At 37.1% G+C, this 71,360-nt stretch overlaps 6 protein-coding genes and 1 long non-coding RNA gene across 10 annotated transcripts; 3 read left to right on the top strand and 4 right to left on the bottom strand.

Moving 5' to 3' along the window:
• Nucleotides 1-8,893: 8,893 nt before the first annotated feature.
• Nucleotides 8,894-14,902, bottom strand: LOC110604118 (homeobox-leucine zipper protein ATHB-15). Of its 4 annotated transcripts, none has more exons than XM_021742220.2 (19): nt 14,525-14,901; nt 14,137-14,359; nt 13,884-14,040; nt 13,478-13,581; nt 13,242-13,332; nt 12,583-12,678; nt 12,386-12,499; nt 12,217-12,300; nt 11,951-12,106; nt 11,789-11,863; nt 11,464-11,570; nt 11,194-11,386; nt 10,806-10,991; nt 10,622-10,699; nt 10,387-10,521; nt 9,954-10,279; nt 9,662-9,761; nt 9,409-9,558; nt 8,894-9,186 (listed from the first exon to the last, which is right to left on the bottom strand). In XM_021742220.2, the coding sequence occupies exons 2-19, from the start codon at nt 14,355-14,357 to the stop codon at nt 9,040-9,042; spliced, it is 2,520 nt and encodes an 839-aa protein (XP_021597912.1). In that variant the 5' UTR covers nt 14,358-14,359; nt 14,525-14,901; the 3' UTR covers nt 8,894-9,039. The 4 variants fall into 4 exon arrangements, 3 of the variants coding, with proteins under 3 accessions (XP_021597912.1, XP_021597909.1, XP_021597910.1); XM_021742217.2 differs by having other exon boundaries at nt 14,137-14,362; nt 14,525-14,900; XM_021742218.2 differs by having other exon boundaries at nt 14,137-14,362; nt 14,468-14,900.
• Nucleotides 14,903-24,949: 10,047 nt separating this feature from the next.
• Nucleotides 24,950-31,610, bottom strand: LOC110603174 (thioredoxin-related transmembrane protein 2). The gene is made up of 10 exons (XM_021740872.2): nt 31,264-31,610; nt 31,136-31,180; nt 30,796-30,852; nt 30,251-30,320; nt 29,770-29,811; nt 29,579-29,652; nt 28,965-29,035; nt 28,744-28,829; nt 28,535-28,644; nt 24,950-25,133 (listed from the first exon to the last, which is right to left on the bottom strand). Exons 1-10 carry the CDS (start codon nt 31,420-31,422, stop codon nt 25,071-25,073), a joined length of 777 nt encoding a protein of 258 aa, XP_021596564.1. The 5' UTR covers nt 31,423-31,610; the 3' UTR covers nt 24,950-25,070.
• Nucleotides 31,611-43,351: 11,741 nt separating this feature from the next.
• LOC110603274 lies at nt 43,352-44,358 on the bottom strand. Its single transcript, XM_021740974.1, has 2 exons — nt 43,824-44,358; nt 43,352-43,503 (listed from the first exon to the last, which is right to left on the bottom strand). Exons 1-2 carry the CDS (start codon nt 44,356-44,358, stop codon nt 43,352-43,354), a joined length of 687 nt encoding a protein of 228 aa, XP_021596666.1.
• Nucleotides 44,359-52,802: 8,444 nt separating this feature from the next.
• Nucleotides 52,803-54,466, top strand: LOC110603275. The gene is made up of 5 exons (XM_021740975.1): nt 52,803-53,119; nt 53,208-53,334; nt 53,408-53,701; nt 53,811-53,915; nt 53,996-54,466. The coding sequence occupies exons 1-5, from the start codon at nt 52,803-52,805 to the stop codon at nt 54,464-54,466; spliced, it is 1,314 nt and encodes a 437-aa protein (XP_021596667.1).
• A 970-nt stretch (nt 54,467-55,436) lies between these two features.
• LOC110602869 lies at nt 55,437-56,625 on the bottom strand. Its single transcript, XR_002486040.1, has 3 exons — nt 56,447-56,625; nt 56,180-56,334; nt 55,437-56,039 (listed from the first exon to the last, which is right to left on the bottom strand). It is a non-coding gene; the product is annotated as an uncharacterized LOC110602869 (long non-coding RNA).
• A 333-nt stretch (nt 56,626-56,958) lies between these two features.
• Nucleotides 56,959-57,834, top strand: LOC110603276 (ubiquitin C-terminal hydrolase 12-like). Its single transcript, XM_021740976.2, has 3 exons — nt 56,959-57,233; nt 57,310-57,479; nt 57,566-57,834. Exons 1-3 carry the CDS (start codon nt 56,959-56,961, stop codon nt 57,832-57,834), a joined length of 714 nt encoding a protein of 237 aa, XP_021596668.1.
• Nucleotides 57,835-60,818: 2,984 nt separating this feature from the next.
• LOC110603472 (GATA transcription factor 12) lies at nt 60,819-62,573 on the top strand. Its single transcript, XM_021741210.2, has 2 exons — nt 60,819-61,392; nt 61,580-62,573. Exons 1-2 carry the CDS (start codon nt 61,060-61,062, stop codon nt 62,354-62,356), a joined length of 1,110 nt encoding a protein of 369 aa, XP_021596902.1. The 5' UTR covers nt 60,819-61,059; the 3' UTR covers nt 62,357-62,573.
• The last annotated feature ends 8,787 nt before the right edge of the window (nt 62,574-71,360 follow it).

The following is a 71,360-nucleotide window of genomic DNA, read 5'->3' on the forward strand; positions in this document are numbered from 1 at the left end:
TTGCCTTTTAAGGCTTTCAAGAACATGAAACACCTTCTGGCCGAGCAGATATGAATTGGCCTAGGGCAGTGAGTTGCCCATTTAACCTTTGTATTTCATTGATGTTTTGGATAATGCTGATCTTCTCAAGATTCACCTCTATGCCCTTTTCTGAGATGATATATCCTAGAAACTTCCCAGCCTTTACCCCGAAGGTACACTTTTTCAGGTTCAACTTCAAGTCTGCCTTGTCCAGGACATCAAAGACTCTCCGGATATCCTTAGGGTGTTCTTCCAATGTTTGGCTTTTTACCACCATGTTATCTATGTACACTTCGATGATTAATCCCACCCTGTCCTTAAAAATTCTTGACATTAACCTTTGGTACGTGGCTCATGTATTTTTTAAACCAAACGGAATTACCTTGTAGCAGTAAACTCTTTATCTATTATGAATATGGTCTTCTCTGCGTCCACAGTATCCATCATGATTTGTTGATATCTTGAGATGGCGTTAAGGAAATAGACTACCGCATGACCTGAGGTCGAGTCCACTGATTTGTTAATGGACGACAATGGGTAATGATATTTTGGACATTTTTTATTTAGGTCAGTGAAGTCTACGCACATTTTCTACTTTCTGTTAGCTTTCTTTACCAAGACCGCATTGGCCAGCCACGTGGGATACTGCACTTCCTTTATTAATCCTGCATTCAAAAGCTTATTAACCTCCTCTTTGATCACTTGCTATCTTCCTAGTGTGAACTTTCTTTTCTTTTGTTGGACTAGTTTGATGTTCTTATCGATAGATAGCTTGTGAATAATAAGTGTCAGGTCTATACCTTTTGCTCCTTTCCTATTTGGACCTACAATATCGAGTCTACTGGTTCTGGTTTTACGTGAAATTTTGGCTTCTCTGGCAAGCCGATGGGCATGGTTGCTTTTTCAAGAATTTTTGTTGGGTATTCGTAACCTTCTTTGGCTAATCTTAGATTGCCTCAGACCACTACTATTCCTTCTGGAGCTAGAAACTTAAGACACATAACACCCATGTTAATAACGATATCGTGGCAGTTTATGACTGGATGACTGTAACAACCCGGGAACCAGACAGCTACCGGCGCTAGGGTTCAAATAGACTTAAGGTCGCCGGAGCCTGTAGCAAGCCTACTATACATCCTGTTACACTTGATAAAATCTCATACATGATCACACGATATAACAAAAATATGAATATTTCATGAACCAAGACTCGACCTGTGCATGCATCATAACTGAAAACATAAAACCCATACTAGAGCCCTCATCAAATGCTCCAATGTGGTCAACATAACATGCCTCAAGCTCAGTTCAATATAAACTCATATTTAAAATTTTTATATAAAGGATCATGAAAACAGGGATTTCAAGGGCAAACACTAGGGCTAAGCACAATTCTAATCCATAAAACAATACATGTCCACAACTGTAATACCCGGCTAGACTCCGATATCGAAATTCCTACCGTCCGGCGGAATCTCGGATGTCGGAGATCTCTAGAAGGGTAAAACCATGTTTTCATAAAATGTTTTGATGTATTTTATGGTTTTAAATGAAAATAAATCCAAGTTTTGAGTGGAGAAGGGCTTTGGAGACTTTGCCAGGTTCGGCCGCCGAAAGTCAGGTTCGGCCGCCGAAAGTCATGTTCGGCCGCCGAACGTGAGGAGGTTTTGGGAGCGCTTTAGGCCTCCGAAAGCCTTGTTTGAATCAGCCAAGGTTCGGCCGTCGAACCTCATGTTCGGCCGCCGAACTTGCATGCGCTGTGGGGGCACGTTAGGCCGCCGAAAGGTGGTAAGGACAGCCCTATATAAGGACCCCATGGCCGAAATGGGCAAGCTTTTCTTCCCGTTTTCGGCCAAGGTGAGTTCTCCACCGCCCCTCCTCTGTTTTGAGCTTCTCCCTTCGAGATTTCATATTTTTCTTATGAGTTTTCATCTTATTTTGAAGATTTTCGAGTTTAAAGCAAGTTTTGGAGCTTTGAGGTTCAAGAACTCAAATCTCTCCCATCTCCGAGCTAGGGTCATTTTCCTCTCGATCTACAAGAGGTAAGGGCCGATCTTGAGCTCACTGCATGTTTTTAACAAGTTTTAAGTTGATTCTTGAAGTAGAAATGCATGTGTAGGGTTTTATGAGTTTTTGGATTTTTGTTGGTTTATGGGCAATGTATGTTGGATTTGTGTTGTTTGACGTGTTGTAGATGGGGTTTTAGATGGTTTGAAGCCCCTAGGAGCTTGTATGCTTGAGTATGTGTGTTGTAGAATAGGTTTATGCATGATTGAAAGTTTTGGAGGCAAATGTGCATAGAGGAGCCAAGTTTCTGCCCTTTGGCAGAAACCAGGTTCGGCAGCCGAAGGACTTTCGGCCGCCGAACATGGCTGGGGAGGCAAGCCTTTCGGCTGCCGAAGCCTGCCCCCGAAAGGAGACTTTCGTCTCTGTCTGGGAGTTTCGGCCGCCGAAGGTGCCGCCGAACCTGCCTGACTTTCGGCTCTGGAGGGACTTTCGGCCGCCGAACCTGCCGCCGAAAGTGCCCTGTTCAGCCTTCCTTTGCATGTTTTTGCATGATTGTTTTGAGGTATTTTAGGGGGTTTTTGGGGGATGTTTTTATAATTATGTTCTAGTTGTTTGGTCCCTCATTTGAGTCCACCTGTGTAGGTTCGGACCTGAGGAACCGAGGACCCCAGCAGTGAGTCAGCTGCTTCAGTCATTGTCAGAGCTAGCCAAGAGGTGAGTAGAATAAACCTTTACGATTGAAAGCAAATAAATTATAAAGTTTTGAGCATGTTCATGCATCATGAATGCCATGTGATGAATTAGGTTGTTTGCATTAGAATTCACGAATATGTTGCATTGCATTTATGATGTTGATGTGGATTGGTTATTGGATGATCCTTTAGTCCTCATATGGTATGATGATGTTACGACATGATATGGTATGGAAGTCCAGGTTGTACCCATTCTACGTCCCTGGCACTATGTAAGAGAAAGTCCAGGTTGTACCCATTCTACGTCCCTGGCACATTGGAATGTTATGATATGTTATGTTAAGAGAAAGACCGGTTGTACCCATTCTACGTCCCGGCACTTTGGAATGTAGAGGACTATTGGTGACAATACCATCCGAGATGTGATTTGTTGTGATGTATTGCATTACATGATGACATGAGAATTTAAATGTTGTTTTTCATTATTCTGCTCACTGGGCTCTAGTAGCTCACCCCTTTCTCTAATCCCCCAGGATTGCAGGTACGGGCTAGACAGAGAAGTCAAGAAGAGTAAAGTCATGTGTTTGTAATAGATAGAAAGTGGACATGATAAATTGTAAGATGATGTAAAGTTTGAATAGTCATGTTATGTATAATGATATTGAGGATTAGAAGTTGTGCTTGACCCTATGGATATCGTTATCCCTTTTAATACATGATCTTAGATGTTTTATGATGTTTATGTATACCAACTCAACGCATGTTATGTCGCCCATTGGGGCTTTGATGAGATACCACAGAGGGGTCAATGTTATGGTTATGTTTATGTTTAGTGCATGCACAGGTTGAGATTGGTACATGAAAAAATGTATGAAAGAAAAGTTTTAGTTTTTATGTATGATTGTTGATCATGTATGGGATTAAACAGGTTTACAGATTACATGTCAGGCTTGCTACGGGTCCCGGCGGCCTTAAGCCGATCTGGATCCTAGCGCCGGTAGCGGTCCGATTTTCGGATCGTTACAACAACTATACTATTACAATAGGCTATACCAGCAACTCAGCCGACTTTCCTGAACTAACTTTGATCCTACAAACCTGGGGTTAGGGGGAAGGGATAAGCTACAAGAGTCTAGTAAGCAGAACATAAAAATATTTCAATAAATATACGATTGTATGAATGTGTCACAACACAAATAATTCACATCAAGATGGACTTGTCACCAGTAACCCTCTACAGATTCCAAAAGTGTCTGACCTACGATGGGTGCTCTTCAGAGCTTCCTCTTAAACATAACATATCATAACATATCCATAGTGCCAAGGGCGTAGAATGGGTCTCTACATGGACTTTCTCTTACATATTGCCAGGGGCATAGAATGGGATTCGACCTGGACTTCCGTATCCATCATAACATACTCGAGGGCTAGTGGGTCATCCAATATCCATCCACAACAACAACAATAACTATGCAATGCATCATATTCATGAGTTCTAATGCAAAACAACCTAATTTCATATACATGGCATTCATGATGCATGAACATGCTTAAAAATTTTTGATTTCTTTGAAATAATAAATCAGTTCAGTTCTACTCACCTCTGGTTGACGCTCGCCTAATACTGAAGCAGTTATATCACTCCAGGCTTTTACGATCTTCCAAGTCTGATCCTACACAGATGGACCTAAATGAAGGACCAAACATAACTTTTATAATACTCAAAACAACTCCCCAAGAAACCCTTAAGAGCATACAAGAATATACGTAGGAAACAGGCAGAAAAAGGCTGAGCAGGGGACTTTCGGCGGTAGGTTCGGCGACCGAAGGTCTCTCAGAGATATGAAAATCAAAACTTTTGAGGGCAGGTTCGGCGGCCTAGAGCTCTTCATAGATCCGAAGGTCAAACCTTCGGGGGCCAGTTTGGCGGCCTAAAGCCCTTCATAGATCTGAAGGTCAAACCTTTGGGGGCAGGTTAGACAGCCAAAAGGCTGCCTCCACAAGTAGGTTCGGCGGCCGAATCTAGGTTCTCCAGCAAGCAAAACCCGATTCTGCCCTAAACATGTAGCCTCCAAAAAGCCTCCAAACACACATGCAAAAGCTCAGAAACATAGCACACACTCAACATGTATAAGGGACATCTAGATCTAGCCTAATCCTCATCATGCAACATCAACAACCCGGGAGAAAATACCCAAAAACAACCCTAAGATCAACCTTCTAACTTAAAAGAAAAATTTAACTTGCATGCATCAACAAACCCCACTAAAACACCCATAAAACTTGCTGAAACCTTTAGAAAACAGAAGAAAGGTGAAGATTAAACTTACCTCTTGAAGAACACTAAGGTGGTAGCAAGCAAGGGGAGGTTTTGGAGATGGAGAGATGAGTTCTGAGGGTTCCAAGAGCTAGAATTTCGAAACACAACTTAATCTTCAAAACAACAGCATAAATTTATGAATTCTTTGAGGGATTTGAAGAAAATTCAGTAAAAATGGCAAAGATGGTGCATGAATTCACCTCTGCTCGAAAATGGAGAAAGAAATCTCACATTTTCGGGCTGATGCCCTTTTATAGGTGGCTGAAAACCACATTAGGCGGTTGAACCTTCTTTTCTCCTTTCTTTCTTTTAACACGATTCCAAAAAAAAGAATTTAATTTATTTTAGGGAAAATTACTTTGTAGTCCCTGAGGTTTAACGTAATTAACACTTCTGTCCCTCTATTTTGGCGACCCAACACTTAAGTCCTTCACTTTCTTTTCTGTCCAACTTCGTAGTCCTTCCGTCCAAAATAGCCGTTTGGGACACGTGAATTGACAAAATTAACCCCTTCTTTCACATTGAAAGAAGGGTATTTTTGGAAAAAATTATCACATCTCACCTTTGACTCTTTGACCAAACGGTTTAAATGGACGGAAGGACTACGAATTTGGACGGAAGAGAAAGTGAGGGACTTAAGTGTTGGGTCGCCAAAATAGAGGGACAGAAGTGTTAATTACGTTAAACCTCAGGGACTAAAAAGTAAATTTCTCTTTATTTTATGAAAATCCTATTTTACCCTTCTAAAAGATTCCAGATCCGGGATTTCGGATTCCGATGGGATTCCGTCGGAAAGTGAAAATTCTGACACCGGAGTTTAGCCTGGTATTACAATGACCAAGTATCACATTGTACGCAAATGAGATATCTACCATTGCAAACTTTACATACAACTCTTGCCTATATTTCTCATCATTCAATACTAGAGAAAGATTGATAGTGCCTAGCAATGTCATATTCTTATCTCCTAATCCCACTAAAGGATAGAAAACTCTAACAATGTTGTTTTTGATCTAAATTTAACTTGTTAAAAATATTTAAGATGAGAAGGTTAATGGAACTACTTGTATCTATAAGTACCCGCCTTACCTCATACCGATTCAGGAGGATATTAATGACCAGCGGGTCATTTTGAAAGAATATGATCACTTTGTCAGTAGGACTGAACCTTACCTCATGCTTGGCCCATAGTTCTTGATGGACAGACAAGACATCCTCTATCATGTGCTTATTCTTCCTTTTGCCCTTATCAAGTCCTTTTGCCCTTATCAAGTCCTTTCGTAATAACATGTACAATTCCGGTTATTTTGAGAGATTGGAGAGGTACGATTCTTTTTTTAGAAGGAAAAGGAACAAGAGACCGGTTTTAATCCAAATGAACAGATAAATTTCAATAGATTTCCAGCAATAGAACTAAATGATGTTGCTGAGATTAGGTGGATGACGTGGCTAGAATGAAATTATACTGTAATTGGTTAGAACTTGTAAGGAAAAAAACATGAGGTGATGGTGAGTGCTCATATCAGCCATTTCGACGCTCAAATTAATATCGAGGAGTATAGGGAATACGAGGAATTGCTTAGAGTTTTAGTATTAAAGAATAACATACATTTACCTATGTGATTCTTCTCCTTATATACTGTAAGGAGGTGGAGGTAAATATGGTATTTTTCGATAACCTAGTGGTAATGCGGCCGATTGCTTAATAAGAGATATTGTCGACTAACAGGTTGATGATCCCGTGATTACAGGCATAATGGAGATACTCTAGACTGTGTTCATTAAAAATAATTTGGCGTCGAGACTCGCTTTATTAAGGGAAGAACATGTCTTTGATGATGATCCGAGTGTTTGAAGTATTCGGATCTTCCTTTCTTGGAATGGACTGCCTTTCTTACGTATTTGGTCTTTGTCACGTAGTCCTAACTCATAATGACAACTTACTATTTACCTTAGCGATTGTTACATATCATTAGAAATTATATTAGAAATCGAGTGATTTTGAATAAAAATTACCCATAAATTGATATATATCATTTTACATATGAACTCCAATAGTTAAACATAATTTATTAAAAATAGTTATTAATTATTGGTTACAATCAACCATAAGCTATCAATTATATTTAAACTAAAGAGGTGTTGCTTTAGCGGTTGATAAACATCTAAACAGTTAAATCAAGCATTTAGTAAATATTCATAAAGCTAAAAAAAATAACTTATAGATGGTTGATATGAGATCTATCCGTTGCATTTTGGAACAATTTTAATTTTAGAGCCGTTTTCAATTAGCGGGTAATTGTATTGATCATATTTTTTTATTTAGACTATTTTACCCTTACAATTTATTAATTAGGATTGTTTTAAATTATAATTTTTACACCAATAAATTATTTAAATTATAATATATAATATATTAATTAAAAATACTATAAATAATAATTAAACAAATTATAATATCCATTATAAGATAAAAATTATTCATGTGAATAAAAAATAATTATATTATAAAAATTTATTTTAATTATTATATATATTATATAATAAATTAATATCTTCATATCTATTTCACTAATATAATAAATTATTATATATTCTTATCGGTTATTTCACACGTGAACAATAATAATTACATAATTTATCAACCATTTAAATTATATTGATTAAAATCAGTTATCACTTATAAAATATAATTAATTATCTACTACTAATTATTAATTATATTTAATAATTAAACCTGTTAAATTAAAAAGTGTCAACATAATAATTTTCTTTCTTAAAAGATGCTCCACACAAATGAAAAACAGAAAAGATTCTAGTTTCTGGATTAAACAAGCATCAGTTGGAATTGGACAAAACTCACAACTCTAACATGTGGGGATAAATTTCGGGTGTTTGATTGAATTAATGTACATTCTTACAGATTCTACCTGTAATGCTTTATTAAACAGTTACACATGGATTTTCCCTTACATAATACTAGGAGTGTAAAATGGGCTTCACCTGAACTTTCGTATCGTATCATATCATATCATATCATATCGAGTGTTAATGGATCATCCAATATCCATCCACAACAATAGTAAATTATGCAATACATCATATTCGTGAATTCTAATGCAAGCAACCTATTACATATCATGGTATTCGTGATATATGAACATGCTCAAAAAGTTTGATTATTTTAAAACAATAGATTAGTTTAGTTCTATTATTTTCTTTTCATATATATATTTTTAAAAAATAAAGTATTTCATGAAATTTTTAATATTTTATTAACACTACTAAATTTTTTTTATCATAAGTTTGTTAATCTTCTTTATTTTTAACTTCGCAATCTAATATTGGAAAATAAATTATCTACTTATAAAATATTTTTCATTAACGTATTTATGGTAAAGAATTCGATTTGCACGAGTTGGTGTCCATTGCTAAACCTAAAAAAAGTTGCATGCATCTACAGCATAGCAATGGCAAAATTTGACTGGGGTTGGTCCCTCCACAAGATTTTCTTACTATAGTGCAGGCATCATAATCTCCAATTGGGTCCCAACTTGAGACAAGGAAAATGACGTAAAGGCAAAAGACACATCCAAGATTTGAGGATGGATAGCAACTAACCTTGGGAAAAATTAAAAAGAAAATGATAGCCAGCCCAGTAAACAAGAGCAAAAGGAGAAGAAAGAAACAGGGAATTCTGCTATGCGTACCCCACGTTCTGGACCAAGAAAATGTTAAAATTATAGAAAGAAGTTCCAAAGGACCTGTGAAGATAATGCCATGTTTGGAGAGAGATATGGAGTGAAATGGAGAAACACACAGTGATTCATAAATAAAGCACAAAGCAAAAATATAAAAAGAAGGGCACCAAGAAATTCTGGGGCCTAGATGATGTTACTATTGAAGCATGCTCATAGAGTATCAAGGCTTCATAAAAGAAGGGGGGAAAAAACTGTTTTTAATCTATTTTTTTCTCTAGATTTCATTTTCTTTCCAGTTTCAGACAAAAGACCAGTTGATGAACATGAAGCAAATGCAATGAGCAGTTTCCTCCTCGTTTAATACTTTCCATGCCACTGCTCTTTCATAGGAGACTGGCCTTCCCATGCTCGACAAGCAGATGCCACCCTGAAGGCACATAAATCCCTGATAACATAATTGGCAGTAAGTTAATCAACTGTATTCAAGTCAAACAAAATCAGCTCATATTGTAAATATCCACTTGCCTAGAGTTAAATTTTGACTGCTTGTGCATATTAAAGCAGCCTAGAGATTCTTCTCGTTTTGAAGAATTTGAGTTTTACTTAGTTCTTTTCTTTTTGCTGTAAAGTGATTAATTTAAGCTTAATGGATTTTATAGCACTATACCTGCTGCATTATTTGTGGAAACTCTGAGCATAAAGTTTTTCTTCCATTGTCATCAAATATCTTTTCCAAAGTGATGTCTTGAAGAGCAACCAAAGTTGTCTCAAGCATGTCAAGTCCTGCCTGATTTGCAAATGTAAAAACTGGCAGAGCCTGCATGTAACATTACACGTTTATCATATCTAATACAAACATGCATGTCTTCGCCACGAAATAATTTAAAGCCAAAAAGGAAGAGAAAAAGTTAAAACCAAACCTTCAAAGAGCAGCACATAACTGCATCCGTGTGATGCCAAAGTGATTTCAGAATGGATTCGCTTCCTTCGCTTTTGAGTAGTTCCACACCTAGATAGATCCTGCAAGGAAATATCAAATGGTTACATGCTTTTGAAAGCAAATTGTTGGGTAAGTGATATTGAGAAGAGATGCTCACTAAGTCGTCGAGGACTAGAGCAAAAAGGTAGCTGATTAGATCTATTTTCATTCACACACACATATATATTGGCAAGAAGGTAGATAGATCCATGATGAAAGATTCCAGGACACACCTATAGCTTTGACATACCCAACGAGCAAGTGTGTGCGCTTCTGGAGTGCCGGGTGGTGGCCGGAGACCAGCGTGGGAACCAAAATGAGAAGGAGAGAGGGCCAATGCCACCCTTTGAACAGAGGCAATAACACTACGTACATATTGCCGAGCCATGGATGCTACATTTTCTTGAAGGTGGAGTTCAAATGCAAATTGGAATGCTATTGTCATCACCGACTTTGTGCTCCCACAATTGCCTGAAAGATCACCGGATGCTTTATTTCCAGTAGGTCCAACATCAAGAGCAGAGGTAAGGTCAAGTGTACGGTTTGGGCTAGTTGCATCCTACATCAAATGAATTTGCAAAGATTAAGTACCAATTCATTCAAAGATTGTTTAACAAAAAAACTAAGAACAATTGCATATATCATATAGATACCATAAACACTTACCATCCGGGAGTCAAGAGGAATGATGCGGAACCCTGAAGGAATGATAGGAGCGTCGTCCGAAAAAGAGGCATCAATGGGAGCAAAGATGAGTTCAGCACAGGTACCAACAGCATTCTCATCTACTCCACTACAAAGCTAAGGAAACAAGGGAACCAGCACATTAGAAATCAACAATGTAAAGTATAAAGGTTTGATCAGAAAAAAAAAAGGGAAAGAATTAAAATTTGACACTTACTTGTAAGAGGAAGATGTCACCAGGCATAAGCATGTCCTCCCGATATCCCATATTTTCAAGTTTGATTACCTCCATAAACTGTAATAAACAAACAGATTATATCAATTATTTACTGGCATTAAATCAAAATATAATGGAAGAATCTATCACCAGAGTGACAGTAGTTCAGAATTATATCACTCGCCTCTTCATGCTCAATGGTGTGAGCCAAGGGAAGAATAACTTGACCCCCAAAATTTCCAACTCGAGACACTGGCAAGGTACAGGGACCAGCTTTAACAGCAGCTGCAGCATAAGCATCAATACCACTGTCTGCCCATTCTGATCGATGTTCACGCAGGAACCTAAGAAGTATTGCTGGAGGCACATTCTACAAGGAAACATAAAGCACATTCTTGAAAATTAAGGTAACTCTAGTACATAAAATGATCAATACAAAGAAAATGAGAAGCACAGTAACAAGAACAGACTTAGAAAAAATGTTTTAATATTGAATCACTCCTTTAGATAACAGTTCCCAAGTGTTTTCTTGCAGGAATTGGGCACATGTTAAGCAAATTTAAAACTCTTACCTGCAACAACATGGATGCTTTTGCACAAAGCACGCCATTGCTCATAGATGGAAATCCATTAGCGTAAGAGATATTTAGACCCATCATTTTGCCAGGAGAAGAGTTCACAAGAACTGTAACATCATCAATGCCATCACTTTCCAACATAGACCACCCATCATCAGTAAATCCATTCACAGCTTCATTAAAGCCCCTGCAAAAAATAATTTGTTAGATCACCAAAAAAAGGCGATAATATTCATATTTAATTGGAGGGAATTAAAGACATACTTGCTCAGTCTCTGACTAAGTGCACGCAAAGCAGCAGGTCTTCTCCCCCAGCCGGAGCCATTTGGCTGAGAAACTTCCTGAGAAATTTGCCTCAAATGCCGTAAAGCCTGCATCAAACACCAAGATTACGTTAGAGCTTAAGACTTTTATTTCAGACATTTGTTGTCTGTTCTATTTCCCCATATCTTATTTACTTATGCCATGGCATAAATCTGACTTCTATGAAAAAATAACTATTCATTCTTACGTTTTTTTTTTTCCCTGAAATCATCCAGTGAAGAAATCACAAAAATAAAGAAATCTCTTATATAAGGAATAGGCTTACCGCCATTGTGTTCTTCTGAGCTAGTAATGTTGGTGACTCATAAAGTGGGCGCAACACTTCAGGCACACTCCAAGGCTATATTAAAGTAATAGGCATGCCAAATTAGTTAACTCATCAAGCAAGGGAATGAAGTGCTTCAAAGTAATAATGCAGCTTTTATACCTCAAGGTCCACATGATCAACTATATGAATAATAGATCCACCTCCTTCACAAGGTCTAATCAGATAGCCACTAGGTAGCATTTCTGCTCTCACGAAATGCTGAGTAGGTGGCATACTTGGACCGTTCTGAGTGTTGTTTAGTGATCTCTCACAGACCTTGTCAGCAGAATAATCAAATTAGCAAGATAAGTTTCACAGTATCTACAAGCAAGTTCCACATAATAGAAAATATTTTCATTGGAAATAGTTCTCATAATATCACATACCACGAGACTGCCATCCTCCAAAACAGAAGTATAGCGCAGTAACCAGAAGTCACGAGCTGGTGCCAAAGTTGTAGGCGCATAAAGCTGAAAAGTTTAGGATAAAACATAACTAAGTACATATAATTCGATATTAATCCAAAAACATTAGCTGCAAAACAATTATACATACCTGCATATAAAGAAGTTCAATTGTTCCACCATTTCCAGTAGGCAATGCATTTAGAACATCCACAGCTCGGCAATCACGAAACCACGATGGCCGATCTTTAAGGATTTCAGCAACCTACAAAGTCCATCCAATATCTTTCACCAACTTACACCAAGAATGTGATATACACACTTTACCAATGTGAAAGTAGAACTTACTCTGGTTGGTTCTAGACCCACAAGGCCACATGCACGTGCTGCCACACCAGGGCAACCATGAGAAATAGCAACGATTCCAATGGAATCCGGACCAGGCTGCAGAAGCAAACAGCAAAACAGGTCACATGGAGAATAATACCAAAAGAAAAGGATAAAAAGAGAATGACAAAAAAAATATTCAGCATTGCATCAATAATAGCATTAATTAAAATGCAAGTTTCCAGCAACAGGAATGTATGAGGCCTGAAATTCTAAGATATCAGGGGCCCAGGCAGATCATCCTGCTTAGACTTTAGATAATGTCTAAGAGAAAAATAAAATAAAGAAAAGCAGAGTCTTTTTTTACTTTTGTTTCTTACTCATCACAAGAAGATTGTAGAAATTCAGGTGAGAGTTTAACAAGACTAAAGAGAAAGAAGGTAACTATGGAAAAAGGGAGACATTTTATGCTGTGAAAACAACAGGAAATCGGTATCCCATAAATTTGTCTGATATGATTTGGACGTTGCTTACAAGTTTAGCAAGGTTTCTGTACTTTTTTTTTTGTTGTGGGGGGGGGGGGGGGGGGTGTCTATTTTTATGAATGACGACAAAGAATGATGGAATAAGGCTTAACACAATGTGTAAAAACAATAATTAAAGGTAAAGTGAGTAGTAACCTTCATCCCAGGCATTTGGACCCACTCTACAGCAGTTCCGGTGGCCTTTGAAAGAAACTCTGCTAAAGTCTCCTCTGCAATGGACAAAAGTCTGGAAAAGATACAAAGAAGCTCGTAAGCCACACAACACAAAAACAAAGGGATTGGACAAATCGGTGACAGAAAAGGACCCAACATGAACCAAAATTTTTTAAAAGATAAATCTTTAAAGAAAAAAACAAAGGAATTCCACTGACCCTGCAGGGCTGGCATCCCTTGGTGGACGCTGAGGAGTCAAATGATGCTGACCACTGGTCACCACCGATTCACAACTTGTGTCTGTGGTGGCGAGGTTGGTCGCCTGCAAGACAAGAAGTAAACTCCAAATCCGTCATTTAAAATTAAGAAAAGAATATGAAAGCCGAATTCCCAAATGTAAAAATGTTTCATAAGATCATTAACCACAAAACTTAATCCTCTCTACTAATCTATTAGATCAAAAAGAATATTTTTTCACAAAACCACTTGGATTTTTCCTGGGTTTTAGTAATTATTTGTGTATTCTTGCCATGAGACTAACAGTTCCATCTGGTTGTTGTTTTCCCTTACTTTCTAAGCACTCAAGAATGACAAATATGGAAGGACAATAAATAAAGGATTTACATTTGTCTGTTGCCGGAAATAACTATTCTCATATACCAGCTGAGACACCTGCTTTTGCAACCTATCATTCTCCTCCATCAACAACTTGTTCATCGCCGTCAACTTCCTGTTCACAGCTTGAAGACGCGACGCCTCTTTTCGCTGCTTCTCTCTACATCTGTTCCAAAGAAAGGACATAGAATTAAAAAGATGAATCACAGACGTCCTTTTTACGCGGGCATCCAAGCAAAGAAAGAATAGCAGAGAAAGTCACCGTCGATTTTGAAACCAAACTTTGATCTGCTTGGGTTCTATGTTGGAGAGTATAGGGCATTCCCTGATCAACTGTTGGCGGCGCATAGAGCTTGGCTTGGGGCAATCATGGTAGAGTCTCTCAAGCGCTTCCACCTGCTCCGGTGTGTACCTAACGTACTTGCCGTTGTCCATTGCAATCTTACTTCCCCCATCTTTGCAGGATGAAGTTACCGCCATCATCACTTCTGCATCACAATATTTTCTATCATCAAAAGATTCTTCTAACTAACAACACTCTTCACAAGCACCACACCACACAACATACAATAAAAAGATACAGTAAATGAAACCTTTTCAAATTCAGGAGGAACAAGCAAACTCTTCCAGCATCAAGGAAGCTAATTTACCGTTTCAAACAACACGGCGCAGATCGGGTCGCCGTCCCTTCTGCCTCAAATGAATAACATGGAGCTTCGAAAGCAGATTCTTCCAATCCCCTTTTGCTCAAACACACAGATAAACCAGAAACTATATAGATTATTCAAAGGAAAAGTGAAAAGTTTTAGCCTTTATGGAATGAATTGAAGAGGGTGTTTTCAGGGAAAGCTCTAGAGAGCATGATAAGAAGCTTTTGAAGGAGATGAAGAAGAAGAGAGAAGGATTGAAGCAGAGATATAGAAAAGAAATGAGAGAATATTGTGATTGGGATTGGAGGAAGAGAAAAAAGAGAAAAGACCCTAAATACCAGACAGAATATCAGAGCATGTCTCTTGTTTTGTTTTGTGTTCACATCCTCCAATCCATCCCATATATCAAATCATTAACAACTTTTATTATTATTTTTAATTTTTTTATAAATCAAACATTAAATTGGCTGGGATCTTTGTTTCTTTTTCCCTTTTGCTATAGTGGGAATTAATTTTAATCTTAATTTTTAAATTTTCTATTACATAGTTTGATTTGACGGTGGTTGATATTGCTGTTCCATTTGCAGCTGCCTCTGCTTTTTCTCAATTCCCCTTTTGTTTTGCCAATTTTTTCAACTCTTTCCACTTCCTCTCTCTCTCCCTCTTCCCTAGGCTTTGGGGTGGTGGGTAAAAATACTTCCAAAATCGCACTCACAAGCGCGTCGCTGGTACGTGCTCTCACTTTCTTTGGACTAAGATTAAGGTCATTGCATTTCCTGTTGTAATTTCTACGTATAATCATAAATCGTGAGTAGTCTGAGTGGTTTTTCTCTATATTTAAGATATAAGAAATGGGTGAAATATAAATTTTAAATTTTTTATTCATTATTTTAAAGATATTTACATTACAATAAGAACAAAGAAAAAATCATTTATTCTTTAACACTATATATTTATATTTATATTTATATCATAAAATAAAATCACATAATTTTTTTTTTAATTTTTTTTCTAAGGAAAGATAGAGTCTTTATTTTATTAATTTAGGCTATAGAAGCAGCGTATCATCAAGTATCAAGCAAAAATTTAACATTAATAAGAGGTCATTAATGAATCTTTAAATTAAAATCATCACTAATGATTAAATTAACCAAACGATCTTTTACTGTATTTACTTTTTTATAAATTTTTATTACTATCTTCACTTCCCAATTTTTATTGATAAAATCACGATAATTTTTCATTAAATTAGCAATTTTAAAAATTTTTGCACTTATATTTATAATTAAATCTAATACAAATTGAGAATCTGTTTGAACTTCAATCTTCTTTCGCCCCGAATTCCATGCTAATACTAAAGCATAATATATTTCCTATACCTCGGCTTCCATTGTTCCACAACTGCCCAAAAACCGTTGAAAGCCCAAAAGCCATCTACTTTCATTGTTTCAAAAACAACTTGCCCTTCCTGCCAACAACGACGCACTACTATCGAAATTCACTACTACCATTCTATTTTTGGCGGCTTCCATCCAACATACTTCAAAGACCAGTTTGTCGTTCTAGACCCAGCGTGCACCGAAAATCTCCATACATGAACATATTTTTTTGCTCAAAATAAAAGAAGCATCAATAATATTCTGGTCATTATTTTCATTAAAAACCAACAAGTTTTTTCGCTTCTATAACCACTAAACAGCCAAACTAAAAAGCACATTCCATGGTATTCCATTAGCCAATAATTCCACTTTTGATATATTAGGATATAACCATAAAAGCACATTCGAAATATCAAAAAATAAAGAAACAAAATTGGTAAAAGCACATTCGAAATATCAAAAAATAAAGAAACAAAATTGGTAGGGAAAAAAGAATTCCAAATTTGCTTCAGATGTTGGCAATCTCGTAAAGCATGCAAAACAAATTCACTTGCAGCTCCACAAAGAGGACATAAATCATAATCAATAAATTATCGCTTTCGACATTGAATATTAACCATGATTTTCTCATGCGCCACTTCCCACAAAAACACTCGAACTTGTTGTAGCACTCGAACCTTCTATAGCCCTTTCCAATCCAAATTAAATTCTTACACTTCTAAATAAAATGTATCAGATTCTAACTTAATTGTATATAAGTCAAAAGAAGACGCAAAATTATTCAAATACGACATATCATCAACTAAAGTAAGTGAGAGTAGCTTAATTAGAAAAGTGTGAAAATTGTTTCTTTTTATTGGTACTTTCTTTTGACTTTTTAAAAAGTCAATTTTTTTTTAATGAAAGGAAAATAATTTATTTACTCTAAACTAGTTAAGACACATTTAAACTAAATAAGCTTATACGAGTTTATTTAGTTTAAAATCTCCTACTTTAGAAAGAGTATATTTTTCATAAAAAATATTTTTTAAAAATTTAATTGTAGATAAATGCGGTATAATTGTATTTTTTTTATATAAATTAACTTCTTCGAAAGTAAAATTATTGATGAGTAGTGTATATTTGCATGGTAGAAATGGAAATGGAAATATATTATTCCAATTTTGAAGGATGTAAAATTAAGAGAAATTCTGGTTGTCATCACCTCTCCACCAACTTTCCTCTCCTCCTTGCCAATCATCATTTTCTTTTCTATTCCACAATTGAATCTTCGATAGTTCTAAGTCTTATTTTCTTTTATGCTTCAATTCTGTTTGAAACAATCGGATCCAAACTGGCCCAAATAACTTTTTAAATCCACTTTCTACTTGATCCAAAATGGTTAATCCAAGTTATTTAGTAATTTCGTGCTAACTATTATATACAATTCGAAATTACCATAATTTTCCGATGTGGGACAGCTTCTGCCGCAGCGGGAGCATCTAACCATTATACTCGGTCCCGCTAAATTTGCGACGTTCTCGTCGCAACTGAATCGGATACAATTGCTAATTGAATCGGACCCTTAAATATTGTGGTTCGTTGTTACCTCGAGCGACTCCATCTTGTCTCTCATGAGTAGCCCTTTTCTCGTAGGTCCACTAGCTCTGTACAATTTATCTGATCCAGAATGGCTTTGATATCAATTTAAACAGTCGAGCCCAAATAACTTTTTGAATTCATTTTTCACATGATTCAAAATGATTAATTCAAATTATTTAGTAATTTCGTGCTAACTATAATGTATAATTCATAATTACTGTAATTTTCCGACGTGAGATAGCTTCTGCCACAGCGAAAGCAGCTGGCAGTTATATTGTTGCATTATAGATATAATTTATGGCTTAAAAAGAAATGTTGGATATGTAGTAGAACGCATTAATTAGTTAGCAATATATCTTTAATAAATAAATAAATAAATAATCCCACCATACTATAGAAAATCACCTAAAATTATTTTTATATGAAATTAAAAAATATATATAATTAATATAGTTAAAATAATATTTTATATTGTATTTTTTAGTTTGCCCTCAATTCATATTACCTTTTACTAAATTAGTTTGAAACTAATAAATTTTCATATTACCTTTTATTAAATTATTTTGAAACTAATAAATTTTATTTTTTAATGGAATATGATGTTATGAGATTATGTGAGAATATCATTACAAAAGTGTGTCTAAGTTTAGTATCGGAAAATCACTTATTTTCTCTTTATCTTTTTTTTTTTATTTTTTAGTGACGTAATCGCTACTCGATTCCGCTAAATTTATGACGTTCTTATCGCAATTGAATCGGATATAATTGCTAATCAGGACTGAACCCTTAGGTATTGTGGTTCGCTAGTACCTCGGGGGTACTAGCGACTCCACCTCGTCTCTCACGGATAACCTTTTCCTCGCAGATCCACTAGCTCTGCATAATTTATTTGATCCAGGGTGGTTTTGATACCAATTGAAATAGTCGGGTCCAAATAATTTTTTGGACACATTTTTCATTTAGACTCAAAATAATTCATCCAAATTATTTAATAATTTCGTGCTAGTTATTATATATAATTCGGAGTTACCATAAGTTTTTTTGATGTGGAACAGTTTTTGTCAGAGTAGAAGTAGCTGGCTGTTATACTGTTACATTATAGATATAATTTATGGCTTAAAACAAAACGTTGAATATTTAGTACAAGGCATTAATTAGTTAGCAATATATCTTTAATAAATAAATAAATAAATAATCCTACCATACAATAAAAAAATCACCTAAAATTATTTTTATATGAAATTTAAAAAAAATATATAATTAATATAGTTAAAATAATATTTTATATTGTATTTTTTAGTTTGCCCTCAATTCATATTACCTTTTACTAAATTATTTTGAAACTAATAAATTTTTATATTAACCTTTACTAAATTATTTTGAAACTAGTAAATTTTATTTTTTAATAGAATATGGTGTTACTAGATTCCGAAAGAATATCATTATAAAAGTGTGTCTAAATTTAGTATAGGAAAATCACTTATTTTCTCTTTATCTTTTTTTTTTTTTTTTCAGTGACTTGTAACCGCTATTCTGCTACAATATATTTATCTTTGTCACACAGTCCCATACGTACGGATATACCAGCGCATATGCTGATAGGACCGCGGGGTAGTTGGGTCTACTCTCTTACCTCCCGTCATGTCACCGAGATAGGCTCTCTCTTCATGGATTTAGGTCTTGGATCAGTCCCGTCTGCTTTAGTCACGACCTGAATGGCGCGATGATGGATTAGTCTGTTTGGTAGGATTTACTGGATTTCGGACCTGTTTCCTTCTCCAAATTCAACATCAGTCCGAATGTCAGAAATCCGGCGGTTATCAGAATATATTATGAAACTAAATAATAAATTATTATCTAAAAAAAAAATTATAATTTAAGACAAATAAAAAAAATTTTAATAACTGGCAATAAATTCACAAATTAAAAGCCTAATAATTTTTGTTTTTTAGGATTTTTCTAACATACATTGATTAAGGAGCTGTTAAAACTCCTTTAATAGTAATCATAATAACAAATCCTCCATATTGAACTATGATTTACCAAATCATGGTAAGAGTTTATGGTCCTTGCATACAATCTCTAGTGCTAAAATTTATTGTTAAAAAGAAAAAAAAAATGTCTAGTTGCTTTGAATTGCATTAGCAGTTAATAATTGGATTTTTGTCCTTTTTCTTATACGGTAATGGAATTAAAGAGTTTCCTCCTATCATTTTAGATTATTTTCTCATTTCCTCCTATCTTCTTTCATCTTCTCTCATTTTCCTCCTTTTATCTTATTCTCTTCCATTTTATCACTTTTTTTTTTTCCATTTTCTCTTATTTTCTGCTCTTTTTAAATCATTCTCTCATCATCTCGCATTTTCTCTTACATTCTATTAATTTTTCATTTCTTTTTTTTAAACACTTCTCAATTTTTTCTTATTAATTTTAATGGATAATTAGTTTGAAAATTACAAACGGACTGAAAATTTATAGGTAAAATATCACCAACGAGTTTTAATAGTCTATTAATAAATGATTTATCAATAAATTTATATTGAATTATTAAAAGAAAATAATTTATTTTTTAATATTAAATTGTAAAAAATATAAAAAAAATATTAATAAGTTTATATATAAAATATTAATAAGATTATCAAAATTCAAAACATCACTCACTCGCACCTGTTTTGAAAAATAAATTATTTTCTTTAAAATTTAATTTAATTTAATTTTTAATTAAACAAATATTTTCTGTCAATCAATTTTTTAAAATATCTAAACGTTAGATAATATAGAGTATATTTCTTTAAAAATCTAGCTATTTTAAATTTGCTAATGCGTCACATAAATTTATTTATTATTTTATTTTGATAGTTTAATTTAATATTTCTATATTTTATACTTTTAAATCATACTATAAAATTTTATTAATAATTAAATTGTTAATTTATAATTTGATTTTAAAACCTTAATGAATAATTTTAGATAGCAATTTATATAAGTTTACATGTATTTATAGTAAAAGAAAATTTAAATAATTACTATTATATTTTATATAAAATAAGATTTTAATATTTAAAATTTAAAAATAATTTTATAAATAATAAAATACAAAAATAAGAATAAAAAAATTGACACTTATATTTTTTAAGCAATATTATTTATATAGACTTTAAAATTATTTAAAAATATATATTCATAAATTTTAATTTTTTTTAAAATAAAAATTGATATTTAAAAGAGTATAATTAAGATTTTTCAAATTTAGTCGGATACATTTACCACAGTATTATATCTATGAGTGCATTTCAAATTATTGTTGAAATTTATTATTATGATCAATAATATAATAATAATTATTATGTATAACATATAAATTTAAAATTTGAATAAAAATGTGTAAATAATTGAAATAATAATATAATAATTTTTTTTTTTAATTTTCTCAATTGCACTAATTATTTTCCGCTCTTTTTACCGAAAAGAAAAGTAAAGTCAATGCAAAATTAACCACAATAATGCAAAAGTCAAAGCAGCCTTTCCAATTCCAAGCATTGAAAAGAGGAAGTGTAAAAAGACTGTAACTTTATCATACCCACCAAACTGCAAAATTAATGGCAGACCAACTCTAGTGGGTCTTCGCATCCAAAGATAAGAGCCTTTTCTTCTACGTATTTGTATTTTTTCAAACATTATACGCGTCTTTAGAATTAAATACCCACTAATTCATGAAATTAAGCTGAGTAAATTTCCCAGTCTTAATCTTGATTTTGTCTGATAAGACAAGAGGTTGACCTTGCACAAACCAACTTCTTTTTCTATTTGGGTGTGAAAAGAAAATTATATATGTTTTCAATCTCTCTATTCTTTTTTTCATTTTTCAATTCTTTTCAAAATAAATTTATTTTAATTTTTTTACTAAATAAAATTATACATACTTCATCACACTTGATGTTGCAAAAATTAAATTAATAATATAACTAAAATAAAATTATACTATAATTAATCAGAACTTACAAAAAGAATAATATGAATTGATAATGAATGTCTACGATAGCGATTCTGATATTTTAATCAGTATTTCGATAAGTAGAAAAAATGTTATGAATTATTTAGAGTTTTAGCGTATAAAAATAAGACACCTTGATTTCTGTGAAATTTTCCTTTATATCATACATAGATGAATATAATATTGCTTTTATAATTTGACGGTAGTATAATCGTCTACTTGATTTGATATATCGTCAATCATTAGCTGAAAATTTTATAATCATAAATATAATACAGATATATTAGACTATACTTGATAACGGTTATTTTGTATGAAAACTAGTTTGTTAACGGAAATTCGAGTCTTTTAACAACAGTCCGAGTGTTGAGGTGTTCAAAACTTCTCTTTCTTATATTGGTCTGCATTTCTTATGTGTTTGATACTTATCACGTATTCCTATTTAGTAGCAACAGTTTACACTTTAATGGTATATAACATCAACACTATAAATATTAATTTTTAATAATAAAATATTATTCCATTTATATACTATTTTTAATAAAATTATACTATTTTAGCATGACATAATTTAAAATGTAAAACGCTTAACTTAAGAACTAATGTTAGCCTAATTTTATAATTATCATTCATTTATTCCATTTTCTAAACTATATTGAAAAGTAAAATTAATAATTTTATTTTTTTTACTATATCAACAAATTTTAAGAAACATATAAATATATTAATAATATAGTAATAAAAATATAATAAATTAGCATATCTTAGATATTTATACAATAAAAAATAGTATGACCATAACAAGTATAGATATTATAAAATTAGAAAAAAATATCATATATATAATTATTTAGACATATTAATAGTAAATAAATAAATTAGTTGAGAAAATGAAGAATAGTTATTTTGACATATAACTTTATAATTTTCATATACTTTAACCAATAGAGTTTAATTATACATAAGAAGAAGAATAATTGAGAAAAAAATAGTTCATAGGTGAATTTTAATCTAAAAATATTAATATAAATTTGTATAATTTATTTTAATTTTCATGATAATTATTAATTATATTATAATTATAATTATGAAATCTAATTTTAATTTTTATTTAAATCACATATACAAACACAAAATTTAATTAAATTCTATAAAATTTTAAATACCGGTAATTAAAACCAAATACAGAGATTGGTCATAAATTTTAGTCAAGTAAATAGATAAGAGTTTTAAATTTTGTTGTATTAATTAATAAAATATTTGAAATTAACTTAATTTAATAAAATTATACAACCTATAAAATAGATTTTAAATAATAATAGCATTGGAAAAAAAAAAAAGAGAGAGAGAGAGAGAACGGTGAACAGTAAAAAAAGATTAACGGGGGAGACGGCAGTAAAAAGGCAATCGGCTGGTAAAAGCAACGGCATGTCCCGCCACTCCACTCCACCTGTTTCTATAAAAAAGCGTGCCTCCACATACTTATATGTTAGCTTATCAAACCACGACACTGCGCTGCGCCTTCTTCGTTGTAGCTTGTGTTTCACGCCCACCACACCATATCCTCCTGGGCTCCACCTCACCGTGGGTCCCCCTTCTTTGTGGCCCTCGGCCCCGGCATGCGTGATCACTCTAGACTCTCCCCTTCTCCTCTCCTCGCCAGCTAAGCCAGGGCTCCGGTTCTTTATAAATTAATAAGAATTATTAAAATAATTTTCAACTCTCACGAATTTATTTCATAGCTGGATTTTTTTAAAAAAATTTAACATAGAAAATCAGTAAAAGGACACGTGGTTGATGATGGAAGCCTACAGCAGGACCAGGCTAGCATAGGTATAAGGGAAGGGGGACCACTAGGAACAGAACGCGTGTCTCCATCTTTACATAACACATCCTATTGGATTGGGAGGCGTGACTTGTGTGTTTCGTCAACGAAACGGGACTTTTCGAATGCCACTGTGGCACGACTTCGCTGTGTTGTCCGCGTGTGAATGGGTGGAGTCAAAGAGTATGATGTGGAGCAGAGTAGGGTAACGTAGCTCCTGATGCTGATAAAAAACCTTTGAGAAGGGAAAAACATGGTCCGAAACAAAAAGGAAAAGGCACGCCACGCCAAGCACTAGTTAATGGGAGTGAGGAAAAGTGTCAGTGGGTCGGCCTCAGCGTGGGCCGACAACCTTCCTGTGGGCCCCACTACGCGGCGGGGAAATAGAGGATTTTTGGGCCCCCTTCCCCTCATGATAATGATTTGCCACTGTCACCTTCATTTTATTTTTATTTTTAATTGTAAATTTCGACGCAGTCTCGTTTTAAACGAGAATATTCGGCGGCGCGCCACTTTGTTCATGTGAGGCAAATCTCGATTTTCCCAAGCCATGGCGCTCGCGTGGGGTGGCAGCCAGGAGGATTTTTCATTTTTATTAATATTCACCAGTCGGCAGTCACCACGCTTTCGCTCGTGGCTTATGGCTTGCTCTTGCTCCTCGACTCGCGCGTGTATACACGTTTTCCCTGTTTATCAACTATTGTTAATTTTGGGTTGTGATTTATGGCTTACTTAATGCCCAAATGTATTGATTGGGCCAGCCCAGCCCAATTTCACTATTTGTTGAAAGATTAACAGACCAGACCTAAGGACATCCACACTTGAATCTCATTTTTAAAAAATTATTTTATTCAAAATTATACCCTTTCAAAAAATTAAAGAAGTATTAATTATTTTTTTCTAATCTTTATTTTTTTCAACTAAACACATCTTTAACAATAAACGTGGGACGAATAACTATACATACAGTTGGGCAATTATTGGAGTTTCACAGTACGAGAATGTGGGTCCTGCGACACATGATTTACATACAATAAGCATTCTTCTCGAGTGAGAGGTTTTCCAGCATAAGCATACTAAAACTTTTATGAAAATCGCCGTAACTTTTCAGTTTAATTTCCACAAACGAATTAATCAATAAACACTGTCAATACTTATGATACAAACCTCGACCCCACTTACTGTTGATCAAAGTTTCTTTCTTTTCAAAATTGTCTCCATTGTTCCCATGAGAACCTGGATCCTGCTTGGTAGTTAGCAGGTATACTATTGGCCATGGAAATATGTATAGACCATAGAACTCTAAATTATCACTCATCCATCAAGTTCCTAAACTCCAGTGACGAGCGCAACATTTACCCTTAAAAAGACAAACACAACATTTAAAGTAGAATATAAGAAGATTTTTTGAAGTATAGTTTTATAAGATAAAAATTTTATGATTTTTGAATTTTAATATTTTTAAACCAATAAAAATAATAACTTCAAGAATAAGAAGACTAAACGTAGGAGTATATACTTATAATTAACCTACTCCCATTTAAAAAAATTTAGGGGGACAGTAGCCCTACCTGCCCCCTTTAGGTCCGTCGCTGCCAAACTGGGTATGTCTCTATCTGAAATGCGAACAAGAGGCCAACAAAGGATGAAGAAAATTGTCTAAATTGCCAATCATACAAAATGGTAAGCCTGTGTTCAATTTGAAATTAAAAAGGAAACAAGGTTTCCAAGGATTCGATCATTCAGCAGAAAATCTATCATGGGCGTCTATTTACAGTTAATATATTCAACAAGATGTCGGTCGAGCTCAAAATGTTTGTAAAGGAGTCTCTGCAAAAGAAATAATCCTGGAACAGTTAACGTAAATTCTCAGATCACCCATGACAAAAATAAGATAAAATGGCATCAAGTATGGCTTGTAGCATTTATGGAATTTAACAGACAAGAAATTCTGGTAATTTAGTTAAGAGTTGAACATTGAGAAAACAAATAACTCCATCACATCGATTTTGGCTTCAAGGATTTTAGCACTTAGATTTTCGATCCAACAATCTCTGTTCTGATTTCAAATCCCATAATTTTGATATCATTCTCCTGATTGAGAAAACTTCTAATCTGCTACCCCTAACTCCCTGTCACTCTCCATCTTCGTGTCCTATCACTACCTTCTCTCTCTTCATCACTGGCTCCATCCTTCTTGCTCTCACTCCATCTCATCTTACACTCTACCACTAGCTGTCTCTCTCTCTCTCTTCAGGTACAATTCTAAAATTGCTTATTGGATTCTGCTTTTGTTGTATGTTCAGCTGCTCCTTAAGATCAGAGCAGAGAGTAATTTGATTATTTATTTGTCTGCCTGCATATTGGTTTATGAATTTGGACTTGAACCAAATTCATTAAGAAAAATGAACAGGGCTAAAAATTTTCGACCCTTATTATTCTAAATCCAAGCAGACCTAATTTTGTTTTAATTTTATGAATTTGAGAATTTAGTATTTGAAATCATACGATTCAAATCTTTATTGTTATAGATTATAGGAAGTAAATATTGATAGATGGATTAGTTGCAAATTGTATAATCATACACTTGATTTTCTTTCCTGTTTAGATACCGTCTTTTATATATAAATAGATTATAATTTTTATTATGAAATATAACAACAAAAATATTATATTTCTACATGATATCAGAGCCAGGTTCGTAGAGATTTCTTTTTTTTTTCTCTCTCGTCGAGTCTTAAATTTTTGGAGACTCAAGACTCCTGTTCTTTTGTGTTATCCATCTAGGATAATATTTGTCTCTCACCATTCTCACTGTTCACCTAAAGAGGATGTCAAAGTCGCCTTGCAGCTCCCTTGTCAGATTTGCGGTTCGTTTGGGTGTTGGGCGGAGGCTTTTTTTTATACTATTCATTTAGGTTACCATAAAGAGTAACTTTTGAAGACTCAGGGCTCTGTTTATTTGGGTTATCTATAAAAGGGTAACATTTGGAGACTTAAGGTTCTGTTCATTTGGGTTACCCATAAAAAGGTAACATTTGGAGACCTAGGGCTCTGTTCATTTGGGTTACTCATAAAGGGTAACATTTGAAAACACAGGCTCTGTTCATTTGGGTTACTCATAAAAGGTAACATTTGGAGACACAGGACTCTGCTCTGTTCATTTGGGTTACTTATAAAAGATAACATTTGGAGACTTAGAGCTCTGTTCATTTGGGTTACTCATAAAGACTAACATTTAGAGACTTACGGCTCTATTCATCAGATATCGTTCACGGGAATTATTCATCGGGACTGTTCATCGGGTACTGTTCATCAAGTATTGTTCACGGGACTATTCATCGGGTATTGTTCACGAGTACTGTTCACGAGTACTGTTCATCGGATACTGTTCACGAGTCACGAGTACTGTTCATAGGGTACTGTTCATGAGTCACGAGTATTGTTCATCGAGTACTGTTCACGAATTCGAAATTCTATTCACAGTAAGGTGATTAGCCTTATTAATCATTCTGAATTTGTTAAAGAATTAATGGAGTATTTGGAATTTTTATATTCTAGTAAAGGGAATATTTATCGTATTTATGATGTGTGTAAGGCGTTTTACCAAACTGAGAAAATGTGGTATCCCATTCTAGTGCTGAATCTGAATGTTGAGTTATGGCAAAAACCGTTTGTAAAGTTTTGTGGGTACGTCAATTATTGGAAGAAGTTGGGTTTACAACTTCGGTGTCTGCTAAGTTGTATGGGACGAGTTGATTATATATATAATAAGTTGGGTATGATTAACATTTATGCTCCAACTTGAGGGGGAGTGTTATAGATTATATGAAGTAAATATATTAATATAGGAAGTAAATATTGATAGATGGGTTAGTTGCGAATTCTATAATCATAGACTTGATTTTCCTTCCTGTTTTGATACCGTCTTTTATATATAAATAGGTTGTAATCTTTATTATGAAATACAACAACAAAAATATTATATTTCTACATTTATGAATCCAAATACAAGTTTGCTTCAGAAGTATGCAACGGACAATGTATTGTTGGATGAAAAATAGATTTACCATAAACAATTGGCTGTTTCATCAAATGTTTGCATTAACACGCTTTAGCCAATAGATTAAATTGAATTTTAAAAAGTTAATGGTAAATTACAATATGATCTTTGAAAATTTATTTGATTTATAAAATAGTTATTGAAACAAATATTTTTATTTTAATTATGTCTATTAAATTCAACAATGTCCTCTTTTGTTAATTATACTATTTGTTATTAAAAATTTGAAATATGTAAAATTTAATTTAAAATTAATTTTCACAATTCATTAATCATTAAAGAGGGGAATAATATAATTAACAAAAGAAAATATAATCAAATTTAATAGTGATAGATAAAAACATGATTAAAATAAAAATACTTATTTTAAAGGGCTATTTTATTAATAAAATAAAACTTCAATGACCATATTGTAATTTATTATTAACTTTTTCAAATTCAATAGTCTATTGGCTAAAATCATAATTAATTTTAAAGTTTATATCTAAAAATGTATGAAAAATGCAAGTATAAAATCGATTATTGCTTCATTCTTTTATTTGGTTGGATTTGATATAATTTTTTATTCAAATATTAATGGAAAAAAAAAAATCAAAATCACATTAATACAGCTAAACAAATTCAGACCAGCTTGATGTGTAAGATCGATCTTTCAATTTTGACTCTTAACAAAATAATAAAGGCTATGCATACCCAGACCTTTAATATTAAAGATAATAAAGATTGCAAAAAATACACAATGATATAGACAAGTAATATATAATGCTAAGTTTATGATAGCAAAATTTTAGAAAATCATAATTATAAAATAATTACAATAATACAATATATAGAGATAAATATTAGAAAAATGTTGGAAATATTAGAAAAATAGGATCACAAAAGGAACACAAACTATTTAGAAAGAACTAGTCCTAATAAATCTTCAATTTTTTAAGTTTATATTAGGGATTTTATATTTAATATTCAATTTAATTAATAAAACTAATCTAATAATTTTATATATAGTATAAATTTTAAGGGTACTTAGCCGGTTTACAATAACAAATAAGCAAGAAAATCTAAAACTTGTAAAATGTCTTGAATACACATTAGTTTTAAAAAATTACTAATGCTAGATTTATGATGGCAACAAAGTTGTCCAGGAAAAGATAAGGACATGCAGTACCTTACTGACAGGAGGATGTGAAGATTTTGCTTCAAAATCCCACTCTGGAAAGCGTGTAACCTCAGCAGCATTCTCAAATAATATATAAGTAGGAAGTTGGCTCATGCCCCCTGCAGGTAAGAGGTCCCCATAAAGACCAGTTTAGGAGAACAGAATTAAACAAAACAATCGGAAATATCACGCTAGAATGCTAATGCAACATTATTTACCACTAAGAGATATTCCAAATTTTTCTGCTGCATTTGGGAAGAGTCCAAGATCAATCCTTCCAAATGATAAGTTCTTGGTTGAGTATCTGTCCAAGGAAATGTAGATATGCAGAAAAAGAGAAATAAATAGAACTTCCCTTTTTGCCATCTATCCCACTTGTGAAAAGAAAAGGATGGTGTAAAAGTCTATGTGAAAGAATAATTAAAAAGCACAGACGTACATAATTGAGAGCTCAGGAAAGCACCGACTTGCTCGAATACAAGCAGATGAATGTAAAGCATGAAATTCTACCTGCCAGAATAAAGTTTGTCATTCAGCTAAAAATATCAAATGAATAAGAACAGTGAATTATATAAGATCTAGTTTAGTAGGCAAGTTAAACTACTTTTAGGCTCTAATACAAACTACCCTTGAAGGAAAGCTTTCTGAAAAACCCACATAAGGGTCTCGATAAAACAGAAGTTTTGCAACTCTGCTAAACGGAAAACCAGTGGAATCAGATCTAGTTTGTTTGTAATAAAGACAAGACGCCAAATATATAACCTCCTTCAAAATTACAATATTTGAGCAACTTTGCCATCCTCATTGTAGTCTTAGAACCACATGGCATTAGATAAGGATTCTTTCTAATGCTCAATTGTTAAAGATTAGGAGAATTAAATGCTAAATTATTAATAATTAATCAATAGAATCACAAACCACCAATTACCAGCAATCAACTGTTTGCAATGCAGCAACAGATGTGTTTTATTACTTTAGAAGAAAGTCAACAAAGAGGTCATTTTGTGAAAATTACAAATTCTGAGAGCCAGGTATTATGATTTAGGAACCAACCAACCAGAATCTTGATGTATTCCCTTCTGTCAGCAAGGCTTCTAACTGCAGTGGTGTTAATTTATTTGAAGTACCTGGAAATTCCAATCAGATAGAAAAGAAAGGCATTTTAAGGACCTGAAATTTCAAGTCACAGCCATAATTCATAAAATGCACACTATCAGTAAGAACTGATACTAATTGGTCCATACCTAGTCCTTGGAAGGCAGGCTGCTGTGTTAAGATGTACATAACTGCAAATGGAAAGAACACAACAAAATAGCATTCATTAAGAGAGAAAGAGAGAGAGAGAGAGATGAGGAAACCAAATTATCACTTAGGGAACAGATTCATCTTAAGAGAATTGATGCTTAATTTTAAGCACAAAACTTATCAATAATGAGTTATCAAATGAAACAATTGAAAAAAAAAATTAAGAAGAAGAATATGCTAAGAATGGCTAAACTATGCAATATTTTAACCAAGGTGTTCAGTGAGACTAGAAAGCTAAAAGCATTAACTTCCAAACATAAACATAAGAAAGCATAACCCATAGCAGGATATGGCAAAAAATGCAAAACCCAAATTCTCATACGATCATCCAAATTTCCTTAATCTTTATAATTAAAATAATAATAATAATAATCATAATAATAATAATAATAATAATACAAACTGATAAGAAATATCTACCTGAGAATATCACTGTGTACCAGAGGGCCAAGTGGTAATCCAATATCAAAGTAATGGCAACAAGAAGAAGCTGAAATATAGTTGTATAAACTTAAATCAGAGTAGGATAAGAAGATCGCACGAAAAGGATGGGTAATGAAGCTGGGAGTCACACAGTAAAGAATGGGATCACATTTGCTAAATTTAACACATGAAATGACAGCTAACAATTGAAATGATAACCAAATATCCATATCTCTTCTATTTATGCACTTCTTAATAATTAACAACAAGAATTCGATCGTTTTTAAAGCTCTATACATGTGACTAAAACATAAAACACTTGCTACAAATAGACCATTTCACATAGTCTCGATGTTCTGATAAAATTAGTTTCACATTGGACAATGTGCCAATGAATGCATTGACAAAGTGGATGGGCAGTGTAAAAGAATAATTTTCCATTTGTCACAAATTCTCAGTTGCATCAATGAAGATTGATGTTGCCTGTGAAAAATATAAGAAAATATTGCAGAAGTAGAACAAAGCATTGAGGAAAGAATCACCTTTGCAAAAAACAGTACGTCAGCAATAAAGGCCTCCCATGTTTCTTCTTTCACCCACTGTTAAAACATTAGGGAAGATCCAGAATTAGCATCCAAATTACAGTAGCTAATTTTTGCTATTGATAAGAGGTCAAATGGGAATAGCTTCACATAAGGCATAATGGAGATAATTCAGCACAAAAAAAAAAAACATTTCTACATACATACATGCCCACACATATCAAGTTTCTTCAAATTTCTATTCTAATAAACAAAAATTACTAAACAGAAAGGTAAGAAATTGCAAAAATCTGACAATATTTATTAAGTGATTAATAAAAAAAACAGACTAAAGCTATACCTTAATAGCAGCTAAAACAGAAAGCACCAGAATCGCCTGAATCTCCTGAAAAAACAGATGAAATGATACATTTAACAAATAATAATAATAATAATAATAACAAAAGAATTAGAAACGACGAGACATACCCGATGAAGGAGGCGGTGGGCGATGTGGGGATCGAGGATAAGGGATGAGGAGATGCGAAGGACGAAATAAGAGAAGAAAGCGAGGAAATGAAAGAGACAGTAAGGCTCTGATACCATCAGATTTAGCCATTGGAGTGGATTATGATTCTGCTCCTTCATTTCACTCTCGATGTCCACAGATGCTTCTGTGTATCAGAGCTTCGATTTTTGATTTCCTGATTTGCTAATGTTTGATTGTTGGGACGTGTGATAGCTACGAGCCCACCAGTATTTTCTACTGGTAGTTTGTAGCAGTCGTTTGCATCTCAGTAGTCGCCAAATCGAACCCGAAATAGAAATGGTTCGTACTGGAATTCATTCAACCCGCTTATACTTTAGTACTTATATTTTAATATAATTAATAAATTAATTTTTTTATTTTAAAATTAATACTTAATTTTTTTTTTTTTGAAATAGAGGTTGGGGAGTCGAATTTAGACCTCTCAGATCTAGTAGGATGTACTTTCCACCAGGTTAAGCCTCGGAGTGCTAATATTTAAATTTTTAAAATTTAAATTCGTATTTCTCTCCAATAGAGTTTAAACAATCGAAACAAAGCCATACGAAATTTATCAAAAAGAATTTCATGTACCCATGAACAGAGAAATTGGCAGTTTTTGCGAGGGCTATATGTACAAAATCTTAAAGGTATTATTAAAATTAAGTTATTGGCAAGATGATTAAACTTTTGAATTTGATTTATTCTCTATGTCCTTTATTCATCATTATATTTTCTGAGTTAATTTTGTAGATACGAAATTTTTTTTTATTGTAATACTATGTTTATAAAGTGTTTATATCAGCGAGAATTAAAGTGTATAAATAAATAAATATTAAAGGATGAAATTATTTAAAATTTATTAAATACCAAAACTTTTATATTTTATTTGAAATGTTAAATTTTGAAAAATTTAAAAAAATAATTTTTTTTAAAATTTTTATATTTGGCAAAATCAATAGTATAAGAATTGAATTAAAAGTAAATTTTGTCAAAATTATTAAAATTGTGTAAAAAATGATTTCACTTAAAGGTTTTTTATATTAAAATTACTTAATTAGTTATTGAATTTTTTTAAAAATTTTTTTTACCCTTTATTTTTTATTTGCTTTAATTTCAAATTTATTATTATTTTTTTAATTAATAATTACTCTTTACAAAAATTATTTTAATTTCATATTGAACATTTATAATTAATATTAAAAATTTTATTATATTATTTTGTTAATTAATAAATATAATTTTTATATTTTAATAATAAAAAATTATGTAAAATTCATATTTTAGATATTATAAAAATATTAATAATGTTTTTTCGATGAAAAAAAATAATTGTTATTTATAAAAATAAATATTTATGTTTAGTTTAGAAATTATAAAAATAATAAATAAATTAAATAAATTTAAATTTTTTTATATATATAGGTGGGAGAGATCCAATTAAATTAATTTAGGTCAAACAACTCCAATACAATCTGCATTTAGCAGTAAGCCAGCCTGACAGTCGGGATTATCCAATCACATAAGCCCAACCTCTCATGCCACTGCTAATCTCACAAAATGATTCGCAACACTATAAACTTCTCTAAAACTCTTTTTAACTTCCACCTCCCAACCTTACTGCAAAAAACTATTGATGTTTCTTAATAAATTAGCAATTCTGAAAGATCATTGACCTTGTCTTTGAACTAAAACCACAGAAACTGCACAATCAAATTGTGATTCAATCTTCTTCCACCCTCTTTCTCAAGCCAACCTTAAAGCACTGTAAATCCCCCACAATTCCACTTCCAAAAGATCACATCTACCCAAAACAAGCGTAAAACCGCCAAGCCAGCGACCGAAATGGTTCCTGAAGACACTAGCATAACCTCCACCATGAGAATTCACATTATCATCTGTGTTAACAGTTACCCATCCTAAGCCACCTGGTTGCCAGGCAATGAAAGATAAATACTTCAACCCATCATTGTGCAGCGAGTCTCTCTGCCATGCCACCTGAACTGTTTTAGTCTCCTTCAAAATAAAATCCGATGAGAGCTCAGAGTGGTGAGAATTACGATCAAAGACAAAGGAATTTCGCCACTACCATATCCACCATAAACCGACAGCAAACACAATATCCCAAGAAACACCATTGATCTGAGCATCAATACTCTGTAAATTAGAGGACAGCCACCTAAACACATCATTGGTACGAAAGAAATTATTCTCAATTTGTTCAGCACCAAGCTGATTCCACAATCGCATTGCCAAAAGACAATCTCTTAAAGCATGGAAGATCGTTTTCGGTGCAGAAGAGCATAAGCCACAACCATCAAAATTAGTGAAATCTCTCTTCTTCCTCTCTACGTTACACATGATTTTTCCATGAGCAACCTCCCATATAAACATTCTAACCCGATGTGTTCCTCTAGCCTTCCATATCCATTTTCTAAACCGCTGATGGTCTTCCCATTAGGATTTAAAAGAACTTCATATCTTGATTTAACAGAATACCTACTCGATGAGTTTCTGCTCCAAATCACGCCATCAGCATCCTCAACACCATTAGATAGAGTTAACAGTTGCAAGAAGCTCAAAATATTTTGGGGAAGAACTTCTGTAACAGCCCGGAAACCGGTACCCCTCTGTAGCGGCTCCGACCTGCTCGGCGCTAGGATTCAGATCGGCTTAAGGCCGCCGGAACCCGTAGCAAGCCTCTAAACATCCTGAAACTCTAGGTAGAATCCCGTGCATGATCAAACCTTTCATAAAACTTAAACTTTGGTCTCATAAAAACCTTTAAACTTGTTTTCCTTACCTCAGCTTGACCTATGCATGAAAACATAGAACCTCATACCAAAAGGGTCATCAAGCTTGCTTTAAAACATATCCGCTTTGGGTCAAGGGATTGGAACCCTTTCTTCCCTCACGGGCCATTCAAAACTCATAACATTTAAAACATTTTCTCAAGATCATGCATAACAAAAGGGATTAACCAACACTCAAGGCAAAGCACAATTCTAAACATCTCATGCTACAACACATGGCATATCTATACTTTTCTTAACTTGGCTCTATCTCTTTACACATTAAGCTCATTACTCTTTCTACTCATTCATATGCTCACAACATGTCCATACATCGTCATCATCATCATGTCCACAACTAAACTATACAAGCATACAATGCATTCATAGCAGTACATAACATATCATCTCTTTAGCAACTTACATTACATACTATCACCATAAACATATACATACAACATCTCTTATACATAAACAAAACACAACTAAGCTATTACAACCAAACATGGCAACCCATGCTTGAACCTCTTCTATCCCATAGCTCTTCTGACTGAACTCTGGCTTACTTACTCTGGCCCTGCAAAACTGGGGTTAAGGGAATGGGGTGAGCTACAAGAGCCCAGTGAGTAGAAACAGAGAAAAACATTTGATTTAGTTCCTCCATTTTTAGGTATATTATTATTCATTTTATTGTTCCACCCTTTTTATGTATTTTATTATAAAGACATTTTATCCAATTCTATTATTCTTCTTATTCATGCATTCATGAGATGCGTCATAACACAATTATATCACAACAAACATCTCACCCCCGCTTGAGTTCATGCTAGCAAATCTCTTCCTCTTGCGGGTGATTTTAGAGGGTTCACGTAACGTCCTTCCCCTCAGGGTTAGACATGACCCCAACATTCCCTCTGTCAAAACTTGGCCCCGAAGGAGCTCTCATGGGGCTTTCCTATATGTACTCACCCGACTGACAAAGACTCATGACAGACTTGTGGGCTATTGAGGTCGCCTTGGTCCACCCATCACATCATATACATAGCACATTATGCAATGCATCACCTTCGTGAAACTAATGCATCATCCTATCACATATAAACATGGTGCATGGGCATGGTGAACTAGTGCAAACATCCTATTACATAACATGATGTATGAGTATGCTTTAGGCATTAGATTTCTTAAAATAAAACATTAAGTTTAGTTCTACTCACCTGAAGCCACTGCTCAACAAACTCTGGGTCAACTAGCACTGAAGCTAGACACCTCTCCTCAGGTCCAATCCTACACAGATGGACTCACATGAGGTACTAAACACATTCTAACAACTCATAAGAAACTCCCCAAAAACCCTTCTAAACATCACTTAAACATGCATAGAAAACAGCCATGAAAAGGCTGGACAGGCACTTTCGGCGGCACCTTCGGCGGCCGGAAGTCTCCTCCAGAGACGAAACTCGGGTAGGTTCGGCGGCACCTTCGGCGGCCGAACCCTCACTCCAGAGACGAAAGTCAGGCACTTTCGGCGGCCGAACATTTCCTTCGGCGGCCGAAAGTCTGCTTTCAAGCCACAACTCAACTTTCGGGGGCAAGGTTAGGCGGCCAAACCATGCATCCAAAGGCACGTTCGGCGGCCGAAACCACCTTCGGCGGCCGAACCTGGGTTCATCCAGAACTCAGCCTTCGTGCACATCAGCCTCCAAAACCTCACAAAACACCCCAAACCTCACATACTCTCTCCCAAGCATGCATACACACTCCCACAAGCATAGAGAGCAAAGAAACTAGCTTAAACTCCTCAACACATCATCACATAATATACATTGGGCATAAAACCCACATAAACCCTTAACATGCATATCTACCCATTCCAACATAAAACCTTCATAAAACTTACTTAAAACTTCATGAAAACTCAAGGGAAACCAAGATCTACACTTACCTCTTGAAGATCGAGGGTTGGTGCGATCCCTAACTCGGAGGTGTGGAGAATCCAAGCTCCAAAAGCTCCAAGCTCCCAAAACTTCTACTTTAGCTTCAAAACTTCAAACCAAGGGTAGATCTTATGAAAACTTGAAGGATTTTGAAGGAAAGACATACAAACAACCAAGGGAGGGCAGAAACTCACCTGAGTTCGAGAATGGGGAGAAAACTCGCCCATTTCCGATCTGAGGGCTCTTTATAGGTGGCCTGGTCATCAACCTTCGGCAGCCTAACGTGCCCCCTAAACTCATGCATGTTCGGCGGCCGAACCTCACTTTCGGCGGCCGAACCTTGGCTTGCTCCCACAAGACTTTCGGAGGCCAAAGGCGCTCCCGAAGCCTTCACATGTTCGGCGGCCGAACTTCACTTTCGGCGGCCGAACCTGGCAAACGCCTCCTTGGTCTTTCTCTTCAAAAACTCAACTCTTTTCTTTTTAAAACCATAAAACACTTAAAAACATTTTAGAAAACCTTTCCTTTACCCTTGCTCTACCCCCCAAAGAGGATCCGACACCCGAGATTCCACCGGACGGTAGGAATTCCGATGTCTGAACGAGCGGGGTCTTACATTCTTCCCCCCTTACAGAACATTCGTCCCCGAATGTTCAAACAAAAACACACAAACAAACAATCAAAATCTCAAACTTGCGCTTGAACGCCACAAGCTTCTGCTGCGCTACTCTGATCCTTCTCTTCTTCTCCCTTCACCGATCTTGCTCTTCTCTTCTGCCTTCTAGTCTACTCTTACTCTTCTCTGCTATACTTTTACCCTCTATTCTGCCACTCATCTCTTCTCTTCTCATCTTTACTAACTGGCTCCTTCTCACTGTTAGCCCAAAACTAATTCTAACTCTCACAGGTAGTACCCGGATTTCAGATCTATCTTGGAAAACAAACAGCCTCTGCTAGCTGTCCCAATAGATCATCCATCCTGCATGGGAATACCTGCTCTTGGTAGTGACCTTGTTTAACTGCTGACAGTCGTTACAGGGTCTCGAGGATCCATCCTTCTTTTCCCTCACAACACTGGAGCGTTCCAGGGTGAGGTACTGAGTCAGATAAAACCCCTGTCTACCAAGCACTCTACTACTCCTACACTCCTCCTAATACTCCGCAGGTGCCATCCTGTAAGGAAAGAGAAATGGTTCTGGTACCAAGTACCACCTCTAAACCAAACTCTACCTTCCAGACCGATGGTAAACCTGACACTAGCCTGGAACCTCTGAACACTCGCTCTATCTATGGCACTAGGGCTGGTTCCTAGACCTGCCTGCTGCCCTCTCGAACTCAACGAGAACTCTCTACCAACCACTCTTACACACTCTCCGAGCCTGACAGCTGACATCAAACTTCTAGGCATCCTACTTGGTCCCCTCTGAAGTCTACCTCGGACCCACTCTGCATTTCGATCCCGACCACCTGGCGCTGCAGACGCAAGTATCACCAGCTCCACAAGTAGAAAACCAATCCATCCCCCGGCTGACATCCAGACACTCAAGTCTAGGACCTCATGCACGGGTGGAAGGCATCTACCCTCATCGGACACTGGCCTGAATCTCAGCTACAGATGGATCCTATCCGGGTCTACTAACCCAAAGAGAACACTCTACACCCAGAAGCTATCAACTCAACCTCTCAAAAGCTCCTAGAGCAACAACAGAAAAGGGAAACACACTAGAGCACAAACACACACATCAGAACATGCACAAGTGAGCGTACCTGGCACCACTGCGTTCGATGTGTCTGCTCCCCTTCCTGGAACACTGGCTTGAGCCACATCACCTGCAGCTCGCCGCTGGGACCACATTCTCCTGGGCGCAGTAGGACAATCACGTGCGAAGTGCCCTTCCTGTCCGCACCTGAAGCATGCCGTTGTCCCAACTCGACAAGGCCCTCTGTGTGGTCTCCCACACCTCAAACATCTTGTAGGACCTCGGCCAGAACTCGAACCATCTTCATCATCTAGCCTAAACCTCTTCCACAACTTACCCTTCCTAGTCCTGCCCCATTGCTTAGGGGCTCTGGCTCTTCCCCACTTTCTACCTCTCTTGGTAGCTGTACTCAGCATGGAGGGATCAACTTCTCCTGAACTTGAACTCTTAGAATCCTTAGACTTTTCCATACTTTCCTCATCCATGTTCACTTGCAAACTAACATCCCTCCTCTGCACCATAACTTCTCTGCTGACTTCAACAGACCTTTCAGGGTCTCTTGCTCTGTCATCTCCACCTGACCTCGCAAGGGGAAAAGGCTCACTTTCCCACTCAGATGGATCTGACTCCAAAGAGCTCCTAGTACCTTGCATCTCAGCTTGTCTGAAACACAACAGGCACACAAGCACACATAAGCATCACATCATATCATATGGTCCATGTGATAAACACATGACCCCTCAAGCAACATATATCATGGATGAACCAGTCACCTACAGCCTACAACATAGCAGAACATGCCATGACCAACTGTGCCAAGGGCCACTCTTGGTCGCTCAGCTCATCTCATATCAGTACATATCATGCCATCTTGTAGCTAAGGGACTATCAACATCCATAATACAACATAAATGCACATGCATCACACATGGCATTACACATTATCAAGCAAGACAGGACTCCTCATCCTATCCTAGTGGACATGATCTTACTCTCAATCTTTCTTAATGTGCTTGCCTCACTAACATCTAGTACAACCTCTTTCCGATGTCTGAGCACCTTCGCATCAAAACACCGTACTCTCGAGGAACCGATGCTCTGATACCATCTGTAACAGAACCTCTGTCACGTTACCTGCTTTGATACCAATTGTAACATCCTCTGGGCCCACAACAGTAGATATTGTCCGCTTTGGGAGAGCACCTTCGGCCCATCTTACCCCTCACGGATTTGTTTCTGAGGGTTCACGCAAGCGTCCTTCCCCTCAAAACGCGTCTACTGTGGTCTCTTGGGGCTTGCCCTTATAAGGCGTCCCCCCTCCTTACCTCTTTCCGATGTGGGATACTTTCAATCCACCTCATAGGGCTTCTACCCCCCATAAGGCCTGAGCGTCCTCGCTCAGCACACCGTACTCATGAGGCCCAGGCTTTGATACCAACTGTAACAGCCCGGAAACCGGTACCCCTCTGTAGCGGCTCCGACCTGCTCGGCGCTAGGATTCAGATCGGCTTAAGGCCGCCGGAACCCGTAGCAAGCCTCTAAACATCCTGAAACTCTAGGTAGAATCCCGTGCATGATCAAACCTTTCATAAAACTTAAACTTTGGTCTCATAAAAACCTTTAAACTTGTTTTCCTTACCTCAGCTTGACCTATGCATGAAAACATAGAACCTCATACCAAAAGGGTCATCAAGCTTGCTTTAAAACATATCCGCTTTGGGTCAAGGGATTGGAACCCTTTCTTCCCTCACGGGCCATTCAAAACTCATAACATTTAAAACATTTTCTCAAGATCATGCATAACAAAAGGGATTAACCAACACTCAAGGCAAAGCACAATTCTAAACATCTCATGCTACAACACATGGCATATCTATACTTTTCTTAACTTGGCTCTATCTCTTTACACATTAAGCTCATTACTCTTTCTACTCATTCATATGCTCACAACATGTCCATACATCGTCATCATCATCATGTCCACAACTAAACTATACAAGCATACAATGCATTCATAGCAGTACATAACATATCATCTCTTTAGCAACTTACATTACATACTATCACCATAAACATATACATACAACATCTCTTATACATAAACAAAACACAACTAAGCTATTACAACCAAACATGGCAACCCATGCTTGAACCTCTTCTATCCCATAGCTCTTCTGACTGAACTCTGGCTTACTTACTCTGGCCCTGCAAAACTGGGGTTAAGGGAATGGGGTGAGCTACAAGAGCCCAGTGAGTAGAAACAGAGAAAAACATTTGATTTAGTTCCTCCATTTTTAGGTATATTATTATTCATTTTATTGTTCCACCCTTTTTATGTATTTTATTATAAAGACATTTTATCCAATTCTATTATTCTTCTTATTCATGCATTCATGAGATGCGTCATAACACAATTATATCACAACAAACATCTCACCCCCGCTTGAGTTCATGCTAGCAAATCTCTTCCTCTTGCGGGTGATTTTAGAGGGTTCACGTAACGTCCTTCCCCTCAGGGTTAGACATGACCCCAACATTCCCTCTGTCAAAACTTGGCCCCGAAGGAGCTCTCATGGGGCTTTCCTATATGTACTCACCCGACTGACAAAGACTCATGACAGACTTGTGGGCTATTGAGGTCGCCTTGGTCCACCCATCACATCATATACATAGCACATTATGCAATGCATCACCTTCGTGAAACTAATGCATCATCCTATCACATATAAACATGGTGCATGGGCATGGTGAACTAGTGCAAACATCCTATTACATAACATGATGTATGAGTATGCTTTAGGCATTAGATTTCTTAAAATAAAACATTAAGTTTAGTTCTACTCACCTGAAGCCACTGCTCAACAAACTCTGGGTCAACTAGCACTGAAGCTAGACACCTCTCCTCAGGTCCAATCCTACACAGATGGACTCACATGAGGTACTAAACACATTCTAACAACTCATAAGAAACTCCCCAAAAACCCTTCTAAACATCACTTAAACATGCATAGAAAACAGCCATGAAAAGGCTGGACAGGCACTTTCGGCGGCACCTTCGGCGGCCGGAAGTCTCCTCCAGAGACGAAACTCGGGTAGGTTCGGCGGCACCTTCGGCGGCCGAACCCTCACTCCAGAGACGAAAGTCAGGCACTTTCGGCGGCCGAACATTTCCTTCGGCGGCCGAAAGTCTGCTTTCAAGCCACAACTCAACTTTCGGGGGCAAGGTTAGGCGGCCAAACCATGCATCCAAAGGCACGTTCGGCGGCCGAAACCACCTTCGGCGGCCGAACCTGGGTTCATCCAGAACTCAGCCTTCGTGCACATCAGCCTCCAAAACCTCACAAAACACCCCAAACCTCACATACTCTCTCCCAAGCATGCATACACACTCCCACAAGCATAGAGAGCAAAGAAACTAGCTTAAACTCCTCAACACATCATCACATAATATACATTGGGCATAAAACCCACATAAACCCTTAACATGCATATCTACCCATTCCAACATAAAACCTTCATAAAACTTACTTAAAACTTCATGAAAACTCAAGGGAAACCAAGATCTACACTTACCTCTTGAAGATCGAGGGTTGGTGCGATCCCTAACTCGGAGGTGTGGAGAATCCAAGCTCCAAAAGCTCCAAGCTCCCAAAACTTCTACTTTAGCTTCAAAACTTCAAACCAAGGGTAGATCTTATGAAAACTTGAAGGATTTTGAAGGAAAGACATACAAACAACCAAGGGAGGGCAGAAACTCACCTGAGTTCGAGAATGGGGAGAAAACTCGCCCATTTCCGATCTGAGGGCTCTTTATAGGTGGCCTGGTCATCAACCTTCGGCAGCCTAACGTGCCCCCTAAACTCATGCATGTTCGGCGGCCGAACCTCACTTTCGGCGGCCGAACCTTGGCTTGCTCCCACAAGACTTTCGGAGGCCAAAGGCGCTCCCGAAGCCTTCACATGTTCGGCGGCCGAACTTCACTTTCGGCGGCCGAACCTGGCAAACGCCTCCTTGGTCTTTCTCTTCAAAAACTCAACTCTTTTCTTTTTAAAACCATAAAACACTTAAAAACATTTTAGAAAACCTTTCCTTTACCCTTGCTCTACCCCCCAAAGAGGATCCGACACCCGAGATTCCACCGGACGGTAGGAATTCCGATGTCTGAACGAGCGGGGTCTTACAACTTCCTTCAAGACATCCCAATTCCATCCTACACCCTCAATCCAATCGTTGTGAATCTTGTCTGATAGACTCAAATGGGAAGCAGGCACCAAAGCGAACTCAATTAAAGGTCCTATAGACAGCCAAGAATTTGTCCAAAAGGGTATCTCATTCCCAGAAACCACATTGTGACTAATTTCTTTACAAAAAAGCTCCAAACCAAAACACACCGCCCTCCAATTCATAGATGCTCCATTTTTAATCTTCATATCCCATGAAGCTCTACTAGCAGCATATTTCTTAAACAAACATTTAGCCCAAAGCTCATCACAACTATGCAAAGCTCGCCATGCCAGCTTACCCACAAGCGCCTGGTTCATGTGTCTCATACAACATATATCCAGTCCACCCATATGTTTAAGCTTAGTCACCGTCGCCCAATTGACCAGGTGCAACTTCTTATCACTAGAATTTCCATGCCATAAAAAGTCTCTACATATATTTTTCATTTCTTTGCAAACTGAAACAGGAAGCACTGTAGTCTGCATTAAGAACACCAGAATTACATTAAGAATCGAGCTAATCATAATGACCCTCCTTGCTTTAGAAAGCGTAAAGGCCTTCTAGCCAGCCAATCTATATTTTATCTTGTCAATAACCTCCCGAAATGAAGTTGGACCCACTCTCCCATAAAACGAAGGCATCCTCTGATGGCTGCCAAGACTATCAGTTCTAGTCATCCCTGCCATATTCACTAAACTTTTAGCCAAATCTGAAGTAATATTTGGAGAGAAAAATATGGAGGACTTGCTGAAATTTATTCGCTACCCAGACACAAGCGAAAAATCATTCAAAATCTTCAAGATACAACCCATCTGCTCAATCGAGGCTTCAGCGAAGAGGACCATATCATCGGCAAACATCAAATGAGATATAGCTGGTCCTCCTCTATTTAAAAGTATAGGCTTCCATAACCCCTCATTGATCGACGCAACAATCATATTATTCAACTGCTCAATACATAAAACAAAAAGATAAAGGGACATAGCATTACCCTACCGAACCCCTCGAGAAGGCCTGAACCCTTCTAATCTTTTACCATCCCATAGTAATTTCATCGATCTTCAAAGCCATATAACCCTTAACCCCTTTAGCCTTATTCATCGAGTGGAGAACCTCTTGATATATAACAATATTATCCACAATTTGCCTTCCTGGCACAAAACTGTTTTGTTCTGGGCCAATCAAGAATGGCATAACATACTTTAACCGATTAACCATAGTCTTTGTAATAATTTTGTATAAAACGTTACAAAGACTAATTGGTCTAAACTGAGCAATATGGGTCGGATTCTCAACCTTCGGAATCAAAGTGATTAAAGTGGAATTTAGCCCATCAGGCAAGGGATTACTATGCAACACACCCAAAACAAGATCACACACAGCATTACCTAAAACACTCTAAGCATGTTGGAAAAAGCCTGCTGTGAAACCATCCTCACCAGCAGTTTTAAAAGGTGCCATCTGAAATAAAGCTCGAGCCACTTCCTCTTTCTGATACGGTTTATCAAGGTCAGCACGAAGCTCCTCAGGGATTCGACGACAAGCAATGCCTTCAAGATTAGACAACATATAAGTCGAATCATTAGTGAACAAGCCCTTATAAAACTGAACAACCAAATTTCTAATGAAGCCTCTTCAGTCACCCACTGCCCATTAGAGTCTTGAAGCGCCGAAATTAATTTTCTCTTTTTTTTAACTTTAGCAGCCAGATGATAGAATTTAGTGTTTCGCTCACCAGAGACAATCTATTCTTTCTTTAATCGTTGGAACCAGTAGAACTCTTCCTGTTTTAAAATCTCCTCCATCTTTTGACGTAAGAGAAAGCCCAGCTTGACTAAATTAGGAGAGTATCCATTCAAAGCAAGAGTACGTTGTACCCCTTCAATTCTCCTCAAAAGCTGACGTATCTTAGCAAAAATATTTCTAAATTCCTCTCTATTCCATTTCATTAATCCTTGTTGTAGACTCTCAATATTGCTCCACAGCTCATTAGAATGATTCCACATAGTACGAACAGAATCAACAAAATCAAGATGAGCAAACCAAGCCGCTTGGCAACAGAAGAAATTACCATTTGGCAAAGGTTGCTCTCTCAAAGATAAAATAATAGCGCAATGATCTGAATGAAATTTAGGAGGATGAACAATCCTAGCCTTAGCAAACCTCCACCGCCAAGCCATTGTGCATACTCCTCTATCCAATCTAGCCATCTTAATACCATCTCTCCCATCACTCCTACTCCAAGTAAAAGGCACCCCTTCATACCCCATGTCCACCAAAGCAGTATCAAAAAGCCAATCCTGAAACTCTCTAGAACCACTAGCATTATAAGTCTGATACCCATATTGTTCCTCCATAGAGACAACAACATTAAAATCTCCCAATACATCCCACTCCTCATCCATATTCAAACAAGAAAGTCTAAAGTCCTCCCATAACAAGTGTCTAAGGCCAGTGTTGGGACTACCATATACAAAGCTAACAATCCAAGGAGAACCCCAAGTAGGCTTGATTCTGCAATTAATAAATTGAGGATGAGTGTTTAGCACTTCCAACTCAAATCCATTGTTGTTCCAGCAAACCTAAATGCCTCCACTAAAACCAAAAGCCTCAACTCTGAGCCAATGTTTCAACCCCAAGTCTTTACAAATTTTATCAGCTTGGGATCCAAAAACACGAGTCTCCAATAAGGCTATCACATCAATTTTATAAAGCCTTCTATATTCATTAACTTCCCTTCTAAAATTTGGCGAAACTGCCCCTTGACAATTCCAAGAAGAAATAATCATTAAAAAAATAATAATAATAAAGGAAAAGGGTAAAAAGCACCATATACCCACGAGATATCTTAGTTTCAAAAGGAGAAAAACTAAGAGAAATCAAATACTCATAGGGTCATGCATAGGACCCTCCACATCTCCATTCATTTTCGCCTGATCAATACCCATATCAACTGAGGTCGATGCTCCTAATAATGCAATATCCATCTCTATAGTATTATGCTTTATTATACGAACATTATCCGGGGCAGAAGGATGAGGGAATTGAGGTCTTTATGATTATCCACAGACAGGCAGGGTTATCTAAATTTGCAAGACCCTACTCTACCATCCTTCTAAGCAACCACCCATTTATGAACCTCATCTGACCCTCTACTACCCCTAACCACCACATGTTCTTTCTCGGCAGCTGCCTGTCTCGACCCAAAATCTTCCAAAATTTTTGGATTAACATCCTAGAATCTCGCATCAACATCCTCATCGTCAATCACAGTCACCATCGCCGACACGTCAGGGTTGCTACTATGAGTCTTCGCCGGACAATGATCAGCAACATGACCAAATCTCCTACATTTGAAACAAATCATGTGCAGACCCTCGTACTCAATTTTTCTAATACGTTTTTGCAGTTTGAATTTCGAAAGAAGAGGTTTAGAAATATCAACTTCAATACACATCCTAGCGAACCGACCTCTAGAAACCAAACTCATCCTTGTATCCACCCTTATTGGTTTACCCACCTTAGCTCCCACTCTCATAAGGAAGTTCTCATCATAATATTCTATCAGGAGGCAAGGAAACCGAATTCATACTGTAAATGTAATACCCGGCTAGAGTCTGGCATCGGAATTTTACTGTCCGGTGGAATCCAGGATGTCGGAACCCTCTAGAAGGGTAATAGATATGTTTTTCTAAATTGTTTTTCTAAGTTTTAATGTTTTAAGTGTAAAAGAAATGAGTTTTTGAAAGAAAAGAACCAAGGAAGAAAAGTGATGTTCGGCCACCGAAAGTGATGTTCGGCCGCCGAAAGTGATGTTCAGCCGCCGAACATGCATGACTTTGGAATCACGTTTGGCCGCCGAAGGTGGTCTGGCCAGCCACCTATAAAAGGCCATAGGTCGGTGAATGGATAAGATTTTTCTTTCCATTTCCACGGACAGAGGTGAGACCATAATCTTCCTTGGGTGATCTTCATGTTTTCTCCAAATCTTTCAAAGTTTTGATAAGTTTTCATATTGTTTTGAAGCTTTTGAACTAAAAACCAAAGTTTTGAAGCTTGGAGACTTTGAGAGAGAGTTGCTCCATATCTCCACGTTAGGATCACCTATCCTCTCGATCTTCAAGAGGTAAGTGTAGATCCCTACCTTCTTTCATGTTTTATGAAGGTTTTATGGAGTTTTATGGGTAGAGATGCATGAGTAGAGTAAGTAGGGTTTTTGGTTGATTGTTGGTGAAAGCATATTTATGTGTTGAGTTGTGATGTTTGATGGAGTTTTAAGGTAGTTTTGGACCCCTTTGTGCATGTACTTGAGTATATGTTGGTTGTTGAGTTGTTGGTTGCATGTATGAGGAAGTTGGGAGGTTGGTTGCATGAGGCAGAGCAAGGTTCTGCCTTACTGGAGAACCCAGTTTCGGCCGCCGAAGGAAGGTTCGGCCTCCGAACATGCCAAGGAGGTGGTTTTGGCTGTCTATGCTCGCCCCCGAAAGTTTAGACTTTCGGCTCTGGAGGGGGTTTCGGCCGCCGAATGTGCCGCTGAAGATTGGGGACTTTCGTCTCTGGAAAAGATTTTCGGCAGCCGAAGGTGCCGCCGAAAATGCCTGAGTTTCGGCTCTGGAGGGACTTTCGGCCGCCGAAAATGCCCTGTCCAGCCTTCTTTTGCATGTTTTCCTTGATTGTTTTAGGATGTTTTAGGGGGGTTTTTGGGGAGTTTTATAGAGATGTTCTTGAGTTAGTTTGGTCCCTCATTTGAGTCCACCTGTGTAGGAACAGACCAGAGGAACCGAAGAGATCAGCAGTGTTAGCTGCTTCAGAGTTTTCAGAGTCAGTTCAGAGTTAGCCAGAGGTGAGTGGAACTAAACTTAATCCTTTTAATTGAGAAATCAAATGCTTTTAGCATATTTCATGCACCATGATTATGCAATAGGTTTATTACATTAGAATTCACGATTATGTGCATTGCATTATTTCTTGTATTTGCGGACGGACATAGAGTTTGTTTCATTAGCCCTCCCAGTAAAGTCCTGAGGAGCCCCATTGAGGGCCGGGCACAGTAAACCCTGAGAGGGCCGGGCACAGAGTACTTTTGTACTATTGATTGTATAATAAAGTCCTGAGGAGCTCCTTCGCGGGCCGAGCACTGAGGGATATTTGATTCAGTCCGTCCGGTATGTGATTACTTGTGCTGTGATGCATTTCATATGAGCATGTTTATTAACATGTTTTTATTGTTCTACTCACTGGGCTAGTATAGCTCACCCCTCTCCATTAACCCCAGTCTTGCAGGATCAGAGTACATGGGGAGTTCAGCAGAGTACATGAAGAGTAAAGAGTTGTGTAATAGCATAGTGTGGACATGTAATATTGTAAAGAGATGTTTTAGTATTGTATATAGTATAGTAGTGTGTTTGACCCATATGTTTTGTAAATCCCCTTTTGTGTACATGGTCTATTTATGTAAATGCGTTTTTTTTTATGAGTATGAGAACCAGGCTTAACATAGTAAGAGTTTCAACCCGTCTAGAGCAATGATGAGAGCTCTAGTAAGGGGTTCTGTAGTACAGAGATAGTGCATGCACAGGTTGAGCCTTAGTACAGAGCAAAGTTTTATTCTTTTCAGAAAATGTATGATCATGTATGGGATTTTACAGGTACACAGAGAGTATGTTAGGCTTGCTATGGGTCCCGGCGACCTTAAGTCGATCTGGATCCTAGCGCCGGTAGCGGTTCAATTTTTGGGTCGTTACAGTAAACTTCTCAAAATTTGCTTGAAAATGATCAAATTCCGGGCACCATCTGCGAATAGTCAAATAATGGTTTGCGATAACCCAAGGTCTCTCTAGGAGTGCATGTTCATAATCATCAGCACTGTTGAATTTCACCAAGTAAAACCTATTCTCAATAGAGATAATATCTATTGGGGAAGTAGGTTTCCACAGCTCCTTGATCCTCTGCAACAAATAGGTATAACCTATTGTTTTCCCATTAACTTGATCAACAAGGAACGAGACCATGGCTTATACAACCTCTCTTTCTCTTCCCTAGACAATTGAATCTCAGGGCAAAGCTCATCTTTCTCCTCATCATCCTCCTTATCCAAGAGAACATCAATCGCATTATCAGTATTAGGAATATCAATACTCTCAGGAACCCTAGTGTCTCCGCCTTCATTAACCACCATATCCCGGAAAGACGGCGCTTCATCAGTTCTCCCCTTAGTACTGTCCTCCATATCCTCCTCAATATCTTCCAACTCTGATTCACCATCCAATTCTTTCCTCCGTTTACGTGTGCTCCGATGCATATAGAACCATCCTCTTTCATCATATTTTTTTTTATTAATAAATTTAAATTTTATTATTAATTTATCAAGACATTGAATGATATTGTATTTAAAAGGATTCCTTAACCAAAAGATCATTACACGAGAATAGAAAATTTTTCTATCCAATAGGATTAGACAGTAAGAAATTCAACTCATTGAGTAAAAAGAATAATACTAATAACATTTCTGAGTTTACTTAAATTCGAAACAGACAGACGGGCCTCTTCAAAAATCGAAAAAGACCAACGGATCGATCTCCTCAAAAGTTCTTACTACAATACACTACAAAAATTTATCGGAATAGTAACGGAAAATATCTGTTACTGATTAATAACGGATTAATAACGGATATCATGTAAAGAACAACAATAGTAACGGATTAAATAATCCGTTATTAATCCGTTACTAAATTCTGTAACGGATTAATATCCGTTACAGAATTGGTTCAATGGGCACAAAATTAGTAACGGATTAACTAATCCGTTACTAAATTGTTTTCTATTCAGTTTATTTAGTAACGGATAAACTATCCGTTACAGAAGTTAAATTTAGTAACGGATGTGTCCGTTACTAAAATTGAAATCCCTAATATATGAAATCATGTATTTTCCCTTTCTCAATCACACATACTTCTCCTTTCCCGGCATTTCAACAAAATTTTCCAAAACCTCTCTTCCCGCTGTCACCACCGTTGTTGCGTCCGCTGGTGGTGGCTACTTCTTCTATTTTCGCCATCGCTCCCTCTGATCCTTCGGTGTGTCCGTTCGGTGCTGCTCGTCGTCCTCAGTCACGCCGCTGCTGCGTCCGCTGCGTCCTCAGTCACGCTGCTCCTCGTCCTCATCGACGCATCCGCTGGTCCCGTTCTTCTGCTGTCCGGTGCTGTTCCTCGTCGTCAAGCAAGCCTCTGCTGATTTTTGCCTCATCCGCTGGTCCAGTCACTGCAGGTTTGAATTAATTTTGAAGACCCATAAACTTGATTATTTGTGGACACTGTTATTGCAAACTTGATATTGTTCCTGTTTGTTGTTTGTGGACACTGTTTGCTGTTATTGCAAACTGATTATTTCACTGTTATTGTTGTTTGCTGTTTTCATTGTTCCTCATCCTTTAGTCACTATTATTGCAAACTTGATTATTTGTGGACACTGTTATTGCAAACTTGATATTGTTCCTGTTTGCTGTTTGTGGACACTGTTTGCTGTTATTGCAAACTGATTATTTCACTGTTATTGTTTGCTGTTTTCATTGTTCCTCATCCTTTAGTCACTGTTATTGCAAACTTGATATTACAAAAGAGTTTTGTGGCTTGATTTTGTGGACAAACCAAATTAGACATTAATTTTATTAACCAAATGATAAGTTACTGGCCCACTAACCTAGATTGTTAGAATCAATTGACCGTTTTTAAGTCCCACGCCTTCTTATGCATTATAAGTACTCTACTGTTTTATGATGGATGATTGTTGGATGCAACAAAAGGGTGGAATTTATATACAAGGGAGTCATTCTGATGAACATTTAAAAGAATTTCTTAATCATTATTCAATTCAAGATAACTAATTTAGATACTTTTTTTAAAAAATATACATATTAGCATATATTGGAAAATTAAAAGCTTGAAATCTTTAAATGGAACACTAGAACACTAAAGTGACAGCAATCATGCAAACATTCCAATTATAGGCCACAGTAGAACAAGAAGCTGAGCCATATTTAGAGTTCCCACAAATGGCTACTGCAGTTATTGGATTATAAACACCGTTTAACCAACTAAAGACCCAAGAGAGAGTGAACTAAAGTGACAAATAAAACATATTATCTTTTGGTTTTTGAGGGTTAATTAAATTCAATTAGAAAAGTGCAACTCAATTTTCTTTTTTTTCAAAAACTGCAACTCAATTCAATGCTAATTAAAGAACAAAAAATCTCAAACAATATTCTTAAACAGTTAGTGCCTTCAAGAAAGTACTTATCAAGTCAATGTCTTCTTAATAAGCATCAAAATCAAAACCAACCAACAAATATCATTTCAATACCAAATGACACTAACTCAACAATCCAAAGCATCATATATCCTCAAGTCCAACAGAGTTCAACTTCTAAAGCCAGAGGGAGAAGAAGACACAGGATCAAAAAAATTTTGGTCAATTTTGGATTTCTTTCTATACCTAAATTTTGACAAACACCCTTTTTGATGCTGTTAGGGGGAAAAAGTTTAATTCTTTTCCAGGTTTTCATAACTAAAATACATCAATCTTTGCAAATAAATAAAAATTTGTTCTCTAACTAATATATTTATAGTAAAATTTTTCTCCACAGCAACTCAAATAACAAATCCAATCACAATCACAATCACAACCTTCTTAGCAGCAAATAATAAGAATTTAGAAATCAAGAAACATGGCCCAGAAATAATCAACAAATAAAATAAAAGTTCTAAAAGCTAAATTAAAATTTAAAAAAATCAACACAATGATAAGTTACTCCATAATTGATAAATTTAAAAATAAAATATAATCATTTTAAAAACTAACTTATCTTCTTATTTAATTTTATTTAATTTTCAAAAACTAACTTATCTTCTTATTTAAAAATAAAATATATACTTTTGGGAATGCCTTTCCCTGTAAGTCCTCCTTCTCAAAAACTAACTTATTTTCAATTTTTTAATTTTAATTTAAAAATAAAATATATTAATAAATTTATACATAGATGTGTTAAAAAAATTGCCAAAAGTACAGAAAATGATAACAAGACTTATGGTCACCTCTTCCTTAAATTTAAAAATATTTCATGGTAGTTACATTTTATTTTCACTTGATTATTTACATGAAGTGTAGTCAAATGAACTCCAATTAAGTATATTGGACTTGGTAGATTTTCCTGGTTTTGGAGTGACAAAAGTTTAATCAAATGAACACAAGGTATATTGGACATTGTAGATTTTCCTAGTCTGGTTGAGTTGAAGGGAGCTTCTCTTTGTCTTCGTCGACTTTCAAATTGATAGTCATTTTATTTGGTTGGATGAATTAATTGATATAGTCATCTTTCAATAACTTAGATTGTGATTGAAATTCAATATGCAAATATTGATAGTCGTTTTGACCGTTATGACCAACTCTTTTCTAGGTACAATAGGTACAATATGCATTCTGATAGAGGTTGGATGTATGCAAGACTAAAAGATGGTCTACTAAATCCTTTATTCCTTGAAGGATTAAATGAATTCATATCAGCTACCAAACAGTTTCCAGACTGTTTGAATGGAGAACTAATTAGGTGTCCATGTAATCGATTTAAGTGCCAAAATCGCAGTTTTGAAGATGAGAATACAATTAGGTTTCATCTGATGAAAAGTGCCAAGAAATGTTGACATTTCAGAAAATACTGAAAATTATGAAGGCAACCTATCAATTTTCATGCAGTCCGGTCGACCAATAGGAAAAGGGAGAACCAGATACCTTATGGATGATGAGTATAAAGCAGCACAAATGTACATATTATTAAATTGTCCAGAAGTAAAACCCTACATTGAGTAAGTTATCGTTAATAAGTAATTTATATATTATTTTTTAAATTACTTTTTCTAATGAAGTTGAGATTTTTCCAGCATTTACATTGATCAACTGCGCTCAAATGATCCGTTAGTCAATGATTCTCAGATTGATATCAAATTGGAGAGTGAATTTGCTATATGGTTCAACAATTTTGCTCATGATTCGTGCAGTAATATATCCAACAAGTTTATCATATCGCTTGCAAAGAGTCCATTACGAAGTGTGACATCATACAATGGATATATGGTGAATGGATATAAGTTTCAATCAAAGTCATACTGTACAAGTAGAGCAACTATGAACAGTGGGGTGTGTATTAAGGGGTCAAATTACAGCAACGAAGAGAGCGATTATTATGGACAATTGCTTGAAGTTATACGTTTGGAGTATCCAGGTCTTCCAATCAAGCGAGTTGTACTTTTCAAATGCAATTGGTTTGACCCCACTCCAAATGTAGGCACAAAGATCCATAGTAAATATAAACTTATCGATGTAAATCATAAACGATCTTTTAATAGATATAAGCCTTTTGTGCTGGGAGTACAAGCAATACAAGTGATATATACTTCGTATCCTAGCCTAAGGCGAGATAAAATTGAATGGTGGGCTGCTGTAAAAGTCAAAGCACGTTCTATGATTCAACTTCCAACACAAGAAAATACACAACCTGATGAAGAACCATTTCAACAAGATGAAATGGAACACACTGCCATTGTTATTGAAATTGATGATTCAACACAACAATTAAATGATCCAACTGGGGATGTTATTGAAATTGATGATGGTGAAGAAAATGATGAAGATGAAACTATAATAGCAACAGAAACGGACGATGATGATGATGATGATGATAATAATGACTTAGATGTAGATAGTGAATAAAAGGTATAAAATAATTGATATCTATTTTTACTTTCAGTTATTAAATATATTAACTATATGTGATTTGTTTAATGTAAATTTATACAGGATGAGAGGACGAGGACGTGGATCTTCATCACGGGGTCGAGGAGACCATGGCAGGGGTAGTGTCCACACAAATGAATCAGAAAATATCAATCAAGATTTGGTACAGCACACTGCTTTGATTCCTAGACCAGACCAGGGTGAGAGATCCACACAGGGTGCTGCATCATCCACTCCTGCTTCAGTGCACACATCTGGTACTGCCTCAGCTCCCATAGGTTTGCCACCTATTCCACCGATGGCTGCATCTGCATCTGCATCTGCTTCTGGTAGTTGTGGACCCACAGGATACAGACCATATATTTCCTTAGTAAACTCAATGTGAGTAAAATTTATAAGTATTTTTAAATATGCATTTAATTTCTATACTTATTTCAATATAATTATTTTGTCAATTATTCTTCTACAGCATGCAACCTTCTGATCCGATTGCTAGGCGGATTACATTGATCTTCAAGGAAAAGTTAGTAGCAGATGGCTTTTGTTGGAAAAATATACCAGAAGAGGTTAAAGAATTCTATTGGCAAGAATTTAAGGTAATACAAATTTTACAGTACATGTGATTATTTTTACTGTGCATTATTTGTCACTAAATATGAGTAATTACAGAAACACTTCTTATGGGAGAAGGCAATAGAGCAGCTTATGAAGATAGCTTGGAGGAAAAAAGCTGCTGAGCGGTATCGTAGCCTTATGTGTAGCGTAAGGAATGGGAAGGAGAAGAGGCTATCACTGACAGAAGGAGTAATGGATGCATGGCAATCCGCTTGGGGAGCAACTGAGTATAAAGAGAAATGCAAAAAATTCTCTAATAACAGAAAGAGTGAAACAGGTGGGCAAGGCGCTGTCCCATCAAGACATTGTGGAGGATCCATATCTCAGTATAGGCATCAACAACAGATGGTATGTACTATTCATTTTCACTTAAATTTTTTCAAATGCTTTAAATTTTATAAAATTTGTTGTGAATTTATATTGAAGCATGTTATTACTATTTATATTTTACTTGTAGCGCGAAAGACTAGGCAGAGATCCTCTACCTCATGAGTTATTTGATGCTATTCATAAAAAGAAGGGTACCTCAGAGTTTGTTGATGCACGCTCAAAGACCATTCATGTGAGAAATTAAATAAATTTATAGTAAAGTATTTGATTTTTTTTTCATACTGTTATATCACATGGTATCTTTTTTTGAAGGACCGCTTTCTGACTTTGAAAGAGCAAGCATCACAGACAGATAATGACAGTAGTCAGACATCCCGCATTGATGAGGCTCAGTTATACTTTGAGGCAGTAGGTGGAGAGAAAAAAAGAAGGGTGTATGGTCTTGGATCACAGGCTTCAGTTTTCTTCCCAAACAAGACTTCTGCTAGTACATCCTTCACATCAGCTCAGCAAAATAAGGATCTTCAAGATGAAGTGGCTGATCTCAGACGCAAGGTACAGGAGCGTGAGGATAATGAACAAGTATTGCGTGAGCAAAATGTGCGGATTACCTCTGAGCTGTCACAGGTGAAGGATTTACTTATGCAGCTTGTGAGTCAAAGGCAAGGCATCCAGCCTTCAGCTCCTGGTGAGGGAACTTCTGCACAGCCTCCTGATCAAGCAGATGAAGCTAATGATGAGGACGAGGACGAGGACGAGGACGAAAATACTACACATTTATAGTTTCTTTTTTCATTACACATATGTACTAGGATAATAAATAATTTGTTAATTTTTTTAGTTTAAAATTGCACAACTTGATACTTGGATATATGTTTGATTTGATTTACATAATATATGATATTGGATTTGAGTGCATTCATGATAGCTATGACATTTGGTTTTTACATTTTGTTATTGAGATGAGTTGTAATAGGTGAGTGTATTTACAGGTTAAATTGTCTGATTAGATTATATAATTTGTAATATTTTATTGTAATTTTATAAATAGTAACGGATTAAGTTGTTACTGATCTGTTAAAAATAGTAACGGATTAGTAACGGAAAAATCTGTTATTACCTTTTCACAATTAGTAACGGATTTTTATAACAGAAAAATCTGTTACTAAAAAAATCCGTTACTAAAACCAACGAAAAGGAAACAATATTTAGTAACGGATTTTCTGTTACAAATCCGTTACTAAATTAGTAACGGATTAGAAAATCCGTTACTAATGCATTAGCAATGAGATTTGCTGTAACGGAAAATTTCCGTTACAAATCCGTTACAAAATTGTTTTAGTAACGGATTTTTAATAATTAGTAATGGAAATTTCCGTTACTAATCCGCTAAATTTTTGTAGTGATAAGATTTTAAATATAAATATGGCCGATCTCAATAATCAAAAGAAACTCATTTCTATGAAGGACTCTAAAAAGAATCGATATCTCTCTCAATCCTATTGGGAGAACCCAAAACCACAAATCCATGAAGTTGTATCGGAGTGTCTCCAATTTAAAGCCAAACATAGAAAAATCTAATAAATTGATATAAGTTTTTAATCGTTGAATCTCACTATTATTAATTCCAAACAAAATGAATTTTTTTATGAATAAAGATGAATTGATAGAATGACTATTCATAGAATTGTTTAGTTCAAATAAATTATGTAATTTTTTAATATTAAAAGTATAAACCCAAAATTTATCGGATTTTCCATTTGTATTTGGGATGATGAAAATAATAAAAATTTATCAAAATAATTATAATAAAGAAATTTTGCGTCACCTCTCTAAAACTATCTAAAGAAGACCACCTTTTTGCTGTCTAACCTTCCTCAAATAACCACCATAAACTCTGCAATTGAAACCAACAAATCCACCCTTTAATCCTCCATTTGCAGCCCTTTGTTGCATACCCACTACAACAACTTTCATAGCTTTTGATGGTATCTTTACACCGGCATCAAATATTTGTTGCCGAAGTCGATTCTGCCATTCGCACAGCAGTTGACTCGGCTGGTCGGTTGGCGACTTCAAAGTGATCAAATCAACACCGGGAAAGCGATAAGTTCCGGTACTAGCTAGCTTCAAATGGGTTATAGCTGAAAGAGAGCACCAGCCTCCATGCATACAGAACTCCATTACTAGTCATATTTAAAGCATTGGATGTCCTTCAAAATCTAGTTAGGATAAATGAAATAAGTGAACCGTAACAAAATAATAAAAAGAGAGCACCACTCTCCATGCATACAGCAATCCATTAGTAGCCATGTTTAAATCATTGAAGCTTTTATTCCAGAACTTCAACCTCTTCCTGCCATGAGAATTCAAAAGCATATATCACAAGATTCTATCTCACAGCGATATTAGCTAGTTCATCAGATACTGTCGGACTGTTACAAACTACTGAAACAAAGATATCACATTTTGCTTATGAATTAGTAATTACTTCACCTGTACGCTCATGATGGTTCCTGTGGACCTGATCTTTCACTATCAGCTTATATTCTGCAAACACTCTTTCTTGAAGTTCACCACTGGAAAGTCAGCCTACAAAGAGTGACAGATTATTGCCACTTGAATCTCCTTTAGGATATAACACAACCTCCCTGAATCATTACACCAGATCAATATTACAAAATCAACTAAAAGAAAATCTAATTAAAGCACTAAAACAAGAAAGAAGGAAAGAATCATTGGCTGGAAACGTATCAACCATACTTCCCGACACAGAATGAATCTGAATATTCTTCAGATTGTTGTAATGTCGAGAAGCTTTCAATATTCCATTTAAAAGTAACACTCTGAGGATATTTTATAATAGAGAGTAGAAATATGTTATTATTTACTGGAAACCATATAGTCATTATTGCCTTTATAGTTCATTTTTTGTCTTTCATACAAGAAAGAATGAAATAAACAAAGAAAATTGATGAGCATAAACTTTAAGCTTGAATTTCAAGGTAATTAATCACTAAACCATTGAGCTTCCACATGCATAGCAAGTTGGCTAAATAAAAGGCATTTATGTTTATTGATTAATGGCGAACTTTGATCTGCATGGAGAAGCTCAATGGTTTATTGATTTATTACCTAAAAGCTTAAAGTTTCTGCTCATCAATTCCCAAATATTATCTCCATTGGTATCCTTCTCTTTGTTTTATTAGTTTCAGTTCTATAAAAGATAAAAAGCAATTAAGCAAATCTTATTAGGGACCAGACAACAACCAGCTATGGCGGATAAAACCCATAATACAGATTCTTCTAGCAGTAATGTACAAGTACCTCGTAAAGCATCTAATTCTCTTTTCTTGACTGTATCGTCTCCAATAGAAGTAAATAGTAACATACTTGTTCTTGTTCCAGAAATTTCGAGAACTCTGAGAGATACTCCTCCTGCACACCATACATTGAAGATCGAGTCATTCTCACAGTTGTCCAGTTTGCTCAGAGACGACAAGATTGACAAATACGAATCCCATGATTTTGAAGCTGGCGGCTACAGATGGTTTGTGATTAATTTCTTCCTAATGGGATACGTTATACGTACGTATACTGGTCGTAATATTTGCATTGGAATATAGGAAATTGGTGCTGTATCCTTATGGAAATGCGAAAAGAGGAGTAAATGATCACATTTCTCTTTATTTAGCCATGCAAGAGGCAAAAGCAATTCCTCCTGGTTCCCAGGTTGACTTGACCCTCAAATTATTTGTTTATGATAATATTCGAGACAAGCTCTTGACCATCCAAGGTAATTCAATTCAATAATTAATTGCAAGTAATTATTAGACTTATTAGACCAAAGATTGATTGTTATCTTCTTTTCCATTAATGCAGAAGACAAAATGAGTCGTTACCATTGTTTAAAGACTGAAAATGGTTTTGACAGACTAATCTCTCTCGAGATGTTCAACGATTCTTCTAATGGATATCTTGGTAATGATTGCTGCTTGTTTGGAACCGAGGTTCATGTCATAAAAAATGAAGGTAATAGGGAGAAAATTTCCATCATAAAAGAACCTAAGAACGGTACTTTTACGTGGAAGATTGAAAACTTCTCAACATTACTCAAACTTCTCATCATATCTCTTTACATGAGTGATTAGTAGGTCTTGTATTGGGCTTTTTTTTTTTTTTTTTCAATCTAGTTCATCTTTAGAAGGAAAAAGAACTCACTGAACCCACCACTGTATCACTATGTCGGAAGTTAAAGTTGGTCCAACTCTTCTACAGACAAAAATAAGAAAAGGCCCATTATGTATCAATAGGCCTCCTCCCCCAACCATTGCATTGCAGCTTAACACTTCCTCCCTCTCATGTGCTAAAGCTTAAGCAACAAATTTCTTAGCCTAATTGATTTATTCGAGGGAGGACTTGCTTACTTGAATGGATAAAGAAAAGAAAATATCTCAAAACGAGAAAGCTACTTTTCCTTTGTGTTAATTAGCATTAATGTAAAAGCCAAATACTACCTTAGCCTCGAAGGATAATGGCTGCTGGTTTGGTAATAATTACAGCAACATCAACTTCCCCTTTTCTTTCCTTCCTCTGGAGAATATAGAAAAAGCAAACCCAAATCAAATGGGCTTCAGGTTCAAGCCTGTCTCCCTAAAACCAGGCCTCTCTCCAAATGCAAGAATTTTCTTATATATTTTAATAATTGCATTTAATTATTGCCCATGACCATGACTAGCTTAAGCTCAGCAAAGATGAACGAACCGCCCCTTGGAAAGCAAACGGTGAACGTCTATCCCACGTGAGTCGTCACATGAGTGAGGTAACACATGTGCATTACCCACGTCTCACGTGAGAGCTCGGCACGTGCTGTCACGTTATATCTATCGTAAAATGATAAAAAGACTCTTGTGTATCTATTACTGGGCGGAGCTAGGAAGCATCCATGAAAGGGAAAAGGCGCCACGTGTCATTTGACCACCGTCCATTTGGGCTTCGGACACGAGCCGAGCACTCACATGGTTCACTGACACCTTCCCCAAACCGCGTCACATGCATAATGGATCCCTAAAGGCCGAAACATGTAAAATAAATATTATTTTAAAATATTTCAATTTTTCTTTCTTTTTTTTTTAAAATGAAAAACTAAAAATAGAACTAGGGGATAAAATCTCTGGTAAAATGAAACCCTCCACGCCAAGCAACGGCCCAGGTTCTCTCTCTTTTTTCAGGCTTTCCTTTTAATTCAAGCAAAAGAAAAAAGTAAAATAAATAAAAAAACGAAAATATCTACCCAGCAATGAATAGCAATTCTAGCGCCTTATCCATTGTTGGAAGAAGCTCACATAGGGATTGGTGTGATGGGTCCCACAATTACTATGTAACACTCCTCGATGTTTGCCACGTGGTAGAAGGCCGAAAACCCATACCACCCATTCTGTTAGCTTAAAATTTTTTTCTTAATATTTTTGCTGGATTATTTTAATTAATTTAATAATTTAAAATGAATATTTAATATTTTTTTCATCTTTTTCACATAAAAATTACTGTGAGATGTATACTTTGTTTTTTTAGTTATTATTAACCGTTAGTAACTTATAACTAACAGACATTAATCATTGATAATAATTACCTGTTCAGTTAATGTATTAAATAATTATATATAATTAAAATTTAATTTTCATGCTATTAAGGCATATATGTTGGACTAATTCAATTGGCGAAATTGTATTTTAGTCTAATTATTTATTTTATTTATTGTCCTAATAAATAAAATTTATTTTTTCACAAAAATTATTTAAAATTATTGAGTAGTCTCTTAAGCTTATAAGAGGGGGAAAATAAAATGTGATTTTAAATTTACACATGATAAGAAAATGTGTTAAAAATGGGAACCTAGTCCTTAAACACTAGACTCGCTCACATGATCTTACGTGGCAAAGGAAAGTGGAAAGAGAAAACCGAATTGGCAGGCTTCTCTGAAGAGGGATACACGTTGGGAAGATCAGGGCCGTCCATCTTCTCACAATTGAGCTGTAACCGTCGTGCTAACAAGTGAGGTTTGAATATTAAAAAAAAAAAAAAAGAATTAGCAGAGTACTAATAATATTATAAACAATAATTATTTTTAAAAAGCTGAATATCAGAGGAAACTTTTAAAAAAATTAAATAAAAAATAAAAAATTTAAAAAAGCACAACTACCGAGGATATAGAGCTAAAGCAGAGGAGTCGGGCTGTAAACTTGGACGCTAATGCACAAGGCTGAGCGATAATCCTGCTAGATCGGTTCATAGGGGTTGAATTTGAACACTTAATTAAGATTAATAGCTATTTAATTTAATTTGTTAATTACTTATTTACCCACTAATCCACTTGGGTATTTTACAAATCTGCCTTGTCAGTAGCTGGCATTTTAAGCAACGGGTAATGATTATATGCGGTATGTATGTGCCTTGATAATTACCCTTCAAATGCTTGATCATCATCGCGATCATCATATGCACGTGCCCTTGATTCTTATCTTAAAACAATTGATTGGCCCTTCCAAATAATCGTACATTATATTGGTATAATAGTATGTATTCACTTACGGATTTTAACAAAAATTATGTTTAATAATCGAATTAAATTTAAATAAAAATTATGCTAATTAAATTTAAAAAATTATGTCAATTATATATTATATTTAAATTATAAATATAAAATATTTTTTAAATTTAAGAGATAGTGTTTTATTTATTTAATTACATATTCGGTATGAAACAGAATTAACTGAATAATATACACCGAAAAAAACAAATGTTGGGTGGGGGATGAGAAGTGACCCACTTTTCTACTTTTTACACTTAGGCAAAGGAAATTACAGTGGCAGACCAATTATTTGGTCCACTGAGATCAATCATAACTGTATTACTATCACGTCATTATTCTTTCACTGTCAACAAAAACCCCAGAAAGGACAATTCTGGTAAACTGACATACAAGGTCTCTGTAAGGAAAAGGGTAACTATGTAACTTCTCACAGTATCTTCCTTTATCCCAATTGAAGCCTCTTTATTTTTATTTTATTTTTTTATTCCAGGATTTTTACCTTTTTTAAAAATCACAAAAAAATTGTTTAAAAAAAAAAAGGAAAAATTTATCGTAGCTCCCTTGAATACTCTTTTAATTTTCCTCGTCAAAATCCTCCATTTTAGCTGTCCGCCTGTCCCCTTCAAACGCGAATAAACCCACCACAACTTCTCTCACTCTTCTCTCTTTACACACACATTTCCCTCACTCCACTCTCTATCTTTTATTTCCTCATCTCGTTTCTGCCTTAACCAAATTAACAGAAAAAAAAAAAAAAAACCTGAAGCTGCAAAAATTGTAAACTATGGAAGCACCGGAATTCTATACGCAGTCTGGGATTTGCTCGCAATTTGCTAATGAAAAACATCATTCTTTGGATTCTAAGCCCAGTGGTGGTGGTGGTGGTGGTGACCATTTCATCGTCGAGGACCTCTTGGATTTCTCAAATGAAGATGCAGTTATTACCGACGGTAGCGCTTTCGATACCGTTACGGGAAACTCCACCGACTCCTCCACCGTTACAGTAGTCGACAGCTGCAATTCATCGTCTTTCTCGGGATGCGAGCCTTGCTTTAAAGGAGATATTGGTTCCCGTAATTTTGCCGACGTTCAATTCTCTAGCGACCTTTGCGTACCGGTAATTCCATATACATGCACGAGAGAATTCGATATAATATCTTTTTTTTTCTTTCCACAAAAAAAATTTATAAACGTTGTTATTGAATTTAGGTTGGTTGTCAAGAAAATGCATGATAGAAAGAGAAAAGTTTTATAATTTATCAAATGACTAATGAATTCTTGTTTTGGTTATTTGTAATGAATAGTATGATGATTTAGCTGAGCTCGAATGGCTATCGAATTTCGTGGAGGAATCCTTCTCCAGCGAAGATTTGCAAAAGCTCCAGCTGATATCAGGCATGAAAGCTCGACCAGACGAATCATCGGAGACCAGAAATTTCCAACCTGCTGATTGCAATGGCGTCAACACTAACAACAGCAACAACGCTGCAGCTCCCAATAATAACAACCCAATTTTCCATCCTGAAGTCTCCGTCCCAGCCAAGGCTCGTAGCAAGCGCTCTCGAGCTGCCCCATGCAACTGGGCCTCTCGCCTCCTAGTCCTCTCCCCCACCACCTCATCATCGGACCCAGAAATTGTCGCGTCCCCAGCCAACCATCCTAACTCAGGGAAAAAGACAGTAAAAGCTCCGGGGACAAAACGAAGAGAAGGCGCCGATGGTGGAACTGGGAATGGCGACGGAAGAAAATGCCTGCATTGCGCCACCGACAAGACGCCTCAATGGCGAACCGGACCAATGGGTCCAAAGACGCTGTGCAACGCTTGTGGTGTGAGATACAAGTCGGGCAGGTTAGTGCCGGAATATCGACCTGCCGCGAGCCCAACGTTTGTGCTTACTAAGCACTCAAATTCACACCGGAAAGTGCTGGAACTTCGGCGTCAGAAGGAGTTACTAAGGGCCCAGCAGCAGCAACAGCAGCAATTTCTCCATCACCATCAGAACATGGTTTTTGATGTATCCAACGGCGACGATTACTTGATTCACCAACATGTGGGTCCCGATTTCAGGCAGCTGATCTAGTAACGTAGGGAAGAGGCTTTTGATTTAGTACCGAAATTCGTTAGTGAATTTCGTTTATTCTTCTAATTTTGCCTAACTTCCTTTTTATTTTTCTTAGACTCTTTAATTTTCTTTTTCCCTTTTCTCCAATCCATTTATAGTTGCCTTTTGTTTCCCACATTTGGCAAGCTCCGTGGAAACTCAATTTTTCGTAATTCAGGTTTTCTTTTTTTCTTAATTTTTTCCCATCAACTCCAACTAAAATTTAAACTCTTACTTTAGTATTTAATTTTTCACTTTTGTCATAAATTATTTATGACAAAATTAAAAGAAAGGATCATGTCCTGCGTAACCCATTTTAGGTCTTCTTGATTCTTTTTTATGTGAGTTTGAAATGGAATCGCCATTAAATGCAGCAGAGCAGAGAGGATGCAATAATAAAATAGAGCAAAGGGAATCAAAACGGTGTTGTTTTTTAAGAAAATTCTTTTTTCCACCCTTATGCATGTGATAACTTGTAGTCATCATTTGACATTTTCAATTGCAACCATATAGGCCTCCCTCTTAGCAACCTACCCTAAATCAAAATTAGTGCCACCATAAGAAAAATCTGGATTAGATATTTTTATATAAATTCGTATTATTTTTCCTGGGTTGGATTAATTAAATAAATTATTTTACCAAGAAAAAAGAATTTAACCTCGGCATTAACAAAAAATTAAAAAAAAAAAAAAAGCACGTGAAGAGAGTAAAATTAGTAGATGATTAGAATCCATATGAATTTCAGTGAAAAACGAGGTAAGGTTAAGTCACAGAGAATGTTAGAAAGCAAAGTCAGATTCGTTGTAAGATTTCCTTTTCTTCGCATCGTTTTATGATACATGAAATTCGGTTGCCCATTTCCTTTTTCCATCAATTTATTTTCACTCTCCTAATTCTTATAGAAAAGTAATTTACTCAGATGACGTCGTTTTCCTGGAAGCAACATCGTTTTGCCATGTGAGAGGAGATAGATCGTGGGTGGGTACTGTAGCATGCACGATCCAAGGCATGCAACGCTAATCCATAGACCTACTACCTAATAATTATATTTTATTTTTATCTCAGATTTATTTATTTTTAATATATATTAATTTTTGTCATGTTTTGGCAGATAATGAAAAATTAAAATTTAATTTCAGTGGTTACCTTAGACTAAATATTAATTACTGATGATCTGAGATCAAATAGAATAGGGTTTTACAAGAGTTTTGTATTACTGAATCAGGCCTTAGCTTTCTGAGGAGGGAACTCCTCTTTTATACATTGTCTTGCTTGCTGGTGACGTGTAAAGGTCTCTCTAGGATTGGGCCACGCGTCTCTGCCATGCGGATTCGGAGGTACTAGGGTATCAGCCGCCTGCTCCATGCGTAACGGCCTCTGATTCCCCTCGTGCGTACGTTCGAGCGGATCTGCCAGGCTGTCTGGTGAATATTTTTCTGGATCCTGGGCTGGGCCGAGAGTTGGGCCGGACGCTAAGTCTGATGAAGAGGATGGGTCGAGCCCGGCCTTGAGGGTTGGATGAGCCAGACTTGTTATGTACATCAGGTGTGTGGGCCTCTACGTCATGGGCTTTGGGCTGTGGTCAAGCCCCTGGCCCGGGGTGAAGGAATTCAGCGGTCATCAATTGCCCTTTCACCTTCTCGGCAGTTATTGCTCCAACTGCCGAGGGGGTGAATACCAAGAACTAGTATGATCGCGTCTGTTCGGGTTCAGGTGCCTTAATAACATCCTTTCATCTTTCAGTCGTTGCGCAGTTTCTGAATTCTATTTGCTCTTTTCTCTTTCTGTCTTTTTTCTATTCTTCTTGTCCTCTGCCGCCTTTGCTTTTTTTGTCATCATTATCTGGACATCTCCTTTCTTTCCTTTCCCGTGAATATCTTTTAAGAATCTGACATCACTGGCTTAGAGTCTAGTGTAACTCTGCCTCGTGCTAAGTCCTCAGGCTCCGAGTATATATCAGTGCCAGCTTTTCTTCATTCTTGAGCCTTCTGTTGAAATGAGAAATTCTTGTTTTATTTGTGGCAGGTCTATTCGACGCCTTCTTCAAACAGATCGCCTTGTGCCCTAGAGGTTTGCTTTGATTTTGCTCTTATCATCTTAAGGGAGAACTGTTTCTGACTTGTCTCTGTTTTGAAACTTTTTGCAGTTCCTGAAATAAAAATGGGTCAGTTCAAAATTCTTGAAAATTTTATGTTACCTCTAAGGCGTCTGGATGGTGCATTGAAGATCCTTCTGGTATGGCAGTCGAAGGGTAGGACCATTCGGCAAGCTGCTGAAACTGCTTTACCCAGGTCGCCTGGCCGGCCTCCTCCTCTGCTTGTTGTCCGGGCTCCAAAGAAGTTCTGGGCTATTGAGGGGTTCGCTCTAACTTCACCTTTTTCCGCAGAGAAAAAGGGAATTTTCTCGATGCCCCTGTTGTTCTTTTTTGATATAAATGGGAGTGGCGCCGGCGCTCAGCTTGTTGTTCCTTTTGGTGTGAAGTACCAGTATTATTATTCCCTTTGGTGTGAAGTACCAGTATTACGTGGGACTGAGATCTGCTGCACTCAGTCAAGTCTCCAGCGATTTCTTCGAATGTGTACTTCGCGATCTCTTCGGGGCCATAGCCCGAAGACTTATGTTTTTCATGTGTGGTGCACAGCCGGCATACAATATCTGAGCTTGTTCGAATGTACCGTGCATCACATTCGGATAACCGAACGTTTGCCCAGGGGGACAGTGAGAAATGCTTATGGGAATCAACTTGTTCAGTTCCCCTATAATAGCGGGACAGATCTTGGCCTTTTCTGAAAAACTCACATTCCGAGCTGCGAGAAGTCCTCCAAACTGAAGACTAGAATAGTAGGGTAGGTGATAATCGTAGATGATGAAGTATCTGGATATGTAAATCCTTTAAGGGTGGTCTTCCATTCTGTAATGTAGGCCTGTGTAACGTGCTGTAATGTACTTTTCTTTTAATGAAGTTCTTGTTCCGCTCTCATACTCAAGCTGTTCTTCCTTTATCATGTGTGAAATACTTTAGATTGCTCGCCTTATAATTTTAACCAATTGAGCTCTGTCCTGCTTTTTTCCGAGCTGATCTAACCATATCTGCGAGCTCTGATGAGTTGAACTCCTGATCCACTTAGCCAACTGGGCTTTCAAGTTTCCGAACTGGACTGCCTGACCGACCTATGAGCTCGGTCTTTACTTTGATGAATTGAGCTTTGAGTCTCCTTCATCCGGCCGGGCTCTCAGGTCATGTTGTCCGAGCTGGACTAACCGTCCTGAGAGTTCTGTCTTTGCTTAGTAAAATGGATTCTGAGTTTCCTTTAGCTGGCCGAGCTCTCAAGTCGTGTTGTCTGAGCTGGACTAATCCGACCTTTGAGCTCGGCCTCTAATGAGTTGAACTCTAAGCTCTCAGCTCAGTATGATTCCGAGGTGCTCTTGGCTCCTCTTTCCGATCTCCCATCCTTTGTTTAATAACGATAAATCCAATCTTATAACTTTTTAAGTGATGAGCAAGTCTGACCTTTATCATGCTACCTTTTGCTTGTACTTTTGAGTCTTTTCATGACTTGCCCCTCTGTTTCCTCGGCATTTACCATAGGGATGGTAAAGTAGTAGGCTAAGTTTCTCTGACTGATGAGTTGGGCCTGTATTATGTGGATGGCGAATGGGCTTTTAAATGATGGGCTGTTATCGTATACTTGGCCCTTGATAGATGTAGATAAGCCCAGCGATCATCCTTTTGCCCCTTTACCGTCTCGCCGGTTATTACCTAACCGTTGAGAGAGTAAACTTCGAGAACAATTAATGATCGCGCCGCTCCAAGACAAAACTGTTCAGATCAACGCCCTGCCTCATAATTGCCTTTCTTTTCGAATTCCTTCTGTCTTTTGAAGAACTAGCTCTTGTCTGCTCTCTGTCTTCCTGCAACTCTTTGTACGGTTTTTCATCCCATTGTGTTCTCAGGTACGCTTCCTTGTTCTTCCATGGCAAGTTCAAAGCTTCCTGATGTTTTTGACCTTGAGTCGCATATTACACCTTCCAACATAACTAATCACATTTCCCGGAGGCTTTTAGATACTCCGTTGTATCTTATTCGAGCACCTCTTCCAAATGAGAGGATAGTTCTTCCTTACCCTCGTCCTCCTGGTTTGGTGGATCCCCAAGAGGTTCGTAGCATAGTATTTTTCCTGAAGCAGAGAGAATTTGGTTTACCGTTTCCTTTTACCCCTTTCTTTGTCGAGGTCTTTGAATACTTTGGGGTAACTCCTCGAATGTTATCCCCAAATTCCATTTTATTCATGTCCTGTTTCGAGTCTATCTGTCTGGGTTGGGGTTTCGCACCTACGGCCTGTCTGTTTGTCACTTTTTTCCGCCTGGTTAGGGCGAAGCAAAACTTCTATTACTTTTCCCCCCGTAATGGGCTGTCTCTTCTTACGGGCTACAAGGATTCTATAAAGGGATGGGTAGAGAATTTCCTTGTGGCGGAGTTAAAACTAGGGTCCTGTCGATCGTGGGATGTGGACCTAAGGTGGGGGGAGATCTTTCCGGGCTGCAACGATCTGCCTAAATTGAGTCTTATTGAGCAGGTCGGGCTGCTTCGACTGACTTCCGTTGAGAGGAAGTATGATGTCGAGAAGTGTATGTTTGCGTCCAACCTTAGGGATATCAGGGACACGGGTATAGTGCTTTGTCCGGCTATTCTGTTTCTTCTTTGCTCATAATATCAGGAAGTATGCTGACTCTTTATAACTTCTTGTTTCTTGCAGCTTCTGAGGTTAGAATGGATGGCATCAAATTCCCCAAGAATTTTGACCTGTCTCGGGAGAACATGCATGCAATTTTTGACGCCTTTGGGGATGGGCGTTCTGTAACTGAGATTGCTGCAGAGCTGGCTCAGGCCGCTTCCTCCAAGAAGGTCAGCCGACCTCCCGTCAAAGCTTCTTCTCGAACTTCCAAGCCGAGCTCTCGCAGCATCAAATCAGCTCGGCCATCTAGCCATGGTGGGTCGAGCTCAACCTCGACGCCTGCTGAAGGGTCTAGATCCGTTCCAGCCTCCTCAGAGGTCGTGAGGGAAACTTCCCTAGCTATTGTGGAGCAGACCCAAGCTACTGAACAAGTGGGGCAGAGTGCTGCCCATTCTACTGAGGGGGTGTCAAGAGGGAAATCTAAGTCCCCTGTTGAAGACAATGAGACCTCTGGGACAGGGATGGAGATCGTCCTCCTAGAGGATCAAAGCCCAGAGGTTTCTGGTGAAGGTGCCCCTGCCCCTGTGAGGACTGAGCCTGAGGGATCTGAGGGCGTCTCCTCAAAGACTGGGGGCAAGCGCCTGTCCCATCTCCTGCTCGGAAGAAGTCCAGGACTGCTGCGGGTCCTTCCCCACCTCTTCCTCCCATTGGGAAGGGGAAGGGTGTGTCTGTTGTTCCTTCGTCGTCCCCTACTGACAACATTCTGGATCTGTCAGGCATTTCCTCTGAGTCTCCGGCCTCTGCTGTAGCCGCACTTCTCCGGGAGCGGATGTTCGGCGGGATAACAGAGGCTTCGGATCCTCGTCTTCTGGCCCTGACTAGTCACTTGGCCAGTTCTACCAAGGAGCAGGTGTCCTTCCAATCTCGCTCTCGTGAGGAGCTCGGATCCACGATTAGAGAAATGCTTCTGATGGTAAGTTATTTTTTCACTTCTCTTTGAGTTTGCTTTGTTTCTTTTCTTGACGATTGTTCGTCCGTATTAGGTGTCGGGCCTATTTATGGAGGTGGATGCCCGTGACCTCTCTCTCCGGGAGTCCGTGGACCGCCGGATCGAGGAAGCACGTCGCGATGAAAACCTGGCTGCCACCAGCGACGCGAGGGGCCACCTGGCAGCCGCCCGGGAGCAGATCCAGTCTCTCCAAGTGGAGTTGCATTCTGCGCTGGAGGCCTCGAAAAGAGCTGAGGACAGAGCGGCTGAGGCGGCAGAACATAGCAAATCCCTGGAATCAGAGCTGTCTCGTACTCGCAGGGTTCTCCAGGAGTCCGATGAGAGGGCAGCTAGGGTAGAAGCTCGTTGTGTAGAGGTTGTAAAGCAGCTGTCCTCTATGACAGCGGCCCTTCAGGAGAGGGATGAGGCTGTAAGCCAAAAAGCTGAGGTCCAGCGTCAATATGAGGCCTTAAAGGCCGATTTTGAAGGGCTTCAAGCTCACCTGAATGAGGTGAAGGCTCAGAGGGAAAGTGCCCTAGCCCGGGTGGAGGTCCTTGAGCAGGAATTGGGCACAAGTTCTGAACGTATCAAAGATCTGTCTTCATCGGCTGAAGAATTCAACCTTCGCCAACAACAGCTAAAGAATGAAGTCAGGGCTTTGGAGCGTAAATGTTTAGCCCTGCTCGAGGTGGTAAAGTGTGCCGAAGGGAAGGCTCAGCTAAAGCGTGAACAGTATATAGCAGAGTATCAGGAGTCTGATGAGCTGAAGGTTAAAATTGAACAGGCCTGTGAAGCTCATCTTCAGGACTACAAAGACTCTTCTGAGTTTAAGGAGTTTGTAGCTGAGGCTTGTGAAGAACATCTTAATGAGTATAAAGCTTCTGGTGAAATGAAACAGGCAATCATTGATAAGGCCTACCGCATGTATGTAACTGGCTACAATCGCGGTTTAAGAGAAGCTAGACAGGCTCCTGATATTCCTTTGGCTCAGCTTCGTAGGCGCGAAGTGGACTCAGATGGCGAGTCAGTGCTATACGGGGAGGATGATTTCCCTTTGCCCCGAGGAGATTCCCGGAGGAACATAGACCGGCCAGCTGAGTCTTCTTCAGGGGAATCCGAGCTAGGGTCGGAGGAAGATGATCTTGATTCTGAGAAAGAAAGCCTCCACCCTGGGTCAGAAGTTGCCCCTACTATTAATGTTGAGAGCTCTGGCCCAAGGGATACCGAGCTTCCTTCGGAGGTGACTGTAAATAGAGATAATGCAGGCGAGGGTGTTCTTACTGATGTAAGTCCTTTAAGGACTGTTTATCCTCCCACCTCGCCAGAGAGATAAATTGTAACAGTCATTAATGAAATACCAGTTTCCTCTTTTTTGTGGTTCATATTTCTTGAAATTTATCTTTCGTATTTGTGATGTAAACTACATATTTTTATTCATAAGTTCTGAATTAATCTTAAGTTGCGAACTCAGCTCTTAGCTGATAGTCTGAGAGATCAAATCTCGTACCTTTTTAATGGCAACTATCATGTCTGTTTTCTGCTTTTAGTCCTTCCCTCTTGGTTGTGACTTTGTATATAAACTGATTAAGGCTTTGATTATAGCCTTTCTATCCTCCTAAGGATTTCTTCATTTATGAGTCCTTTTGGAGAGAGCTCGGCCTTTGTCATTAGCCTTTATACCTTCAGCTTTTGAGGATGTAAGTCTATCCGTGCTGGAAGCTCGGTCTTCAGCCTCGGTGAACATAGATCTATCCGAGCTGAGAGCGAGGCCTGTAGCTAAACTTTTATTGTTAGCATCTATTTTGAGATCGGCGCTTTTTTAGCTATTAGGCCTTGCGCCTTTTTAGTAGGTCAGAATCTGACTATCCGAGCTGGAAGTTCGGTTTCTTTCTTCGTACCTTGAGTTTTTGAGAAGATAAGTCTATCCGAGTTGAGTGCTCGGTCTTCTTTTTTTTTTTTTTTTTTTTTTTTTTTTTTTTTTTTTTTACAGCTCTGGGCTCTTCTCTTTCCGAGGTCGGAATTGGATTTTATAAGTTGTCCCTGCATGTGGTGTGGGGAAATTTTTCATTTCGGGAGGCTCTTAAGTCCTTCACCGACCTATTTTTGATTCTAGGAGATCTTACGGGATCCTGGTTCGCTTTAAATTTTCGGGACGACCTCGGGGTCTCGCCGATTGTTTTTGATTCCAGGAGATCTTACGGGATCCTGCTTTTCTTTGAATTTCCGGGACGACCTCGGGGCCTCGCCGGTTATTTTTGATTCCAGGAGATCTTACGGGATCCTGTTTTTCTTTGAATTTCCGGGACGACCTCGGGGCCTCGCCGATTGTTTTTGATTCCAGGAGATCTTACGGGATCCTGCTTTTCTTTGAATTTCCGGGACGACCTCGGGGCCTCGCCGGTTATTTTTGATTCCAGGAGATCTTACGGGATCCTGTTTTTCTTTGAATTTCCGGGACGACCTCGGGGCCTCGCCGGTTGTTTTTGATTCCAGTAGATCTTACGGGATCCTGTTTTTCTTTGAATTTCCGGGACGACCTCGGGGCCTCGCCGGTTATTTTTGATTCCAGGAGATCTTACGGGATCCTGTTTTTCTTTGAATTTCCGGGACGACCTCGGGGCCTCGCCGGTTGTTTTTGATTCCAGGAGATCTTACGGGATCCTGTTTTTCTTTGAATTTCCGGGACGACCTCGGGGCCTCGCCGGTTGTTTTTGATTCCAGGAGATCTTACGGGATCCTGTTTTTCTTTGAATTTCCGGGACGACCTCGGGGCCTCGCCGGTTGTTTTTGGTACCCGCTTTGGGGTTTTGTACAAGATTCAGGCTCATTGGCCTTACTGTCGCTTCGTCATCTCAGCTGGTTTTGTGCCTAACTGAGGTCTTGTTTTCAAGGGATCTTTCTGAGCCCTGTTCTTTCTTTGTCATGGAAAATGTTTTTCACAAAGAGATTGTATAAACAATTTTCATTTATTTATATTTGTCAAAATGCAATGTTTTTCTTCACAAATATTTCAAGGGAAATACCTTTTTAAGTGCTGGATGTTCCAAGCGTGGGGCTCGGGGTTTCCTTGCATATCTTCAATTCGGTATACCCCGGGCTTAACCACTTTTGTCACCTTGAATGGACCTTCCCAGGTCGGTGCTAGCTTGCCTGCGGCTGCTCTTTTTCCTGTAGCCTCCAGGTTTCTTAAAGTCAGGTCTCCCACCTTCAAGCTTCTTTCTCTGACCCTTTGATTGTAATATCTTGCCGCTCGTTGTTGATAAGCAGCAGTTCGGACTTGGGCTTCTTCCCTAACTTCTTCAAGAGCATCTAGGTTGCT

This window comes from Manihot esculenta, chromosome 16 (assembly GCF_001659605.2).
Source record: "Manihot esculenta cultivar AM560-2 chromosome 16, M.esculenta_v8, whole genome shotgun sequence".
NCBI classification, from domain to species: Eukaryota; Viridiplantae; Streptophyta; class Magnoliopsida; order Malpighiales; family Euphorbiaceae; genus Manihot; species Manihot esculenta.

Bases quoted from the DNA above. Each gene is read 5' to 3' on its own strand.
- LOC110604118 (XM_021742220.2), bottom strand. From the start codon at position 14,357: ATGATGGCGGTAACTTCATCCTGCAAAGATGGGGGAAGTAAGATTGCA. The intron at 12,301-12,385 runs GTATGTATAATT...TAAACTTTTCAG, and splicing joins TTGAACTTCTTTATATGCAG to CTTTATGCGCCTACAACTTT. The intron at 10,992-11,193 runs GTAAGAGTTTTA...GTTTCCTTGTAG, and splicing joins AAGCATCCATGTTGTTGCAG to AATGTGCCTCCAGCAATACT.
- LOC110603174 (XM_021740872.2), bottom strand. From the start codon at position 31,422: ATGAAGGAGCAGAATCATAATCCACTCCAATGGCTAAATCTGATGGTA. The intron at 29,812-30,250 runs GTAGATATTTCT...TTCCATTTGCAG, and splicing joins GTACACAGTGATATTCTCAG to TTATGTACATCTTAACACAG. The intron at 29,036-29,578 runs GTTGGTTCCTAA...TTATTCTGGCAG, and splicing joins ATACATCAAGATTCTGGTTG to GTAGAATTTCATGCTTTACA.
- LOC110603274 (XM_021740974.1), bottom strand. From the start codon at position 44,358: ATGGATGAGGAGTGGGATGTATTGGGAGATTTTAATGTTGTTGTCTCT. The intron at 43,504-43,823 runs GTACTCTTGCTT...CTAATCTTGAAG, and splicing joins GAGAATTGAAGGGGTACAAC to GCATTGCTTGTCGTCGAATC.
- LOC110603275 (XM_021740975.1), top strand. From the start codon at position 52,803: ATGAGAGGACGAGGACGTGGATCTTCATCACGGGGTCGAGGAGACCAT. The intron at 53,120-53,207 runs GTGAGTAAAATT...ATTCTTCTACAG, and splicing joins ATTTCCTTAGTAAACTCAAT to CATGCAACCTTCTGATCCGA. The intron at 53,335-53,407 runs GTAATACAAATT...GAGTAATTACAG, and splicing joins TCTATTGGCAAGAATTTAAG to AAACACTTCTTATGGGAGAA.
- LOC110603276 (XM_021740976.2), top strand. From the start codon at position 56,959: ATGGCGGATAAAACCCATAATACAGATTCTTCTAGCAGTAATGTACAA. The intron at 57,234-57,309 runs GTTTGTGATTAA...ATTGGAATATAG, and splicing joins GAAGCTGGCGGCTACAGATG to GAAATTGGTGCTGTATCCTT. The intron at 57,480-57,565 runs GTAATTCAATTC...CCATTAATGCAG, and splicing joins CAAGCTCTTGACCATCCAAG to AAGACAAAATGAGTCGTTAC.
- LOC110603472 (XM_021741210.2), top strand. From the start codon at position 61,060: ATGGAAGCACCGGAATTCTATACGCAGTCTGGGATTTGCTCGCAATTT. The intron at 61,393-61,579 runs GTAATTCCATAT...TGTAATGAATAG, and splicing joins CTAGCGACCTTTGCGTACCG to TATGATGATTTAGCTGAGCT.